General features: G+C 50.9%; 1 long non-coding RNA gene across 2 annotated transcripts; it reads right to left on the bottom strand.

The window, feature by feature from the left end:
- Positions 1-5,711: 5,711 nt before the first annotated feature.
- On the bottom strand, positions 5,712-41,130 carry LOC307098479. Of its 2 annotated transcripts, XR_013813439.1 has the most exons (9): positions 41,116-41,130; positions 40,947-40,980; positions 40,476-40,679; positions 37,735-37,839; positions 36,814-37,521; positions 31,436-31,597; positions 31,210-31,350; positions 22,738-22,813; positions 5,712-6,067 (listed from the first exon to the last, which is right to left on the bottom strand). It is a non-coding gene; the product is annotated as an uncharacterized lncRNA (long non-coding RNA). The 2 variants fall into 2 exon arrangements; XR_013813440.1 differs by having other exon boundaries at positions 31,436-37,521.
- Between the last annotated feature and the right edge of the window lie 30,959 nt (positions 41,131-72,089).

The raw sequence follows: 72,089 nt of genomic DNA on the forward strand, positions 1-72,089 counted from the left end.
GACCACAGCTGCACCCCCTGGAATTTGGTCTTTCCCACAATCGAATTAGTCTAATAACTGTCTCCCTGGGGTGAGAGGAACCCCCTCCTTTGCAGACTAATCCAGTAACATCTGGCCTGAATTTGGCCTCACTCTCTGTGCCAATTAGCTGCTGTCCTGCTCCCCACTGTGGTGCCCACTCATCTGCCCAAGCCACCTCCACCCACCTATGGCTGGCTTCCCTGGAGGCCCTACTTGATAGCTGGGGGCCACGGTCTGGGGGAAGGGCCCAAAGTGTCCCCTGAGTAGCACAGGGAGGGCAGTATTAGGAGCACTGCCTCCCGAGTGGCTGCTGTGAGGGGAGCTTGAGAGAAAGCTTTGCTCAGATACCTGACCCTGCCACACGCCAGTCCACAGTTCGGTAATGGCGGCCACTGGTCAGGATGAGGGGAAAATTATAGTCATTTGGGGGCAAAAGTTCAGCTAGGGCATCTCCATGCCCTGCTTGCTTCCTAAAGGCTAAACTGGGAGTGTCAGTGAAATCTGAGGTCCAGCTTGGTCCCTGCTGGGAAGGAAGAAGGCTAGGACCTCCTCTCCCTCAGTAACCACCACTCTCCCTGCCGCTGATCCATCTAGTCAAATGGCTGCTCCTTACAAAGTGTGAGTGGTGACTCCCACCAGAGAATGTCCCTCCAACAAACAGGAGCAAGACAAAGTGAGTGGTGGGGAAACTGAGGCCCTGAGGGGGAGAGTCGGAGACAAATTATGGCTGGGCCTGGTTCCCAGGACTCCCAGATGAAGTTCCTCTCAGAGCATCCTCACGCCTTGTGGTCTGGTCTTCTAGCATGGCCCTGGGTACCAGCAAAGTGACTCTGCCCAAGCGGGTGGGAGATCTGGAGCCAAGCCTTCCTATGTCTGCTCTCTTGATGGGTGACTGGAGGTGATCCACTCAGGCTTCCGGGGTCTTCCTGAATCTCAGTGAAATCAGATGCAGGCTGTGATAGGGTATAGTGATGCCATGGCCTCCAGAGAGAGGTCTGGTCCTTAATGAACATCAGGAACCAACCTTTCTCTCGGCCTCAGTGTCTTCATCTGTAAAATGGGGGAGTGAACTGGGAGACCACTATGGGCCCTATGCTGAGAACATAGCAGCACCATTTGGAATTTGACCTTTCCCACTTGGAGGGCAGGCTCTGAATTGCACTCATCTCTGCCCCCGGAGTCTCAGCACAATGCCTAGCACACGCCCTCAACATCTTGGGAGTTTGACGACCTTCCTGGGAGCTGTATAATAACCTCCAATCTATCTGACTCAAGTCAGGGGATGCTACCGGGTGATCTAGAGGCTCCACCCATCCCTCCTGCCACTACTGCAATTCTACTTGGAGCCTATCTCCCTGAAACTAATGACTTAGGGAGCAAATTTCACATGTTCTTCACAGGCATCACAAACCTGGCTCATCCGTTTTGCATTTGGCTTCGAATTTGTTGTCTGGACTTCTAGGAAATCGGTAATGAGTGATTCTAATAATTGTTTGTTCTTGGAAGTCTCCTAAAAATAACTTGGTCAAATGTGGGTGGTGGGGGGGTGAGGCAGTCCTCTAAAACATTTCTCCTTCATTCCATCCGAAGTCTTGAGTTCCAATTACTCATAAAAGTTTCTGTGTGCATAGTTCCAAATTCTAATGAATTTCCAGGAAATATCACCAAAATGATATTGGCATCTTCAAGATGTGCTCGTTTTGTTTTGTTTTGTTTTCAAAAACTCTTGCTAGCTGTTCCCTTTCGTGCAGACAACAACTGCATAAAATACATCAGTTTCTGGGATATATTATTGGAGTTGTGTCTTAATGGCATAACTGATGATATCGGATTTTCAGAACCATCAAATCTTGAGATTTCAGAGTCAGCATGCCCAGAATAATACCCAGCAGTCTCTCCTCCCAAAGTCAACACTTTTCATAGCTTCACCTCAATGTCTATCTATGACATTCTATGGTTTCTGAGCAATTCAATATTCTGGGCCTTATTTCTTTCATTGTCATCTCTTTCCAACTAAATAAAGAGTCTGATGTCAACCAAGTTCCTGAAGGAGCACAGCTATGGTCAAGGTGCTCAGGGCAAGGTCCCAGCCTAAAGTGCAGCTGCATCTGAAAAGCTGCCATCTTGTCCCCATGTAGTTGGGGAGCCTCCTTTGCCATCCATGCCATCTCCATACCCATCATGATGGTCCAGCCCTGTCCCAATCCCAATTCTCAATAGACTTCAGTTGCTGGAAAGAGGCAACCAGATCTGACCAGCCCCAACTTCAGCTTCACGCCGGGCAGGCAAGTGGGCGTTTAGCACCTTCCCCTGGCAGAGCAGCTAAGCCGCAGAAATGAGCTTGGGTTACATTCCAGGGTCCAGCCAACTTGGCAGCCCTATGAGTCAAGGCTGGTGTGTGGCCAGCTGTGAGTCTAGCACAACTAAAAGGCATAAAACCGTACTTTGCTGCAGAGATACACACCCATGGGCAGGCTTTGTAGGCAGTTCCCCAGACACAGTCCTTGATTTCTGCTACCATGCTCTTCCTAACACCCATCCTCTTGCCAGGAGTCCCCACTGCCCATGTCTCCTTATGCATCTGGAACCCAGCTTCCCTCAGATTGAAATGCTACCTCCAATGATGCTAAAGAGGAGGGCCACAAGGCATGAGTGAAGGGCAGAGTCTCCTCTGCCATCTCTGATCTCAAGTCAAACCTCAGCCACATCTACTCCTTCCCAGCATGTCCATGGCTTTGAGAATTTCTCACCAGTTCTGCATGTCAAAACTTCTTTGGAGACTGGAGACTGGAGCTAGGATCTTGACTCTAGAACATCAAGGGACCCCTCATCATGGATGTCTTAGCTTCATCAGAGTTCAGAAGTGAGGTCTCAGCTCTACAACATCAAGCAGAGCCATCATCATGGGCATCAAAGCTTCATCGGAGACTTGAGCTGGAGTCTCAGTTCTGGAACATCAAGAGGGTCATTCATTGCTGACATCTGAACTTAATCAGAGGCTGGAGCTGGGGTCTCAGATCTGGAACATCATGAGGGCCACTCATCATGGACATCTGAGCTCCATCAGAGGCTGGAACTGGATTTTCAGATCTGGAACATCAAGTAGACCCTTCATCATGGACATCTAAGCTTCATCAAAAGGTGGAGCTGGGGTCTCAGTTCTGGAACATCATGACTGCCATTCATCATGGACATCTGAGCTTCACTGGAGGCTGGAGCTGGGTCTCAGTTCTGAAACATTGAGATGGCCACTCATCATAGACATTTGAGTTTCATAAGAGGCTGGAACTGGAGTCTCAGATCTGGAACATCAAGAGGGCCATTCATTGTTGACATCTGAGCTCTGTCAGAGGCTGGAGCTGAGGTCCCAGATCTGGAAAATCATGAGGGCCATTCATCGTGGACATCTGATCTCCATCGGAGGCTGGAGTTGAAGCTGGAATCTCAGATCTGAAACATCATGGGGCCACTCATTGTGGACATCTGAGCTTCACTGGAGACTTGAGCTGGGTTATCAGATCTGAAACATCAAGGTGGCCACTCATCATGGACATTTGAGCTTCATCAGAGACTGGAGCTCCAGTCTCAGTTCTGGAACATCAAGATGGCCACTCATCATGAACATCTGAGCTCCATTGGAGACTTGAGCATGGAACTTAGTTCTGGAACATTGAGATGGCCACTTATCATGGACAGCTGAGCTTCATTGGAGGCTGGACCTGAGTTCTCAGTTCTGGAACATCAAGAGGCCACTCATCATGGACATTTGGAGCTTCATCACAGGCTGGAGCTATGGTCTCAGTTCTGGAGCATCAACTGGACCCTTCATCATGGACACCTGAGCTTCATTGGAGGATAGAACTGGGTTCTCAGTTCTAGAACATCAAGGCCACTCATCATAGATATCTAAGCTTCATCAGAGGCTACAGCTGAGGTCTCAGTTCTGGAACATCAAGAGGGCCACTCATCATGGACATATGAGCTTTATCAGAGGCTGAAGCTGCAGTCTCAGTTCTGGAACATCAAGAGGGCCACTCATCATGGACATATGAGCTTCATCAGAGGCTGAAGCTGCAGTCTCAGTTCTGGAACATCAAGTGGACCCTTCATCATGGACATCTGAGCTTCATCAGAAGCTGGAACTGGGTTCTCAGTTCTAGAACATCAAGGCCACTCATCATAGATATCTAAGCTTCATCAGAGGCTACAGCTGAGGTCTCAGTTCTGGAACATCAAGATGGCCACTCGTCATGAACATTTGAGCTTCATCAGAGGCTACAGCTGAGGTCTCAGTTCTAGAACATCAAGAGGGCCACTTATCAGAGACTGAAGCTGGGTTCTCAGATCTGGAACCTTAGGAGGACCACTCATCGTGGACATCTGAGCTTCATTGGAGACTTGAGCTGAGTTTTCAGTTCTGAAATATCAAGATGGCCACTCTTCAGAGGCTGGAGCTGGAGTCTCAGATCTGGAACATCAAGAGGATCGCTCATCATGAACCTCTGAGCTCCATCAGAGGCTGGAGCTGGGGTCTCAGATCTGGAACATCATGAGGGCCACTCATCATGGACCTCTGAGCTTCAATGGAGGCTGGAGCTCTAGTCTCAGCTCTGGAACATCTAGGAGTCCCTCATTCTTAATGACTCAGCTTCATCAGTGACTGCAGCTTTCAGTGACTTCATCAGTGACTTCATCAGTGACTACCCATCACACACAGTACTCTCCTGGACTGTCTACCCTCTCTTGGTAGGGCATAGACTCATCTGTGTGGGGCATACTCTGGAGGTTGTCTCCTCCTGGTTTCACTGATGCCTGGACCATCACTCAGCACCATCCATGTATCCATTTCCATCAGGGACTGGGGTCAAGTCTTCTTGACTTATCCAGGTGGTTCTTTCTCTTTGATGGTGACAATAATGGTGATGGCAGTGAGCCTTTCCCTTCCCATGGGTTGTGTGTCCAGCTAATCTGCTTCAGCAATTCCAAGTGGGCTGGCCCAATGACTCTGTGTAGACTTGAGTACAAAGCTCTCTGCCCTCATCCAGCCCCAGCCACAAGCTGCTGTCCAATGGCCTGACAGTCTGAGCTGGGCTCGGTGGCCCTGCCATGGGGCAGAGGAGCATCTGAGGCTTGGCCTCTGCAGCTCCCTCAGGGTCCTGCTCAGTAACCATCTTGTGGAATGAGTCTTGGCTCAGGGTCACAGCCAGATTGTACCTGCTTGAGACTGTACCTGGTTGGCCATCCACTTGCCGTCAGTTCTAAAATGATAACTGCCTGGCCAGAGGCCCCCCTCCACCACCACAATGTGTCAGGAGGATAAGAGCTGTAGCCCTGGGGGCAGCCCCTCTGAGGCTGCAGAAGCCAGGACAGTGAGCTCAACTCAGACTTCCTCCGCCATCTCTGTATAGTCCTTTCTGGAAAGAACCCTGGCATACTATGACCATTAGAAGAAGGGGGACCAGCCGGGTTAGTTCATCCAAACATGCATCAGTCCCAGAATCTCCACCAGGACAGCCCTGCTTCAGGACATCTTATCACCCTTGAGTGCCAGATGGGTAGGGGACAGGTGGGGACTGGAGCTGGCTCCCCTGCCCCTCCCCACCCATCACACTGCCCAAAGAGAGAAGCCCCAGTGAGAGGCACATTTAACACTTACCCATCCTTACATTAGTAGCACATCCATTACTGTGTTTGTTAAGGCAAAAAAGACATTTATTGACAGCACAATAGGGTGTGCCACGCCCCAGGTTGGGCACTTTCAGACCGCATCACAGGCTCCTCACAACAACCCTGTGAGGTAGGTTGCAGAGCCCATTTCACAGATGCGGATGTCGAAGGCATAGCCAGTCCCCTAAGTCTCAGGGTTCGTAAGGTGTGGGCAGGGGTCAAGCCCACGTGTCTGACCCTCAGCTCAGTGAAGTCCATCCGCAAAGGGTGGGCGGCTACTGCAGGGGAGGCTGAGGAGGAGGGGGCAGCCGGGTCCAGAGTCTGTGGGTCCAGCCTGTCCCGAGGGAATGTGTGCAGGGCGTCCCCGTGGCTGTGGAGGCTGAGAGAGACACAGGTGCAGATGAAGGCCACCCACTCCTGGTCGCACTGGCTAACAAGAGTTCTCATGCAGACAGGCAGGTCAGGAGCGCAGAGAGGACAGGAACCCCTCTGCTTACCAGACGGGGTGCCTGAGAACCTGGACTTCGCAGGAAAGGCCCTGACTCCCAGCAGCCATGGGGTCTAGGGGAGCACCCAGCCACCAGCTCCGGCCTGTCTACTTAGTGCCCCGCAGCCTCTGGTGTCCTGCTCATCACCTGGGTCTCCTCCACCCACACAGACTTCCAGAAGCACAACCCTGGTCATGGCGCCCTCCCCGACCAGCCACCTCTCACAGTGCTCACCTCACTAACCCCAAATCTAGAACTCCTAGCCTTTCCAAAGACCACCCCAGCTCTCCAACCCATTTCCAATTAAACCTGAGTGTTGTCTAAAAGATCAGCCTCGTCCTACTCTGGGGGTTTCTAGAAATTCTCCCTGATCTTCCCATTTTGGCCTCTCTTCCCCAAACCTGTTAAATCTCTGGATGCAAACGTAAACCTTTCCCTCCCTCACTGTCTCCCCAGAGTTGGCCAGGTGCTTCTCCCACACCTCCACCCTGTCCAACAGTCCGCTGGCCAGAGTCCTCTGTGACCAGCGCCCACAGACTGCAGGACACATGGCCAGCCTCAAAGCCCCCAGGAGGGCGAGGACTTCTGTGTGCCAGGTAACAAGGCATTTACTTTCATATAAATAACCTCACTGAAGCAAAAACCAGGTGTGTGACTAGTTCCAGGTTACAGGTAAGCAAGCTCACATAGCTCCCACCCACACAAACACACATGCATAAGAAGGTGCTGGGCCAGCCTCAAACCCGGATCTTGATTCTTGGGAACCAGTACACGGGGTGCAGCCAGGCCCAGTCACCTTTCTCAGTGTCTACCAGCATCCCCTAGAGCCGTGGTTGGCAAACTGCGGCTCACGAGCCACATGCGGCTCTTTGGCCCCTTGAGTGTGGCTCTTCCACAAAATACCACGGCCTGGGCGAGTCTATTTTGAAGAAGTGGCGTTAGAAGAAGTTTAAGTTTAAAAAATTTGGCTCTCAAAAGAAATTTCAATCGTTGTACTGTTGATATTTGGCTCTGTTGACTAATGAGTTTGCCGACCACTGCCCTAGAGGACACAATCATGATGCACCCAATCTACAGATGGGAACGCCAAGACTCGGGGTGGTTTAAATAACCTTCCCAAAGACCACTACACTGGCAAATAGTAACATCAGGACCAGAAACTAAATAGGCAAGACCTCTAGAGCCCACTTCTCAACATCTGCCCTGCAAGGTGGGTGCTAGGTCTCCCCTAGAAGATAGACCCAAGCAGTCACCTTAAGTTTAAACGCCACACATTTGTCTAGCTCCAAGGTTCTGGCTTTGCCCAGTCTACCTACTCTTCAATGCAATAAATAAAATGCTGAATTCTCAATAGTGTCCCCAAGACCCAAACCTTGTCCCATGCTGGGAACAATGGGGTAAGGGGGTGGGGTCTCACTGGGTCTGGGACCAGCATGGATGCTGGGGGCTGCATCTAGGGTTTGCAAAGTGCCATGTGCCTTGGACACCCTGCTTCACTGATGAGTTGTTCCGTACAGACCCCTCACAGGGCATGGTCCTTGTCATCCACAAGAGCAATCATCTCCCCCAATTTTCTCTAAATAGAGCTGAGCATTAACTAATCTCAAATGGGGCAGGAATGGCTCTAAGATCTCCTCTGTGGCGCCCGACCAAGGTGCGCTAATGACTTGAAAGCCTGCTCGCGGCTGGAACCAGCCCTTCAACTCAGGCCCCCCGGCTCTCACTCGAGCCTCTTGAAAATATGGGCTGTGATTTCTGAGCACGCAGGGAACACAGTTTACTGATTACTAATCAACCTCGTTTTGTAAGGAACAAAGTTGGAAAAGATAATCAAACTTTCAACAGAACTCAGACTTGGAAGTGGCAGCTGAATAAGGGTCTCACCTGATGACTGACACACAAACACAGCCCCTTGCAAACTTGCTCAGCTTTCCTTTAAAGGAGATGTCAGAATGAATCCTGGTGAGCTGGCCCTAGTATAGCACTAGCTTATTTTTAAAATTGTGTGTTGACTGGGAGTGAAGGAATGAAGGAATTAAGGGATGAAGGACTTGGTTACAACCACGGCCATCTGGTGGAGGAACATGGAAGGTGGAAGGCAAAGATTATGGCAGGGACCATGTATCACCAGACAGGGTGGCCTGGGGAGGATGTCTCTGCTGGCGGGCAGGGGCCTCTCTCAGACCCCAGTCCTGGATTCATCACTGTGTGTGATGCATGGGAAAGCACCATGCAGAAGGAAGCCATGTGGGTGACGATGGCAGATGAGATTCAGGTGGGACTTGCTTACAGCAGTGATTTTGGAGGAAGAAGCTATAAATATGATGTTTGCTATATGACCACAGTCCATGGCACTACACACCACACCCAAAGGAAAAGGTTTGCTTTCAGAAATGGGAGAGGCCAAAACACCACGTCAAGAAACAAATTCAAGGATGGATGGATGGATGGATGGATCAAATTAAGTTGGAAATCATCACCAACCTCCCAAGAATATCACTGACAACTCATTACACTTTCATTCATCCCTTCATCCTCTCATCCATCAGCCAATCAGTCAATCACTCACAACACATTAATCCATTCTTCCATCCTCTCATCCAGCCACCCACTCACCAACTCACTATATCTACAACCATCCATCCATCCATCCTGCCATCTTCTCTTCCATTAGTCAATCAATGACCGATCACAGCATATTCATCCATTCTCTAATTGATAGGCCAATCACTTACCCACTCACTCACAACTTGATCATTTGATTATCTCATCCATTAGCCAATCACTGACCACATTACACCTTCCATTCATCCATTCATCCTTCCTTCCATTCATCAATCAGTCAATCATTCATTCACTCACTATACCTTCATCCATCTTCCCATCTTCTCATGCATCTTTCTATCCTCTGATCCATTAGCCAACCACTCACCCACACACCACATCTTCATTCATCCTTCCAACATTCCATCCTCTCATCCATTAGCCAATCACCCAATCGCTCACTATACCTTCATCCATGCTTACACTGTCTTATCCATCTGCCAAACAAAAACCCACTCACTATATCTTCATCCTTTCTTCCAGCCTCTCATCCATCAGTCAATCATTTATTTACTCACTATACAGTCATCCATCCTACATCCTCTCACCCATCATCCTACCATTCACCCACTTACATCTTCATCCATCACCCATCTTATTTTCTATCCATCTTATTATCCTCTCATCATTATCAATACACTGATCACTCACTACATCTTCATCTCTCCTTCCATCCTCTCATTCATCAGTCAAACACTCACCCACTCATTCACATCTTCATCCATCCTTACAACATTACATCTTCTCATCCATTAGCCAATCACCGATTACTCCCTACATCATAATCCATCTTTTCATATTCTCATCCATAATCCAATCACTCAGTCATTCACTACACCTTCATCTATCTTTCCACTGTCTTATCCATGAGCCTACCAAAAACCCACTCATTACATCTTCATCATCCCTCTATCCTCTCATCAATCAGCCAACCACTCACTCAATCACTACACTTTCATCCATCGTTCTATCCTTCAGTCCTCTCATCCATTAGTCATATACACCCCTTTATCCTCACATTCAACCACCAATCATTCATTCATTCACTACACCTTCATACATCTTTTCCTCATCTCATCCATCAGCCAACTAAAAACCCACTCCCTAAATCTTCATCTATTCTTCCATTCTTCCATACGTTAATCCATCAGCCAATCATTAATTTACTCATTAGATCTTCATCCATCCTTGGATGATCCTCTATCCATCAGCCAACTACTTACCCACTCACTACTTCTTCGTGCATCCTTCTAGCCTTCCATGCATTCACCCATTTTCCAATTGTTCACAACTCACTACATCTTCATCCATCCCTTTATCCTCTCATCCATCAGGCGTTCACTTATTCACTCACTATACCTTCATCCATCCTTCCATCATCTTATTCATCAGCCAACCAAAATCCCACTCACTACCTATGCACCAATCCTTCCATACTCTCATCCATCAGCTAATTTTCATTCACTCACTATACTTTATACCATCCTTCCATCCTCTAATTGATGAACCAATCATTCACCAACTCACTACATCTCCATTTATCCTTCTGACCTTCCATCTGCTCATCCATTAACAATTCACTGACTACTCACTACATCTTCATCCATTTCTTTATCTTCTCATCAATCAGCCATTCACACATTTACTCACTACACTGTCATCCATCCTTCAATTGTCTCATCCATCAGCCAACCATTGACACACTCACATCTTCATCAATCCCTCCATTCTTTCATTCATCAACCAACCACTCACCCCCTCATTCATATCTTCATCCTTTCATCCTTGTTCCAATTACCCACTCACATCTTCTTCCATCCTCTCATCCTCTAAGCCAGTGGTTCTCAACCTTTCTAATGCTGCGACCCTTTAATACAGTTCCTCATGTTGTGGTGACCCCCAACCATAAAATTATTTTCGTTGCTACTTCATAACTGTAATTTTGCTACTGTTATGAATTGTAATGTAAATATCTGTGTTTTCCGATGGTCTTAGGTGACCCTGCTAGCGGGTTGAGAACCACAGGTTGAGAACCACTGCTGTAGAGCCTAAGACCATCGGAAAACACAGATATTTACATTACAATTCATTAACAGTAGCAAAATTACAGTTATGAAGTAGCAACAAAATAATTTTATGGTTGGGGGTCACCACAACATGAGGAACTGTATTAAAGGGTCGCAGCATTAGAAAGGTTGAGAAACACTGCTCTAATCCAACCACTCGTTTGCATCTTCAGCCATCCTTTTATCCTTCCATGCTCTCATCCATTCGCCAGTTGTTGACCACTCACTACATCTTCATTCATCCCTCCATCCTCTCATACATCAGTGAATCACTCATTCATGCACTACAAATTCATCTTTCCTTCAATCTGACATACATCAGCCAACTACTGACCTACTCTCTACATCTTCATCCCTCCATACATCCACTCAATCACATCTTCATCCATCCCTCCATCATCTCATCTTTCAGACACCCACTTACCTACTCAATCACATCTTCATCAATCCTTCTATCTTTCAACCATATCATCCATTAGCAAATCCCTAACCACTTATTACACCAGCATCCATGCTTCCACCCCTCAGGCATCAGCCAACCAATCACCACTCACAACATCTTCATCCATCCCTCAATCCTCTAATCTGTCAGCCAATCACTCATTCACTCACTAAACCTTCATCCATACTGCCAGCCTCTCATTCGTCAATCAACGACTGAGCCATTAACTACATCTTAGTCCATCCTTCCGTCCTCTCATCCTTCAGCCAAACACAGACCCACACTCCCATCCTCTTCCATCCCTCCATTCCATTAGTCAACCATTCATCTACTCATTCACATACTCATCCATCCTCCTGTTTATTAGCCAACCACTGATCCACTCAATACATCTTCATCACCCTTCAGCCAGACACCCACTCATTACATTCTCATCCATCTTGACATCCTTCCATTCTCTCATCCATTACCCAATGACTTATGACTTATGCATTCCTCCATCTTGTCAATCCATCAAGAACCAATCACTAAATCTTCATCAATCCTTCCATCCTCTCATCCAGCAGCAAACCATTGACCCACTCAGTATATCTTCATCTCCCTTCCATGTTCTAATCCATCAGCCAACCACCTACCCATTCACACATCTTCATCCATCCTTTCATCCTTCATCTTTTCCATAAAACAAACCACTCATGTACTCATTCACAACTTCATTCATTCTTCCATCATTTCATTAGCTGATCACTGAGAACTCACTACATCTTTATCCACTGCTCAATTCTCTCCTTTATCAGCCAATACATGACCCACTCATTACATCATCCATCCTCTCATCCATGAGCCAACCACTAACCACTCATTCACATCTTCATTTATATTTACATCTTCTCATTTATCTGCCAATCACTCATTCACATCCTCATCTATTCTTCCAGCCTTCCATCCTCTCATCCATTAGCCAATCACTCACCACTCACTACATCTTCATCCATCCTTTTGTCCTCTCACCCATCAGCCAACTTACTATACTTTCATCCATCTTATCATCCTCTGATCCATCACCAAACCAATTACTCATTTACTACATCTTGATCCACCAGAAAATCACTCAACCACTCACATCTTTCCATCCTCACATCCATCAGCCAATGTATCATGCATTCACTACATGTTTATCCACCCCTCCATCCTCTCATTTATCAGCAAACTACTCAACCACTACTACATCTTCAAACTGTCCTTCTATACTCTCAACCATCGACCAGATACTCACCCACTCATTACATCTTCACTGATCATTCCATCCTTTTATTCTCTCAACCATTAGTCCATCACTGACCACTCACTATACCTTCATCCATCTCTCCATCCTGTCATCCATCAGCCAACCACTGACCCACTAGTCACATCATCATCCATCCTTCCACCCTCTCAAGCAATAGCCAATCACTGATGACTAACTATATCTTCATCCATCCCTCCATCCTCTCATCCATCAATCAGTCATTCACTCACCACACTTTCATCCATATTGCCACCATCTCATTCATTAGCCAACCAAAAACCCACTCACTACATCTTCACACATCCTCCATCCCTGTCATTCATCATCCATCCACTTACCAACTATTCAGGTCTTCACCCATTCTTCCACACATCCATTCTCTCATCCATTAGCCCGTCACTGAATATTCACTACTTCTTTATCCTTTCATCCATTCTCTCATTCATCAGTCAATCAATACACATTCATCGACCCTTCCATTCATCCATCCTTTCATCCATTAGGCAATACTTGACCATTCACTACATCTTTATCTATCCTTCCATCCTTTCATCCATTAAACAACCACTCACCCACTCACTACATCTTCACCCACCCTTCCATCCTTTCTTCAATCAGCAAACTACTCCATCAGTCATTTATATCTTCATCCAACTTTGTATTATTCCATCATCTCATCAATTAGCCAATCATTGACCACTTGCTACATATTCATCCATCCCTCAATACTCTCATTCCTCAGCCAATCACTCATTCACTCACTACACTTTCATCCATCCTTCCATCTTTCATCCATCAGTCAACTACTGACCCACTCCCTACATCTTCATCCAGTCTTCCATCCTCTGATCCATCAGGCAACCACTGACACAATCATTCACATCTTCATCCTTTATCCTCTCATCCATCAGCCAACCAGTCATCCGCTCACAACATCTTCATCCATCCTTCTATCTTTCCATCCTCTAACCCATTAGCCAACCACTGACCACCTGCTACATTTTTATCCATATCTCCATCCTCTCATCCATCATCCAACCATTGACACAGTCTTTCACATTTTGATCTTTCCATCTTCTCATCTATTAGGCAATAACTCTCATTTCACTGCACCTTCATCCATCCTTCTATCTTTATATCCTCTAATCCATTAGCCAATCACTGACCATTCACTACAACTTTATCCATCCTTCCATCCTCTCTCCCATCATCCAGATATTGACCCACATTCACATCTTCATCCAACCTTCATTTTCCTATCCATCAACCAACTACTCACTCACATCTTCATCTCCCCTTCCTTCCTTCCATCTTTTTCTCCATTAACCTGTCACAGACCACTCACTACATCCTCATCCATGCCTCCATCCTCTTATTTATCAGCCAACCAATAACCCACTCATTACATCTTCATCCATCTTTCAATCCTATTATCCATCAGTCAACCACTGACCTCTCATTCACATCTTCATTTATATCTACATCCTCTCATTCATCAACAAATTATTCACCCACTCACTGCATCTTCAACCATGCTTCCATCCTCTCAGCCATCAACCAACTATAAACCCACAGTCACATCTTCATACATCCCTCCATGCTCTCATCCATCAGTCAGTCATTCACTCACTACACCTTCATCCATATTTCCATCATGTCATCCATCAGCCAACCAAAAACCCACTCACTACATCTTCACCCATCCTCCTTCCTGTCATCTATCATCCATCCACTTACCCACTATTCAGGTCTTCACCAATTCATCCATACGTCCATTCTCTCATCCATTAGCCAATTGTTGACTATTCCTACATCTTTATCCTTCTATCCATTCTCTCATCCATTCACTCAATACACATTCATCCATCCTTCCATACTTTTATCCATTAGACAATTACCCCACTCACTACATCTTCACCCACCCTTCCATCCTCTCATCAATGAGCCAATCACTGACCACTCATTACATCTTCATCAATCTTTCCATCCTTTCATCCAACAGCCAACCACTCACTCATTCACATCTTCATCCACCCTTTTATTCTTCCATCCTCCCATCACCTAGCCAATAACTGATCACTTGCTACATCTTCATCCATCCCTCCATGCTCTTATCATTAGCCAATCACTCATTCACTACACTTTCATCCATTTTCCATATCTAATCCATTAATCAACTACTGACCCACTCACTACATCTTCATCCAGTCTTCCATCCTCTGATCCTTTCATCCTTCCATCCTTTCATTCTCCTGTCCATCAACCAACCATTCACCTACTCATTCACATCTTCATCCACCCTTCCTTCCATCTTCTCCTTCACTAACCAATCACAAACCATTCACTACATTCTTCATCCAGTCCTCCATTCTCTTATTTATTAGCAAACCAATCACCCACTCATTACATCTTCATCCCTCTTTCCTTCCAATTATCCAGTCAAACACTGAGCACTCATTCACATCTTCATTTATACTTCTATCCTCTCATCCATGAACCAACTATGACCCACAGTCACATCTTCACCCATCTTTCCATCCTGTCATCCATCAGCCATCACTCACCCACTATTCACAACTTCTTCCATTCTTCCATGCTTCCATCCTCTCATCCAATAACCAATCACTGATCACTTACTACATGTTCATCAATACTTCCCATCCTCTCATTAATCATCCAATCATTCATTCACTCACCCCACCTTCATCCATATTTCCATCATCTCATCCATCAGCCAACTGCTCACCCACTCATTCACATCTATATCCATCCATGCTATTATCTGTTAGCCAAACACTGACCACCCACTAAACCTTCATCCAAACATCCATCCTGTCATGCATCAGCCAAACAATCATGCACTCACTACATCTTCATCCATTCCTCCACCTTGTCATCCATCAGCCAACCACTCACCCACTCACTACATCTTGTTCCCTTCATCAATCCTCTCATCCAATAGACAGACACTTACCCACTCATATATTTATCCATCTTTCCCTCTCAATTATCTCATCCATTAGCCAATTACTGACCACTCACTATACCTTCATCCATTCCTCCATCCTGTTATTCAATAGTTAAACAATCATCTACTCACTATATCTTCATCCATTCTTCCATCCTCTCATCCATTATTCAACCACTGACGCACACTCACATCTTAAATCCTTTCATCCTTTTCTCCATCAACTAGCCACTCACCTATTCATTCACATCTTCATTTATTCACATCCTTCCATCCTGTCACTCATAAGTCAATCACTTACCACTCACTACATCTTCATTCATCCCTCCATCCTCTCATTTTTCAGACAAGCAATCACCCAGCCATTACATCTTCATCCATTCTTCCATCACAATCATTCACATTTTCATCCTTTATCCTCTCATCCATCAGCCAATGACTTACTATTCATTCACATCTTCATTTATACTTACAACCTCTCATCCATCAGCCAACCAGTCATCTATCTACTCACTACATTCATCCATCCTTCTATCCTCTTATCCATCAGTCAACCACTCACCCAATCACTGCAGCTTCATCTCCCCTTTCATCCTCTCATTCTCTCAACCAATCACCAGTTCACTACATCTTTTTTTAATCCTCACCCAAAAGTAAAGATATTTTTTATATTGATTTTCAGAAAGAGTAGAAGGGATCAGGGAGGGAGGAGTGAGGGAGAGAGAAAGAGAAACATCAACGTGAGAGAGACACATCAATTGGATGCCTCCTGCACACACCTCAACCATGGCAGGGATAGAGTGTGCAACCCAGGTACATGCCCTTGACCCAGGAATGGAACCTGTGATCACCAGTTGTGTAGGCTGACACTCTAAACACTGAAACACGACCGTCAGGGCCCATTCACTACATCTTCATCCAACCTTCCATCCTCTCATCCATCAGCCCACCATTTATTTTCTCATTCAGATTTTCACCCATCTTTCCATCTAATCATCCAACAAAGCAATATTTAGTATCTGTAACATGTTGGACATTGGAGATGCAAAGATAAATTCAACGTTCTGTTGCCCTTAGGGGCTCACAGTCTAGCAAGAGAAACTGACATGCCTATGAAGCAATGATCATTTCTGGGTGTAGGAAGATAATTCATAAGAATGAGAGAAAGTGGGTGTGCTAAGCCATTAGCTGTGACATAATTTATAACATTAAAAGGAAAGATGCTATGCATAACAATAGCAAGTAGGTGTTGTGAATAATAAGACACAATGCATCTAGTGAGGTGATGAAGACTATGCAAGCAAGAAAATTGTTGATGACAGCATATTAATGGAAAAGGCAGGGCATAAAAACAGTGTATGTGGGGAGGAATGGCAGTTAGGTCATTAAAAAAAAGACGTTCATTTTTTAAAAGTGTGCATTAGACAAGAATTTGAAGGGGATCAAGAAAAATGGGTGCTATGTCAGGTTGATGGATGACCTCATTCTCTAGGTCATGTGCCATTTACACTGTTTACATTAGGAACACAAGAGGCCCTTGGCTTGTCTTACCCAGAGGCCCAACCTCTATCCTCCATCCTCCATCCTCACAGGTGACCCATGCCCAAGGAGGAGCCAAGACACCCACCTGGCCCAAACCCCTTGCTCACGCAACCTTCTGCAGGGCCCTGCATTGAGCCCTTCTGCCTATCTAGGTCACAGAGCACTGTCAATAGGCATATGAGCATCTGCCCCCCAACCCTGATCAATCCAAGTGGGAAGCTGATGCCATTCCAAGGCTACAGATGGAGAAACTGAGGATGAGAAAGCTGAAGTAAAATGGAGGACACACCAAGCAATGGCAATCACTTGACAGCTTCCTGAGCCAGCGCCTCCCTGCCAGGTACAGTGCATGTAACAGGCACATGACTTGCCAAGAGACATCCTCCCTGGTTCCCACTTCCTTCAACTGACCAGATCACAGGAAGCCCAAAACAGGAAGGAAGGTTCCTCCCTCCCTTTCTTCCTCCTATCCCCTCCCTCCCTTCCTGTTTCCTCTCTCTTTTCCTTCCTTCAGTCACTCATCCATTCTCTCATTTCAATCAAATCAGATTAGATTTGATTATTTTATTTATGGACTTCAGAAGCACAGCTTTAAATGAATCATAGCCCTTAGTTCATAAATCCTCCTTTCAGAAGTCCTCTTTATTCATTCATGTATAATTTTTATTCCTCATTATTTTTTTTTATTTCTTCCCAAATTTCATCTTTCTCCCTTCCTCTCACTTTTCTGTACATTCTCTCATTCTTATAAATTCAGGTGCATAGGATGCACCAGAGTCCTACATGCAACATCCTCATCCCTGGTCTATGCAGCTCCAATCCTCATTCATTCATTCATTCATTCACTCATTCGTTCATTCTTTCACTCACTCATGCATTTGTCCTTTCTTTCCTTCTTTTACTTATTAGGTCTCCTGTGAAATTGCATTAGTCAAAACCCCATGTGTAAAATGAACCTCACTGGCCCATGTATTTATTTCCCCTTGCAATTTTTCTTCCCTGCATTTAGTCACCTTTTACATTCAGTATTTATTATTTTATTTATATATCTCGATTGCATATATTTTACTGCAGTGGCTGGTGTGGGGGTTTTTTTGGGTTTTTTTGGGGGGGGGGATTTGTGTTGTGTTTTTTTTTTGGCCAGTGTTTCCTCAATTTTTCACTTATTTTTTGAAAGGTGTAATATATTTATCTATTTAAGGAGTATGTATGTAAACCAATTATAATCCCTGTTCAGACAACCTCTTAACTAGCCATTTATCACTTTGGTTTGTTTATTTATTCTTTCCTTTTTTTTTTTATTCTCCTCATTTTCCCTTGCCCTGGACATAGGATTGGATGATCTCATCCATCTTTAGGACTAACGATGACCCATTACCAGCCCCCACAGGGCTTTTCTGTTTGAGACCTACCCATGTTACCTTTTTACAGGGTTTTTTGGTGGGTGTTTTTCCTTCTCTTTCACTTAATTTCATCTTGCTTTCCTTGTCTCTTTAACTCTGATGCATTTTTCTTGCATCTGTTCATGTTTAGGGAACACAGGTGACATGCTCCCAAGAGTGACATGAGTATCCATCCCATGTGCAGCACTGCCCTGGCTGATGCTGGCACAGCCGTTTCTAAGGCAGCCGCTCAGATATCTGTTCATCCTTCCTGTCACTCCTTTATTTCAATATTTATCCTTTTTATCTATGGGCCTCAGGTGCCCAGAATTGGATTAACCATCATCTGTGGTTCCTGGAGCCTTCTCAGCACCTGTCAGGGGGGCGCCCTTTTGCTTGTTAATTTCCTGTACGGGTGCTTTGCTTTAGGGTTTATTTAATTACATCAAGAGCCCAGTTTTTAATCGGTCATAATTTGGGGGTTCAAGATATTGTCTCATTTTTTTGTTCTAGCATGGCCCTCATCTCTCTCATATGTGTGTGTGTGTATACATACATATATACATATATATTCACTTAATGTTTTTTATTGCTTATATTCATCTTGTCATAATTTTCTATGCCTCCCATTCCTTGTTTCCTCAAATCATCACTTCTTATTCATTTATTCACACAGCCATTCCTTTGCTAATTCCTTCTTTCTTTTTAGCCACTTGGGTTTGTTTGTTTTTAGTGTGGAAACTCACTTTTTATTACTAATTATATTTAATGAATATTTGTTCATTATAGTTAAATACTTATCTAGTAAGTGTCTTTCCCCCCGTAAGTCTATTTTAATTTCTTTTCCTACATATTTTTTCTCCCAGTCTTTCCTTTTATTTTCAAACTCTTTTTCTTGCTCTCTCATGGAACACATGGATTTATTCGCTGTGTCTTTTGTGTATGGTATTGTTTTTATTATTTATAAACTTCAGGGCCACAGATTTGAATTAATGTGGAAGATCAGTGTTAAACCAGTCCTCTCTCATACATGTAGTTGTTTGGCCTACTTATTTATTATCTTTCTTACTTCTTTTGTTTATGTTGATTTTTTCCCCGTCTTAATTGGTTTTTCTACCAGTCTTTCATTCTTTCTTACTGCCTTTCATTCTTTTGGAGACCAGGCACCAGGGCTTGGCTGAACCCTAACCCCCTCTGCAACCCCCTCCTCATCAGTCAATGCAAATCTTTTTCCTCATTCTTTCCCTCATTCATGCCTTCATGCATCCATTTAGTCTTTCTACTTAAATTGTTGTTTTTCCGCTTCTGGATGACAGATGCAGCTAATTGGATACATGATAATCTGTAGTCAATGGGTCCTCCCCTCCCTGGCCTCACGGTGGTCCTCCCTTATGTGTGTCAGCTTTGAACTATTTCCTGGGTGGGTGGTTGCCCATGTCAGAAGCACAGATGTGAATTAATCAGTGTTTGGTTCATGCACCCTCATTCTTATTCCTAGAATGGCTCTCTCTTATATACGTATTTATTTATTTGTTACCTAATTACCTTCTTCTTTAGATAATTTTTACATTTCTCTCCAACTTTCATTATTTCTCCCTTTCACTCTCTCATTCTTTCTTTCTTTCTTTCATTCTTGGAGCTCAGCTGCCATGGTCGGCTAAATCCCACTGCCACCTGCAAACACCCACCATGGCCCCCACAGCTCCAGTCTCATTAATTCCTTCTGTGCTTCCTTCAACCACTCATCCATTCATTCTTCCTTCCTGTTTTCTTTCTTTTTATTAGGTATTTACTCCTCTTCTAGTGAATGGGGGGCTCAGATTTGGACCAGTTGTGATCCAATTTGTGAGGGCCCCTCATTACCAGTCCTAGCCTAACCCTCTCCTGAGGATCTACCCACTTGTTCATTTAGTCACTGTCAACTTTTTATTCTTCCTGTCTCTTTTGTTATAGCTTTCTATATCCCCTCTTTCTCACTTGACTTCTTTCATTCTCCTAGAGATTCTGTCCAGAGGGAATTCATGACACACACACACACACACACACACCCGCAACCAACCTCTCATCAGGAGTGCTATGGCCATGCCTCCCCCATCCCACCTTTGTTTCCTTAGGGTCTCCTCTACTTGTTTGTTTATATGCTTATTATTTTATTGACAGTGCTGCAGTTTTAGACTTGGATTCACCCTAACCCTTGATTCGTGACAGTCTTTTACCTCTCCTCTTAGCATCAATACACCCATTAATGTACTTCTGTACCTAACACCTGCTACTTTTTCTTCCCTATTTCTGGACTTGTATTTAGATGTTTTATTTATCCCCTTGTTCTTTCATCATTTCATGTAACGGACCTCAGCTCCCAGGGACTGACGACTCAAAGCCCCTCACACCACATTCCCAACCCAGGGCCGGGTATCTCACTGCTCACTCAGCCATTCTATTTCTCCTTTCTCTTTGGCTTTCTTTCATTTCAGTATTTATTTATTTATATGTACCCAGAGTTAACAAAAACAAAAACAAAAAAACACTCTTGGTTAAAGTTATTTCTCATCTTTGGTCCCCTGAATACTCCTTCCTCTTTAACTATTCTTTTAACTTTCTCTGTTGTTTATTTTTCTATGCCAGGAGCACATACTCGAATTAATCAGCTTAAAATAACCCGACATAGTCCTCCTTATATATTTACTCGTCTCCTAATTTTTAAAAGTTCTATTTCTTCCTTTTCTAAATTTTATTTTGCTTCTTGCCATTTTCTTTCTCCCTTTCAATCACCTGTCCTTTCTCTCCGGCATCTTTCCCACCTGGACGGGTCTCGGAACCTCACCATTGGTTTGTGGGGTTTTCCACAGTAACTTTCTCTTTATTTTAATTTTTACCTTTTTGACAAACAGCTGCACAATAAATGTACGCATGCACATCAGAATTTGGAGGTAAGTGTGCACTGTGAAACCATCACTACAACCTGACCGCCACCTTGAAAAGTCTCCTCTCACCCTTGAATGTATTATTACCATTTATGATAAGCATGCTTTACATAAAATCCACCCCCTTAGCAAGCTTTTACACACACAATACAGGACAGTCACCATTGGTTTATGCATTTCTACTTACTTCTTTCCTTTATTTAGCTTTTATTCTTTTGTTGAAAAACTTTAGGTGCTCTATATTTGAATGACACATATTCCTTGGTCCATGATGACCTGATACCAGTTTGCGTGTGGCCTTATTTACACATTGATTCAGTATTTTATTGACTTACATATTGATCTCCATGCATCACATTGGATCTTGTTCAGCGTACACTCTCATTCTGGCTCGTCGCTTCTTTACCTATTTATTTATTAATTCCTTCATTGAACCAATAAAATCACCATACCTTAAGGCCTTTTTTTTTCCTTACCGAGTTAACCACCAAGACCAAGGTGTGCACAACCCCCAGTCCTTAACACATTCACATGGCAGGAGCAGGCACAGGTATAGTCAAAGTTCGTGTATCCTAGACGCACTGGGGACAGGGCGGGCACTACCCCCGGGCCCTGTGAATGGCTATCCCCCATGAGAAAGCAGTTTCGGGCCCCGGGAGTACACAGAGACACACACGTCGTACACGGTCTCCCCGGCGGGAAACAACAGATATGGAGTTCATTTTTAAATAGGCAGCTTTGTTTGTAGCAATATAAAAATATTTTGGCCTTTCAAGGCAAATACAAAAGGAATGACCCATTACCATTGCTGAGTGTCTCAGTTCTCAACAATAAAGAACTTGAAGAGGTTTAGCCGGACACCGTGAAGACAGAAAATCTGCCCATTCTGTTTTCCAGACATTTCAAGGGGGTGAGCGAGGTCATTGGGGCTGCAAGCCCATTTGAAAGGCAGGTCCCTCGGCCCGAGCTCTTTCAGTGGCCTGCGAAGGCCCCCGGCTCAAAGGGGCACTTCCATCGGAGGCTGCCCTGCAGCACGGAGCCGAAGGGACACTCGGTAATGAAAGGGCCATTCATTTCGGGAGTGAAAGAAATTCTTTTAGGGTCTGGCCCTCGAAGCCGCCTATAGAATTCTTTGCCACAACACAAGAGGCTGGAGGTCCTGCCTTAGAACATGAGCCCCCCAAGGTCCTCATTCCACTCGCTTGCTGGGCACCCACCTCCCTGCCAGCGGACCGGTGCTCAGCGGCCCCTCCCACAAGGCTCGCCGGGCGGTGTGCAGAGCGGCGGCCCCCCACCCTCAGTGACAAGGCCATAGGTGTGTGCGCGCCGCTCTCCGGGAACTTACGATTTTACGGGTGGAGGATGCGGGGGTTGCTTGTCTGAGGTCCCATCCCACGACGAATTCCGGACGATGGCTTCGTCTGGAGAGACAAGGCACTAGTCACTAACTGAATGGAGCAGGGACTCCCCAGTGTCAAGCAAGTATGGACCTGGTGACACCAAGCATCTCTCTTTTCCATACACTGGGTCATGCTCTCACCTGCCTGCCGAGCTCCCCACCCCAACTTCGGCCACAGAGGGAGAGGAGAGGGCAGGGGACAGCATGGAACATGGCTCCTACGGTTGGTGCTACCCATGTACTAAGTTCTGTTTTGTGAAACCCAAAAGTTTAGGGCCCCTGCACAAGTGAGAGCTGAGCTGGACCACAAAAGCGGGCACGGGATGCTCCCTGGAAGGGCATTCTGCCCGGCTGGAAGGGCACAGCGGCCATCAGTGTGCGCTCAGGGAGATGTCAACAGTGCAGCGTGGTGGGCAGGTGACCCGCAGAGCAGCTGGCCCTGGATGACACAGAGAAGGGGGTTGTGGGCGACACTAAGGGTCACGAGGTCTTTAACGGGCAGTGTTCCCTAAAGCCAGGGCACACCCATCATGGGATGAATAGTGACGGTGCCTGGACAGACAGCTTCCCTTCAGGAAGGGAGCACACTTTTTAATCCGCGCCATGAAAAGCCCTGACCAGGCACATCAAGCCTCTGACTCCAAGCATTTGCCTGAAATTGTGAGTTTAAAGAAAGTGAGATGGGTAATGGCAGGCAGGTCATTAGAGCCGTCCCTCAGTATCCACGGGGGATGGGTTCCAGGACCCCCCTCAGATCCTGAAATCCGCGGGTGCTCTGTCCCTCACCTAAAGTGCTGTAGTGTTGGCGTGTCGCCCCTGCACACCCTCCCACGGACTTTAAATCACCTCTGGTTGCTTGCCATGCCTCAGACAGGGTAAAAGCTGTGTAAGTAGTTGTTACAAGGGATTGTTTAGGGAATGGCGACAAGAAGAAAGCCTGTGTGTGTTCAGTACAGACGCAGCCAGCAGCCTCTGTGGGCCTCACGACACAACACACGTTGTCGGCAGCAACGTGACTATCTTCCCAAATATTTTCAATCCACGTTGGGTTGAATTCATGGGTGCAGAACCCACGGATCCAGAGAGCCAACCGTCTATTGGCTCATCGATTGTAACAATGTGCCACACTAATGCAAGATGCTAATGACAGGGGAAAGTGGGGGTGTGGGGGTGAAACGGGAATTCTTTGGATTCACCACTGACTTTTTCTGTAAACCTGAAGCTACTCAGAAGAAACAGTCCCTTCATTACAAATTTTTAAGTGACTGGATTGTGAACACACATTTATCAGCGTCTAGTGAAGGTAAGTAGGTGGGGCCAACAGCTGGTCTGCCATGGCTGAGGTCTGGCCAGGAAGGGAGGTGAGAGGGCGGAGCCCGAGACTGGGGAGAGAATGAGAGGGCGCAGGCTGCCCCTGGCCCTCCAGGGAACCCCAAGGAAGAGGCTCTCGCCAACTGCCCTGCCCTGATGTGAGCCATTGGGGATACCCCTGCTGCCTTCGCCTCTCCATTCCCTGCTGCTTCACTCCCTGGGGCTCCCAACACCCGCATGGGGCACTGGGGATACACCTTTGACCTCTAAACCCTCCTCAAACCTCCTTCCCTGGCCTTGAGCTTCCCAAGCACTGTTTTTCCCTAAGTGGTTGCTTTTTTATCCAAAAAACAAAGACTTTTAAAAATAAGTGCTGATGCCCTAACCGGTTTGGCTGGGTGGATAGAGCGTCGGCCCAGGTGGATTGAAAGGTCCCAGGTTCGATTCCGGTCAAGGGCATGTACCTTGGTTGCGGGCACATCCCCAGTAGGGGGTGTGCAGGAGGCAGCTGATTGATGTTTCTCTCTCATCGATGTTTCTAGCTCTCTATCCCTCTCCCTTCCTCTCTGTAAAAAAATCAATAAAATATATTTTAAAAAATAAATAAATAATAAAAATAAGTGCTGATGAAGAAGTTACAACTCGTGAGTGGCCGAGGGCGGACTGGTTATCTATGGGTCCTGGGACCTCCGTTTGTGGGGGATACCTACCACCTGAGATGTGCCCAGCTCTCCCCAGGAGCCTGAGGCACCTGCGGTGGCCCTGTCACCACCCTCAGGGCCCTAAGAGGACTAAGGGACTCTGGAGCCTGAAACTGCAGCAGGACTGACCACGGGCACGGCCACGGCCACGGCCCCAGGATAGGAGCAGGGAAGTACTTTGGGGGTTGTTCTGGTCTCTTAGGTGGTTTAATGGGACCTGCTTCTGCTGGGGGTGGGGGGACCTTGCGCCCTGAGTTCCTGGTTGCCCCGGGGGGAACTTGCATGCAGATCTCTGGGAAGACGCAGCCCGGGATTTGTCCTAATAACATGGTCAGGGGCTGTCACCTTAACAAACGTTAAGGTGACAGCCCCTGACCATGTTATTAGAGAAGCTGCAGGAAAACTCGAGTTCCCCTTACGGGGTCCAGAGGGACAGCTGTCACACACTGGTGCTGGGAGACCTCACAAAGGGGTGCGCTGAGCTCCGGATCCACCCAGGAAGCGCCGTGGATCCACCCCCTACCTCCTCCCCGGCTTAATGGGGTTAGAACATTCCAGTTCAGCATCCCAAGATTTCTAAACTCACTCTTTTCTGGAGGCACACAGAACCTAAGTGATCTGACCTGTCTTTGGGGACAAATAATTGGATGGTTAGAGCCCGCTCTGAGACGCAGGTCTGTGCAGAACTCATTTCCTGGACCTTTGTGAGGGCCAGGGCCCTGTGCATTATGGGCCCATTTACAAAAATGAGAGCGGTAATTGGAACATCTTTTGAAATCCTGTCCCCTCTCTCTGCCGCCGGCCCCCTCAGCCGCCTCACTCCCCTTGGCGGGTGGTGAAGGATGTTTACATATGCCTCTTCCTGGAATTTCACTCTTTGCTCCAGGAGTGGGCAATTAGAGAGAATTAGGGCCTATTTGGCGTATGGGTACCGTTAATGGATAGAATGGCAGAGGCAGCCTTGGAAAGGCAGTCTGCTGGTCTAATTGAAGCTGGCAATTTTTTGATTCCTTGTTTCAGCTCGCAGGTATTGTAGTAACCAAGGTCACCAAACAAAGCTGCAGCCCACCATGGTAATGACGGGTGCAGCCTGACCGAGGTTTCGGGAGCTGTTTATTAGCGCCCACTGGAGCACAAAGAGATGGCTGGGAATGTTTGCAAAGCTGGGGCTGAGGCAGGCAGCGGCACAGGGCCGGTGGCTGATCCCTTTTCCAGAACTTGCCACCCCGATGGCTTCTTCGGGAAGTTCTCGGCTGAGCGGGCCAGGGTGCCAACTGGGGTGTTGTGTGTTGCCAAGGGTCTCGTGACCCAAAGGCACAGGGTGAGCCGCAGGGGAGGTGTGGCCGCCGCACCCTCCTGGGACTGCAGCCGCGGGCCGGTCTCATTACACAGGGACCGCTCCGCTGCCCAGAGGTTTTCCAGGACTGGCCAGCGGCCCGTACATTTGGAAAAGTGTCCACAAAACGCAATCCTTGCACCACAGTCCCTTGGAGCTAGTGTGGGGCCTGAGCACTATTAGCATCCGTGTTCATGAGAGGCTGACCGGGAGGCCGGCTGCTGGCTGCAACCCCACTGCCGGGCTGGTCGAGCGGAGCCAGCGTCACAACAGGTTCACAGCCAGGCCTGCCACCTGTGCTCTGGTGTGCGTGTCCCTAAAGTACACCTCTGGGAAGGTAATGGAGCAATGATCTCAGCCCCTGACTCTAAAGACCCAGCAAACCAACGAACAGGCCACTGAGGAAGCTGGAAGGGTCCCAAAGCAACAGGGGCACTCAGATAATGGTGACTCGGCACCGCCCCGTTTCACAGGTGGGAACACTGAGTCCCAGAGGACTGGAGACAGGGGCCCCACTATAGCTAGTGCTATGCATAGGCTGGAACCAGGTGTCTTAGGGCTGCTGCCTGACCCTGGGTCCCGAGAAGCTCTCCTCTGACCACCGGGCCAGTCCCAAGTAGCAGGGGTGTGCCTTCCTCCCAGTGCCCAGCAAGGAGACTTGTGGGGGCCCATTCTGGACACTTGGGACCTCCGACCCCTCCCCTGGTAAAACGGGGCCTGGCCTGGCCAATGCTGATGCCCGGGCTTCTTCTTCTGCCTCGCCGATCATGCACACCTGACAGGCTTACTGCCTCACTTTACAGACGGGCAAACTGAGGTCCCGAGGCCAGTGGTCACAAAGACACCAGCCAAGACTGAGACCTGGGACTCCTTCCTCTCTTTCAGGGACTTTGTTCTGGTTCCAAGGGAGGGGACCCAAGCCCTCAGGGCCGTTTGGGGCAATGGTGGCTCTGTTTTCCCTCTATCTCAACAGGTCCCCTTGTTCCGGGCTGTCCCTGCTCCCGGGGTCCCTGCTGACTCTCCCCCATCTTTCCTGATCCCAGCACAGTTCCGTGGATCCCCGGGCTCCCAACCCCAACTTCTTAGCCTGGTAGGAAGGACTCTCTCCACCGGGGGGGTGGCCTCAACAAAGGGCCAGGAGGCAGCAGGAGCCACGCAGCTGCGGCCCTGGACGGCCCTGGACGGCCGGCACAGACATGCGGTCAGCCTTTGGCCCCCGGACTGTCCTCCTTCCCCAACTTTCCATCCTGGAGTTTTGTCCTTGGCCCCATTCTGTCTCTCTGGCTGTCTCTCGGGCGTCGGGCCCAGTTTGATCAAATCCTTGTTTATAGGCACAGCCACTGATTCTTCCTCCTGAGAAACTCGCAAAGAGAAAGCCCTAGAACACGGAGCGCGAGCAGGGCCGGGGTCACGCGGCTGGCATGGCTGGCTAAGCACGCCTTTGTGTAGCCTCTTGTCTGCGTCGCTGAAGACACACACAAGGGCAAGGGAGCCCGCGGGGGCAGCAGCCCCCAGAGGGGACACACACACACTCCCACACCCTCCTCCTCAGGGGAAGGTAATTGAGGTTTTCTTCTTTTCATCGGAAGAAAAGGCACCTTCTATTGAAAGAATGTATTCACAGACCTGGGAAAACTCATCTGCACTCAGCCCTCCCAATTACCCCAGGTGGCTGTTCTCCACGGGGCTCCCCCACATTCCTTTCTGCCCGCGCCTTTGTTCCCAGCTGAAGCGGCCCTGGGAGCTCCCAGGCTAAGAGTCTCCTCCTTAAGCCCCTGCCAAAGACCCTATTCACTGCGCAGAGGCGACGCCAAGCAAAAGGTGGTGGGGAGCCTTCCTTGGCCCCGACCCCCAGGGTGGGGGATTTAAGAAGTCTCCATCTGGATTTTTTTCTAAGCCCAAAGAAATTGGAGAGCAATTAAGAGAGTCATGTCTATACCCTCCGCCATCCTTTCCCTTAATTAACTCCTCTCTCACACACATCCCCCCAAGGTGGGGCCACCCCCGGCCTCAGCCACCCAGCACCTGCTCTGCTCACTGGTCCCCATGACCAGCCAGGACTTAGGCGGGCAGGGGGGCCGAGAAGACAATTAGAGACATATCTGGAGACTTTCTAATCACACTGAGCTCCCCCAACAACGGCTCGAGCGATCCCTTTTCCAATGAAGACTGGAATCTGGGTCCAAGTGTCTAATAGGCACTAGGGAGGCGCTAGAAATTGCAGGGTGTCTGGGCACCTCAACGGTGCACCTCTGAGGTATGGGGCAGCTTGCCTTGGCAAAAGTAGGGGGTCCCCCCACCTCTATTGGACCCAAAGGAACTTGGGACCCCTCTCCCTGTCCTGTCCTGTCCTACTGCGGTGCCTGGGTACCCAGGAGGTACTGTTGAGGACTCCCTTCCTTCGTACCTTTCCTGACTCTGAAACCCTGAGCCGACGCTGCTGGTTTCTACATTGGCCATGGCCCTGTAACCCCATGGGACCTTAATTTGGGTCAGTTCTGTGTAAGGCCACCTTCCTCTTTTTTTTTCTTTTTTTTCCCCAAGGGAAAAGTGTGTAAATTCTATGTAAAGCCGCCTTCCTCTTTTCAAGGAAAAATTCATTAGCAAGCTCATTAGAGACAGACAGATTCGTCTTTGCTTTCTGGAAGTCAGACCACACATAAAAAACACGTCTACGTTTCGGCGTGTACATGGATGAATAAGAAACACATGCATCGAGCTGCCCTTGGTCTTGCCAGGTTTTGACATTCCTTGGAGAAATGTGCTGGGAGAAACATTTGGGGTTTGAATCACAAGTCAGGAGGCACAAGGGCAGGGACCCCGCAGGCTGCCATCAGAGCAAACCTGCAGGTGGGCAACCTGGGGGGCAGGGGTGCCAAGAGGGAGCACCTTCTTCCTCTCCACGAGTATAGAGGCTGAGGGACACAGGGGCCCCTCTGCCTTGCACCCTGGGGAGGCAGGCGGGGCGGGAGGGCCAGCTTCCAGACAAGACCACCACCTCTTCCCCGACATCGGTGCCCATCCGGAAGCATCCGGGTAGAAGCAGACCCCGGAGAACAGCTTAGTAAAAGGACAAAATGGCCAGAAAACCGCCACCCACCACAGTGACAGAGTCTCCTCTGGCTGTTCAGGGTCTCACTTCTACTCCTTACTGCTCAAGGATGGACCGATCCACCGAAAAAGAAGTCTCCTGAAAACATTTTCTGACACTTAACAATGGCCCTTCTGCCATTCCTGGGATGACTGGGGTGCAAGGCTGGTTTACAATAGGTTCAGCTTCTTTAATTGAGAATTTGATCGATTATTATCTATTCTGTGCTTATGCCACACGAACCCCAGAATGTGTATTTGCCTGGAATTGGCCATTCACAAGTGTACCTGAAATACAGGCGGGCCCAAAGCCCGACCACCCCAAACTACGGAGCAGGGTGAGGGGCAAAGTCGGGAACTGGCTGGGCACTTGCTCTCACCTCGACTCTGCCCCTCAGCTCAGCCCACCTTGAAGGAGTCCTGAGATGGCCCTAAGGAAGAGTCTAGAAGCCCTGGGCATCCGGCTCAGACTAGCCCCACGGATCTCTCCGGTAAGCTCCGGCTCGAACCCCCCAGGAGTTCTGTGTAAAGTTCCCGCCCAGCCTGCCTTCCTCAGCACCGTGTTTGCAGGTGGCTTGGCAAATGCCAGCTGCGGAGTAAATATCACAGGGCACAGTCTTCCTGGGGCTCCTCCCTGGGCTTAGCCCTGGGCACACACACACCCCACCTCTCTCCAGCCTGCCGGGCTCCCCCAGGAGTGAGAACAAGCACACGCAGGCAGCAGTGCCCACGTCCGCACCCCTCGGCCCCTCTCTGCCTACACCGATGTGTTTTATTTCAATATCCGCACCCCATTTCCATTTTGGGGAGGAGGCGGGGCTGTGAAGGAGCTGCTCTGAAAATGCCCTCAAAAAAAAAAAAAAAAAAGCATTGTGGGTGCTGGGTGGGACCCCAAGGACCCCCCTCAAATAGGAGGGAGTGTTGGCATCTGGGGGGACCGAATCGGATTCACCCTGGCCTACAGGTCTCCCTCATCTCCCAGCTGGACGCCTGGCAGTCTGTGCCCATGGTTCACCCAGCAGCTCAGCCACTCCCCAGGACAGCCCCACTGGGCTGCCACCTCTGAAAACCCCCCCGTGTCCCTCCACGGGGCTCAGGCTTCACCCCCTCCTGAACTCAGTCACCGGGACCCCAGAAAGGAGGGTGCCGGCCGCGAAGCCTCTTCTCTTCCTGTCACCTTGCTTAGCTGTCCCCATCACCGCGTGGGGCCTCCCAGGACACCCAAGTGGACCCTCTGGGCCTGAAGGCAAACCTCGCCTCCGACACCGCAGAGGGACCCCCGCCCTGCGCGCCCAGGCGGCGGCATGAACGAGCGAACCGCGGAGAAACGGGTGCCGCCCGGGCGGGTGTGTGGCTGCCAGCCCGCTTTCTTCTCCTTCCCCACCATCACTGATTGCGTGTAAACAAACACAAACATTCCCATCTCGCTGCGATTTCGGGGGGAAGGAAAAGAGGCCAAGAGAAGAACTCACTCAAAACCACTATTTGATTAAAGGACATTATCAAAGCCTCGTGTGCGAGGAGCCGGCATTCTCTCGGGGACTGAGGTTGCCATGGCTTGGGGCAGAAATGTTTTTCTAGCTGCGGAGCAGACAGGCATTTCTACCGCCACGTCTCCAAACGCAGGGGGGGGGGGGGGGGGTGCTCGAGAGAGCAGATGCACCCGTATTCATCTCATGAGCATGCTCAGTGAGGCTTCGCTGAGGACCTATTATGTGCCTGACCCACGCCAGTTCTCGGGGCCCAGACCAGAGCTGGACGCTCCTCACTTACCGTACAGGCGGGCCCACGGCATCCGGTCAACCAGGGCGGCCCCGTCACACGCTGGCTTGGTGGGGCTCCAGGCAGCAGCCAGATTCCCAGGCCCCGAGTTGGAGTAGAAGGTAGTGACCCCCCCGCCCCACAAGCTAAATGTGTACATTCTTGAATGTGAGGTGGACTTAATGAAATCTTGGTGTTTCAAGAAAGCAAAACACTCACCCCAAACCAGGACGGAGGTGAGAGGCTGGGCGCGGGGTGCCACGCAGCTGTTGGGAAGGAGGGCTTGGTCCAGGGCGGGGTCCTCGGGGGCTCTTCTGCCTCTTCCATCAGTTCTTCAGCTGACCCGGCCCCGGGTCAACCCTGGGGAGGGACAGAAAGTTAGAATACAGCGAGGCCAGCACCCCAGAAAAGCCCCACTTCAAGAACAGGCAGAGCCCAGTCTCACCAGAAGTCTGGGTTCCGGTGGAGGGAGGTGGCTCGTGGGAATGAGCAGTGATGGGAAAAGCCAAAAGCCTGGGTGGCAGCTCCCAAACCAACTGGAGACTTGGGGTGACGTGGGGTGAGCAGGGCCAGGGACTCCCAGGGGCGGGGCAGGCCATGGGATCACCTGCTCGGGTACAACAAGGGATCTGTGAGGGGAGGAGGCAGGACCGAAGGTCACGCAGACCCTGGGCGGCCAGGCAAAGGGGAGAAGGCACCTGAGGATGTTTGCGGGAGGTAGCATGCCAGCAGGGGCTTGTCCCATAGGCCCTGGGGGCCTGTGGGCAACCTGGGCAGGAGGGAGAAATGGCTCCTTGGGCTGTGGAGTGTCTGGACCCAGCAGCAGGGCCAGAGGACGCAGGTGAAAGGTGGGGGACGGAGCAGCAGGGGCAGGTCGCCACCCTGTAAGACAGAGGGCTGGGCACAGGGTCATGAGCCGGGGGAGTCGGGCACAGAGAAGGGGGAAAGCAGAGCTCCAAGTGGGCAACAGGCCAGGGGAGGAGCCGCCAGGTAGGGCAGACAGGTAGGCAGCCAAGCAGAGGCAGAGCCCACAAGGCTCCCTGGAGGTTCCCAGCCACTTGTCCTCTGCATAGGACCTTCTCCGGCCAAAGACAGGAGCTAGACTTAGCCCCAGGCGGGAGGCAGGTATCATGGAGGGAGGGGTCCAGCTCATGGACCCCCAACTCAAGAGGGAGACCGTGTGGCCAGAGCCCAAGGGTACACATACCACATTCCGGGGTGCATAACAGCCGTCAGCATTCAGCTACGGGCTGAGTGGGGGAGGCAGAGAGGGCAGGAGGGGCTGGCCACGAAAAGGTCACCGGCCAAGTGGCCCTAAGGCAAACCAGGCCAGCCCCTCGCACAGTCCCGCTGTCCTGCCTTCTACAGAGCAGTCGCTGCGCCAGTGCTGGGGGGCCCAAGGCCGCCCTCGGCAGCGACACCCCCCCGGCCCGCTCTCCTGAGGGCAGAGGCCATCAAGGGACTGGCTAGCGTGGCGGGTGCTCAGGCCGGGCCGGGCTATGGGCTAGCTCAGTAATGATCAACTGTTGGATGAAGGTTGGCCGCGTGAGTGAATGAAGGGGCAAGACCGGCAAGGCCCCTGCTCAAGTGGGGGGTGCCCGCCCCTCCCTAAATTGAAACCCACTCTCCACCCTTTCGACTCCTAGCGTCCCAACAACTCTTCTAGCAGCCGAGGTCCTTCGTTGACTCACCTGCCCAAACAAACAACATCCCACATACTTTTACTGAGCCCCACGTGTGCCAGGCGGGTGCTGGGACACCCAAAGGAGGTGTGGGCTGGCCTAGGGCACCCCCCAGAACACGGGGTTAGGAAGTGGCAGTGGAGGGGTGAGGGAAGAGAGAGAAGGTGGCATGAAGAACAGAGGTGGGAACAAAACAGAAAACCAGAGCTGAGAATAGCTGGAGAAGGGGGAGTGTCTCTGGGTCCTACTCATCCTCTAGTATCCCACCTGGTTAAATCCTCCTCCTCCATCAACAGAGCCAAGGTTGACTTAAGGAGGGATGTGAAGAGTGGGCTCTGGAGATCAAGGGTCAACCCAGGAAGTCACCCAAGACCTCTGAGCTGGAGGAGTGGGACGAAGGGTCCCACTGCACCCCCACACTCAAGGGAGCCATGAGCTCGGACCCCTCTGCTGGTGAACACAGAAAAGCTCAAGACCAGGTGGCCCAGACAGTCGGGGCTCCAGGAATAACACAAACCCCCAAGATCCTAGCCAACTAATGCCTTCCACCCCTCCTCAGGTGCTCAATATTGGTGACCTTGGGCTTGTATGTTAGTTATCAGTATGAATTTGAGGTGGGAAGAGTTCTCTGGATTTTTTTTCCCCCCTATTTAAAATGCACCCTCTCGCTTGTTTTCTTGCCCCAAGTACCCCACTTCCCCTTAGTTCTTTTCCATTTGGCTGTAGGTCTGGCCAGAGTCTGAAGTGGAATTGAAGTAATCTGATTTAACTGCTTGATCTACCTGGGGGTGGGAAATGTCCAGAAATTGAGACACACAGGGCAAGTTTCAGGCTCTGGCCATACCTGCTGACATTAACGGGAAGGGGGAGTTCAAGTATCAGGATAGAAGGGGGTTCAGGTGGGACGCAGGACGTATGAGAGGGGATAGGACAGGTTCTGGTGCAAAATCTATCAAGTCCCCTGGACAATCCTCTGGTGCTCTGAACCTCACTCTCCTCAGAATGCGGGACCAAAATGTGAACCCCAAACCATGCCCTTCCAGGGGGTGTGTGCCTTTGTGATCCCACGGGTCCTACACCTGTGACGTGGCATGCTTTTCGTGTCCAATGGATGCTGAAACAAGTGAGGTGCATGCTGGGAGTGTGAGAGTGCATCCCACAGGCAGGCAGCCCCTGGCCCAGCGCAGCTGCCTGCCGGCCAACAAAGAAACTTTCTGCAAAGCAGCCCCGTCCCCACAGCCGCCTTCCCCGGTCAGCCCCGCTCAATGGGCCTCGCCAAGGCTTAAATGAGGAGCAAAGGAAACCTGGGCCCCGGCCCCGAAATTACAAGCGTGGCCTTGGGACCATCGCCTCTGCCCTGCAGACGCCGGTTCACCTCATTATGATAATCAGCGTGTTTTTCCTTCACAGACAAAGAAGGCTCCTTATGAGGAACACTGGAGCCCAGCAGCTCCCTCATTAGCGTCTGCAGCCTCTTCCTTGACAGGGTCCAAGACTAGCCCTGGGTTCATTAAGGGAAAAGGGCGGAAAGTGCAAGGAAACTGAAAAACACAGCTGGGGGGAGGGGAAGGGCTCTTTCTGTTGGCCATTCATTCATTGAAAGACCATGTGTACCTTCAGGACCTAATCACCAGCAAAGGGGCCAGGGAGGGTTTAACCAGGATGAAGGCGGTAAAGAGGTTAAACTTGATAGGAGTTAAAACCCCAAAACGGGGCAATTTGATTTGAAAGCTTCCTGGGACTTGTCACTTGGATCATTAATTTAAAGCCTTTTTCCTGTTTATTTTAGCCCAACCCCGACACTAGAGGAAACCTTTCCCTAGATGTTGTTTTCCGTCGATGTTAATATTTTCTAAGTCCCCTTCCCTGCTTCATTGTCTTGGGTGCCTTTTCTCATTCTTTTCTTTCTCTCCCCACCCCTCCCCCCTCCCTGCCCCTCCACTTCTTTCTTCTCTCTATGGTCCTCCCCGTGGGAACGCTACCTGTAAGAAAATCTGACGGTGACTCTAATTGAATTTTCTCACCAATACTTTAATGACCTTATTTCAAGTCCCTCAAATAGTGTCTGGTTCTTACCTGCAAGATAGTTCGCCGGACCTGCCAAGTGAACGTTATTAATTCTATTTTTTAACTGCGAAAAAGTGGCTTGGAAAAACTGACCTACCGCAGGGCCTCAGCTTAACTAGGTGGGTTAGCTAGGACTCAGCTTCAAGGGGAGAGGGTGAGAGGCAAGTTCCAGAAGTTCGGAGCCCTGGCTATGTGAGGTCCTTGGCTGGAGCAGGTGTCCCCGTGGAGTCTAGAGGGAGTGCGTGTCAATACGTGTGAACCAGGGCCCAAGAGCCACATGAGAGGAAGACTGGAAATGTGTCCGTGTGTCCGTGAGCTGGAAACTGTCCAGGTTTAAGCTACAGAAAAGTCATTACCTTAGTGAAGGCCGCGCGGCGGCGTAGAGAAGGCAGGAAGCAGTGGGTTGAAGAGGAAATTGGAGGTGAGGAAGGAAGACAGCAGGTGGAGACAGGCCTTTGGAGAGGCTTGGCTGCGAAAGGAAAGAGAGAGACGGTAGTGGCCGGACAGGCGGACAGGAGGAGCTGGAGGCTCAGGCTGCGGAGAGAGCAGTTAGGAAGCTGGAGGGGGTCACTGGAGGCTGGAGGTGAGACAGGGGTGACCAGTGCAGAGGACACCTCTTCTTGTACATCGCAAGAGGCAAGGGGGGTGCAAATGTGTGTGGACCCCAATCTGAAGGGCCCCTTGACGGCCTCGGATCCCCTGGGAGGCGGTCGGCCAGCCCCGGGTCGGGACAGGGAGTTGTGAGGTTCAAATGAATTGACAATTGCAAAAAGGCCTTTGCAAACGGCAAAGGGAGACTTAAATGTTCACTGTGTTTACTCGCTGGTAGTGAGTGGGAGGCTTGAGTTCACAGCCCACTCAAATCTCACTGGGGCCTGGATTTCACTGACCATAAATTATGCGTCCTTACATTAAGGATGTAAAAAGCAGTGGCAAAAGCCCCTGGAAGACAAAAGGTTCCCTCCTAATAGCCTGGATTAACTCAAAGCAGGTCTCCGCCCACTTCATTCGTCACCTTCCAAGACACCCTTCCACCTTCATTTGCCATCTAATCCAATCAGGCCCTTTCAGAGGCCCGGGAGCTATTGTCTACACCAAGCTGGGCTCCTCAAAGCGGCCTGAGTTGTTTTTGTCTTGTCTGGACAAAACTGCTTGGCTTAAAAGGGGACGAAAAAAAGTGCTGGTCAAATGAGGACCCCAATTAGCTTCCAAGAGACTGTTTGCATCATCTTTGTGTCACGTACCAGGCCTGGTGTGCTGGGCATATTGTCGGTGTTCAGAAAAGGTTTGTTGAAGTAATTCTGGTTTTATTCATTTTGAAATTTATTTATTGAGCGCACACACTCACAGCACCTACTGGGTGCTAGCCCAATTATGAGGGCTGGGCATGCGAACAATCCGCGTGTTAAGGACCTTGCAATTGCCACAGCAATTTACAAAGCACTTTCATAGCAGTTACATCATTTGGTCTTCAAAAGCACCGTGTGGGGTAGATAAAGGCGGGTGGGTTTTTTTATTTTTAATCCTCATTTAGACCATGAAAGGAACTGAGACCTGGAGAAGTTAAGCGACTTGTGTAAGGTCACACCATTATTGAGGTGGAGCCAGCACATGGTAGCAGCATTGGGGCCACCCAGACCCCCAAGACCACCCTAGGCAGCTGGGATTTCAAGCAGACTGTCCCGCTGTCAAATGCTTGATTCGAAATCAAGAGCTCTTAGTCTAACTCTGGGCCAGGGGGGTAAGAGGTAGCTACAATGTCACCCAGGGTCCAACTCTAGACCCCTCGTCTTGCCAGCAGTATGACAAAATACTTACGTTCCTCCAGCCTCAGTGCCTCACTGTAAATGTGAATAAATCCTGTCCCCTAGAAGGGGCGTTCAATCCCCACCCGCCTTTATAAAATGACTCAAGTCAAGGCCAAATTCATTCTTATCTGTAAATGATCATCACCTATATGTCTGACATAGAAATAACATATTCAGAGATCACAGAAAGTGCTCTGGAAATGACTGCATGCATCATTGATGTTCCTGTTCAAGTCAGCCCATCACCCTTCTTGGTGGCGCCCTACCTGTGCGGGAGAGCCCCGTGGACAGGGGCTGTCGGAGTGCTGTGGAAAATAAACAAGAGACGTAAGACAAGTGACACTGGTGGGGATGGACTGACCTATCCAACTTCCAACAAATGTTTGCTGAACACCTCCTCTATGCCCAGCCCTGCCCCAGGCTAATTTGGCTCATTTAATACTCACAACAACCCTAGGAGGTTGCTCTTCTCATCACCATTCCCCCCGAAAGAACAGGGAGATCCCCAAAGAGGCAGGGATGCCCATGACGTCAGGGCTCATGCTCATTCCAGAAGCCCACCACGGCTTTGGAATTGCCAGTGATTTGCTGGCGGAGCCCTTGGCCCAGGTCCCCCTCCTGAGAATTTCCCAAAGGGATCCTTCTATTCAGGACATCGTACGGGCAACAATAGGGTCAGCTGAGAAAAACTGACACCTTCTTGGGGAGGGAAACACTCCAGGTCGCTGGCATATTAACACAAGCAGAGACTTACAGGAAAGTATTCATAGCAATAGGCACAAGCATAGCAAAGGTCAGGGGTTAATGTCCAATGCCCCCTCACTAGGGCATTGGATTAAGTCTTTAGCCAAGAGGAACAGCGGGTTGGTCAGTTCTGGTCCTCTTCGGCCTCAGTGGTCCTGGTCCTGGGGGGTCTCTGCCAGTGGCTGCTTGGTATGCTGGTGGGATCCAAAAATGGGTGCTCCTGATGTCTTCTGCAATTGATCAAAGGTTAAAGGAACCACTTAAAAGCCCAATTCTAGGTACTAATTAAAATTTAAATGAGTTAATTATAACTAAAACTAATTAGGTAAAATTTAAAATTGTCCTTTAATTGCTCATGGGTCAGGGGGTAGTGGGAGGAGTGTGGCAGGGGTGGATTTGGCCGCCATGTTGTACATAAGCCACCACAAGAAGGGGTTGCATACCATAAGGTGGAGATGAGCAGCAAGCACCTTGGCAGCAGCTGGGCATCAACAGGTGGTCCTTGAAGACAAGGAGGTGAATGGTGATGTCATCCCTGAAGAGAGAACCTATGGCATGGGAGGGGGCCAGATTAGAAACCATCTTGATGACCTCTAATGGCCAGCGAGGGAACAGCAGAGAGAGGGAGGGGGCAGTCAGAGGGAAAGGAGGGGGTTGTGGAAGAGAAAGGAGGAGGGAGGGGTGAGGAGGGAAGAGGGAGGGGTGAGGAGGGAAGAGGGAGGGGTACAGAGAGAGGAAGGAATCAGAGAGAGGAGGGGTAAAAGGGAGGATGAGGGAAACGGGAGGGGAGGGGGAAGGGGAGAAATGGGAGGGGTCAGAGAGATGGGAGAAATAGGAGGGGGAGGAGGGAGAGCAGAAATGGGAGGGGAGGAGGGAGAGAAGTGGAAGGGGAGGAGGGAGAGAAGTGGGAGGGGGTAAGGAGGACTTGATTGACAGGACACAAGTGTTAACTGTGTGCGCACGCGCAAACTCAAGCCCGGTTTGGCGGGCTGAGAACATTTGCAGGCACAGACCGCTAGGGGCGCACAGTCAGCTCCAGAGCCCAAGAGCACAGCCACCTGCGGAGGGCGCCTCTCGCCCCTCCCCTGCCTGGCCCGCAGCTGCCAGGGCAACAGCTGGCATAGGATGGGCGGGAGAGCGCCCAACAGGTCTCCGGCTAGGAGGGTGGGCACAGCCCACCCCAGCTCATCACACAAGACCACTGAGTCCCCTAAAACGCAGGCACGCCATCACCAGCCAGAATCCACCTGTAGACATGCGGCAGCACCCCCACGCAATCGCCCAGAGGGCCTTCGGTGCCTCGCAGCGGTGGGGGTCACCAAAGAGACATGAGGATATCAAAAAAACACTCGCCAGAAGGGCCTTTCCAGAACATGATTCCACTTTTAATAAGTAAAAACACAGAAAGCTTGGCCCCGACCTTCGGTAAGTCCAATTAAACAAATTAAAACGTAAAAGACCCGGTTCTCAATACAACACTTTCACTCATTTCAGTGGTCTCTGGACACATGATACAAAATACGCTATTGCTACAAAATAATATAAAGGCGGCCAAAACCACCGAAACTCATCCAAACCACCATTGCGCTCCCCCCCCCCCCCCCCCCAATCTAGCCTCCCTTCTCCACAGCAAGAATTCCAAGACCCCGCACGATGGCGCCTAATTGACTACTGCATGGCCTCTTCATCCTGCTCAAGTGAGCCACACCTTCCTGAGATCCTCAAACCGAAAAACCAAATGAAATAAACTAATCCGCGTCCACGCATCTCCACGACCCCCAAGTCACGCAACCAGTGTGGATCAGGGCATCTCCGCCCAGCGCGAACCCTGCAGCCGTTCCCAGTGAACCTAGGCGTCTTAAAACATTTCCCCCTTAGGTAATGAATACAGAATTCTCCAGAAAATCTCACGCCTGACCCCCTCCAGCAGAAGAACAAAGGCCACCTCCCCTCCCCACCCCGCCCCCCAAAATTCCGCAGTGCCACCAGCGCCCTCTGGCGGCCATCAAGAAAACATTCCAGAAACCTGCCACGTAGCAACCCGCTAGCGCCCCCCCACTCACGCACACACACACACACACACCACACACACTCACACACACACACACACACACACACAGCCCGCCATCCCGGAGTGGGGAGGGGGTGGTATGGGGGGGCTTGACAGGGACAAAGGAAATGGCAAACGGAGACTTGATCAAAAATCAAAAGCCCGCAACATGTCAGAATCTCCCCGAGACCATCACGCAATGCAGAAAGGACCCTCCGACCCCCAATTCCCAGCTCCCCGCGCCCAGACCTCCCAAACACACCCCCTTTTCTGGTTTTTCGCTCTTCCCTCTTGCTTCCCAGACCCAAGGACACAGCCTTCTCCCCACGCCATCCCACCCCCCTTTTCTACTCTGCCAGTACCCCCAATTCCTTGGCCCTCCCTCCCATCCGCCCTTCCTACAGAACTGGTCATCGGGGTCTTCTGGCAGGTTTTCACTTGGGCGCCATCTCTCTCTACCGTTAACGAGGAGGTTCATCGGCGTGAAGCCAGATGATAGCGGTTAGACATTTTACTCTTAATTTTTTTTTTTTTTTCACCAAAGCGGGCCCTGCACTAAATCTGTGTGCTTGCATCGGGAATCCCTGACGGGTAAGAACCTCGACTCCTCACGCCCACAGGCCACCAACATGCTAACCAGAAACTGGGGGGTGTGGGAGGACTATGCCCAGGAGACCTTTCTCCTCGGGTGCTTTCCCCCCTAATCCGCGGGGCATGCAGAATGCGTCGGCCGCCATGTCTCCCACCCTTGGTGGTTCTAAAGGTAGCTTTAAACACAGAAAATCGGGGTTTTGGACCCCGGTGACTACGGGACACTGGATCCCGATATCGGGTTGGGTCCGATTCCTCCCACTCCTCTTCATTTCAGCCCCCACCACCCTGCCTACCCTCATCAACTGGACGAAAATGGGGCCCTGATCCCCCCCCACCTCCCCCCAAAAAAAAATGTGCCTCGAGATTTCCCTTCCTGACAGCATTTTGTTGCCGATGCTCGGGACCAGGCGAGGTGGCCACCTTGAAGAGGAGGTCCCGGCGGTTGTCCTTCGGCGTGTCCAGGAGGACAGAGGCCGACCCGGACGAGGGTGTAGCCTGTATTTTGCACATCCTTTCCGCCAAGGATGGCCAACCACTCACCTGGCGCGGAGGTCCTCGCGTGGGCGCCCCGGGTTCTTCGGAGGAGCTGCGGCCCAGGCCAGCGAGCCAAGGCGCGCTCCATCCAGCTCTTCGCCGTCTGCGCTAGGGGCTGGCTGGGTGGGGTTTATATGGAGGCGCAGAAGGGGTGGTCTCTGACGTCAGCGCATTCTGCTGCAATGCGCTCATTTCTCCAAAAGCGATTGGCTGGAAAAATGAGCCCCCCAGATTCTATGACAAATTGCTCTAGCCGCACCCAGATTGCAGCAAAGAAGGGAGGAAAAAATTCTGCCGCAGTGCCCCTCGCCGCCATGACCAACACCCAAGGCTCACTGGTGTTTTTTCCCTCCACGAGCCCCGCTCGCCACCGGGGCCGTTGGTGGGCACCGTTTTCTGAGAGAAGGGGGCCAGGGGCATTTTTTTCCCGGGTGGGCCGAGGGTGAAGCTGGGCTCCAGGGGTAGCGGGTCACGCACCTGGCTTTTTCCGAACCTCGATGAGAGAAGGCATCTTAGGGGAAGAAAAGGATGCTGTCTGCGTATTGTCCCGGAAAATAAAACCCCGGGCAAGATAAACCGACTCCCACATGGAAATCGGCGCCTGTCACCCCCTGTTAGCCCACCCACCCATTTTCTGATGGGTTACCTTGGACACGGAACACTAGGCACAGCACCTTCGACTCAGAAAAATAAAATAAAAATAAATAAATAAACCAAAAGAGGGAGAGAAAAAAAGAAAAACACAAAAAACGGGTTTTGAGTCCAGGCTCTGCTGCTTTACAACCCGTGTACCCAGAACCCTGCAGTACCCCCTCCTCTGCTAGGGGGCCCGTTTCTCCACGTTATCGAGGCGGTACCCCCTAACGGGATTGTAATAAGGATCTACGCATGAGCTTTGTCCCTCTAGGGACAGTACTTTTCGAGGTCTGTGTCCCACCTGGAGGTGAATGGGGTCCCCCTTCCCCCCCCAAAAAAAATTGAGGTGATTTGCCCACACGTTCACTTTGGAAAGCAGCCCCCCCACTCCCCTGCACCGCCCCGGGGAGACGGGCAGTGACACATGTTGCCGCAGAGCCGGGCTGCGCGGCCTCGCGCCGGGACCTGGCACCCGAGATCCGATCCCTAACAGGTGGCGCTCTCGGCAGCTCCGCCGGGCACCGAGGGGCAGGGCGGGCAGGGCCGTCAATCAAATGTCCTCCCGCAGAGGTCACAATGCTGTTGAAAGGGACTAAGGATCTATCTTAGGGTGACAGGTGGGTGCCAGCCGGGAGGGCAAGGATGAAGCGCCTGGTGACAGAAGAGGGGTGAGAATGAGTGATGGGTCCCAAGGGGGACCAGGGAGAGGGGCCCCGCGGAGGGATCGGGTTAGAACAGCGCCCCCCGCCCTTCCGGGAGGGGGGGGGAAGGCAGCTTCAGAGAGCGTGTCCCCCCCGCACCCCCCCCCCCAAGGGCCCTCGGTCCTTCGAGGCGGCTGTTGCACAGACGGGGTGTTCTGGGGCTGAGACGAAGGGACACGGCTATTTGGAAAGGCAACGGCTAGTGACGGGGCGGCGACCGTGGGCCACCAGGCCACGCGAGGCCCCGCGCCTTGGGCGGCGGGCTCGTGCACGGATCCACGGGCTCCGAGGACAAAAGTGGGCTTTGGGGCTCAGGGCCGGGAGCCGCCCCAACGTGTCAGATCATGGGAGGGAGCCAAGAACACCCCACCGGTCGCTTGGGGAGCGTGCACGGCGCCTCCGAGACTGGAGCCCCCCAACAGGAAGGCCCGCACCAACCACAGACGTCAAGAAAGCTTCAAAAAATCATGGCTCCGAGCATCCCAGTCAACAGGAGAACGTTTATTAGCCACGGTATTAATAGCTAGGAAACAGCCCGAGCGGCCCGGGCCAATCAGCGGGCCAGGAGCCCCGTCGTCAAGCCGGCTCGGCCAATCAGACGCCAACAGGCCGAGTTGCTAGCCTTCCCGGGCAGAGGAGAGGGGCTTGCATTGTCACGGGGGCTCCAGCTCGCCCTCCACGCGTGGGAGGCCTGTGTGGGAGCCCAGGCAGCCACCAGAGAGCGTCAATAGTCACGCACTCGGGGTCCCAGGCGTCTGTCTTAGAGACAGTGCCTCCTGGCATGAGTTCTGCAGCCCCAAAGATCAGGAGCTGACACTCTGGGAGGAGCCCCCAGCCTGGGTTGGGGTGCCTCAGGGAGGCCCAGTGGAAGGAGAAACTCCAGACATGCAATGCGCATCTCTCTCCAACAGGCTGGGCCCCACGAGGGAAGCGGGGCCTCCCAGCGCCAAGTCAGCCTCTCTACTTTTTTTTTTCTTTTTTTTTTTCTTTTTTCTTTTTTTCTGGGCTCCCTGGCTCCTCGCCTGCTGCTCTGAGGTTCACAGTAAACCCTACTCCTCTTTTTCAGGGTCTTAACTGACAGGCCAAGCCAGAGGACCCTGGGAATGATGTGTTTCTGACAAAAGCATGGCGGGTTTGAATCCCAGCTCTGCCCCCTCCTATCGGGGAGGCTGGGGTCCAGGCCCTTCTCTCAAGGCCCCTATGTCCTCATCTGGAAAAAAGAAAGAGTTGGACAAGATGGTCCCCAAGGAGCTTTGCAGTCCTGCTTTGCTTGATTTGAATGTATACATCAGGCGAGTCAAATGTCTTCCAGAACATTGTGCCTGACAGTAATTAGTATCAGGTGTGCCCTGCAGCCCATGTGGTTACTTCATCACGCTGCTTTTCTTTCCATTGTATTTTATTTTAAACAGAACTCCATGGCAACATGTGTATTCTTCTGGCTTCCTAAAAGAAAGGGAGAAAGAAAGAAAAAGATAGAAAAAGAAGAAAAAGGCTGCTGTAAACGGATCTTGCTGAGTGTGGTTTAACCACAATACCAAAAAAAATTTTAAAAATAAAATAAAATAAAAAATCCATATGTTTAAATGTTTTTGTTGGCTTTTCTGAAGCTCAGAACCTAACTTTTAAAATATTTATTGGTCCAAGGCAATGGAAGAAATAACTGAAAAGAGCCCATCTATCGTAATCGCTGGATCCCGACCGTTCCTCAATGTGAGCGATGTTGGGCATGCCTTCCTCGCTCAAAAAAAGAGACCTTCGAGGGCTCAGATTCATATCTATAGGGCAAAACAGACGAGGAAATCCAGGTTGAGGAACGGCTCGCTGTCTTTTCTGTACATGCTGAAACCCAACTCTCCTGAAGGGCCCTGGAGGGAAGCCATGTCCCAGACGCACGGCTTAGCCTGCTGCCTTTTTTTTTTTTTCCCCTTCTTCACGTAGATCTAATTCAAAGCACACATTTTTCTTCTTTTTTTTAATTCATACTTGGGAACCCTCAAAAGCCATGTGAGCGGTCTCCTATCCACATGTACATACTTGTGGGCAAGTGTACAACCGTCCTAAGATTCAGCCAGGAACGGAGGACAAGGTCCTTCTCTATCCATCTCCCGGGCGTGGGTCAATGCGCTCTCCTCTCCAAACTATATACTGAGAGCTTTTACAGAACAGCATCCCCTCTAAGCAGGCCTTTTCAGCCTTCTAGGTACTCTCACCCCCCGCACCCCCCCCCAAAAAAAATCGTTGTGTTCCATAGAGATCTCTCTGAGCCCTCCTCCCCAACTCCTTTCAGTTGCTGGGCTGGATGTCAAACAACAGTCCCATCCATCTCCCAGGGTCCTGGGATTGATGGGGTCCTCTAGAATGCACACCAATGCACACAGCTTTTCAGGGACGCGATTTTGCCTTCAAAATAGAGGCTAACTTCTTTAGTTTGACATTTAAGGACTCGTGTGATGGGCTCACTTTTTACTTCTTTTGGCTTATCCAAACTCAACTCGCACCCAAATTCCCTTCGAGTTGTATATTTGGGGGTGGGGGAGTGGGGGGTGGTCCCTGCTATGTCGTGATCCTGGGGTTGGGGAGTGAGGAGCACCACTTCTGGACTTCTACCCAGGACCCCGATATCAGGAGCACTTTGCTCCCCTGAAACCTGAATTCTGGATGCAGTGCCAACCTTTGCATAGAGGAGTGTGCCAAATTGTAGATATTAAAAGACAAATAAAATCCGGCCTTTTGCAAAAGGCCAAGGGTAAAGCTTACTTCCCGGTAGACCTCTGGGCTTCCAGGCAGAGCAGAGCGTGTTGACTCTGAGGTCCGTGTACGTGGGAGAGGGTAAGCATTGCTCCTCGGGGATACTTGTCATGACCACAGACAGAGAAAAAGAACTCGAAGGTAACACCCCAAAATTACCCCCTAAGATCCCCTAAAAACCATGAGTTGTTCTGGACAATAGATTCTGGCCATTTTTCTTTTTTCTACTTTTATGGATTTCTTTATTGGCATATATTGTGCTTTTGTAATGTACTTTTTTTTTTTTTTTAATGTAGCAATCCAAGAAGACTGACCATTTGAGCCTCTTCCTTGGGGACCTCAAATATGTAATATTTTTCTAATAAGTAAATAAAAATCAAGACACTCGGGATCCCCTGCCTGAGTAGCTCGAGGCACAGTCCCCACCAGGGGCTCAAGCGTGGGGTGGGCACCACAGGGTCCTGGAGCCACGTCAGACCTCGGGAAGGCCTCTCTTGAACCCGCCACAGAGGTGAACAATTCCAAGCTGGGAACGACAACAACAAAAAAATGAACTCCATTGGTTTCATTCCTGCAGGAGGGCCTAGAAAAATCGATTTCCTAGGGAATGAGAAAGGCCAAAAATGGGGTCGTGGAGAAGAAGCAGGCCGCCGCCGCGGGTTGGGTTTTAGAAGAAGTCACATCCTGACACTAGGGAAACGTGGCCACGTCGCTCAGCCTCGCCCCCACAGGGCCCCCCTAGCTTTGGGCGTGGGCCAGCCCCGGATTCAAGCTAGGGGTTTTCTTGGCCCAACTCCATGGAAATATTTCCTTCGTGGAGCAAAGAACTGCTTCATTCAACTGCCTGCGGCTAGGGAGGGGGCTGGCTTTACTGTGTTGACAGAGAACGCAGAGGCCTGGGGAGGGGCCCCAGAGGAGAAAATGTATTCCAGGTAGAACAGGACTGGAAAGTTTGCTTTAAAAAAAAAAAAAAAAAATTTTTTTTTTTTTTTTCAAAAAAACGAAAAGATTGCTGACAGTTGAAAAACTGCCACCCCACCCAAGAGGCTCCGAGAGAAGACATTTGTTTGTACTAGATTTCAGTGAGGACTACAGCAGGGACCTGTCTTCTTAACGGCAAAGGGAAGGGGGCCAATTCCAGGCATGCTTTCAGCTTAAACATTCGAGGTCTGGATTCTTCCAGAGCCCACAGGAGCCTCCCTGGGCCGGGCCTGGTGATAGCTGTGTCAGCGCTGGCCCAGAAGACACCAGCTCCTGAGTGGAGAGTCAGGGGCACTCAGGGGGCCCCCGCTATTAGATGCCCGTGCACAAAGAGGCTGTGGGGCAGGTTCCCGGGGGCAAGCTGACCCTAGGTTTGTGAGACCCAGCAACTCAGCAAATGATGGGAACGTGGAGTATCTTCACCAAGAGATGGGACGGTTCATTCTACCACCTTGTGCCATCCAGGGGATGCAAGGAGATGAGGGCAGAGCATGGCAGGTAGGCAGGTGCCACTCTGTGCGGTGGCCTGTGCCGCCTTGAGTTGGTAGCACCTGACACTCCTGGCCCCTGGATTGAAGAGATAGCTTCAGGGAATCACGAGGGAGACTGCTGGCTTTCTCCCAGCTCCAGGCAGACCCCTCACCCTGCCTGATGGCCCTGCCGCCTGTTGCCTGTGTGGCTTTGGGTTAGTTGTTTAACCTCTCTGAACTTCATTGTCCTGATCTCTAGAATGGGGATAAGTGCCTCCTTCAGGTGAGAAGATTAAATGGGGGAAATCGTGTGCTCTCCGAGGATGTAAAGTACAGCATAAGGAATATAGTCAATAATATTGTAATAACTATGTTTGGTGGCAGGCGGGTACTAGATTTATGGGGAGGAATCCCTTTGTAAAGTAATATAATTGTTTAACCACTATGCTGTACACCTGAAACTAATACAAAATAATATCAAATGGCAACTGTAATTGAAAATAAAATAAAAGAAGAGAAATAAATAAAAGTAAAGGGAATCCTTTTATTGTGTTCAAAGCTCCCTTGTCCCATCCTTCTTCCCATAAAAACCCTCCACTTGTACAACCCCTAGGAGGGCCCTTCTAGTTGTTGGATGGGATGCTGCCCAATAATACAGCCAATTAGATCTTTAAAAAAAAAATTGTGTGTTGTGTTCGCCGTGTGTGCCCAGCTATATGAAATGGAGGGTGGGTGAAGAAACCTTTCTGGTTTTCAATGCTGTTTGCATTTATTTTATAAGAAGCCTACATTTATTCTGTAATTTTAAAATAAGTATATTAAATCCACGATAACTGCGAGGTCAAAGAGCAAAGGCACCCTGTTGCCCTGCCCCGGGGAACATAGGTGCCCTTCTCGTGTAGATGGGGCAGCCTGGAACCCTGCTCTCCAAAATGTCTAGGCTGCTGAGCCCTGCACTTTGGGGGATAGAATCTGCCAGTCCCGCCGGGGCCGTTGGGGAGATTAAATCACACAGAGCCTGGGTGCCCAGTAGATGCTCAATACTGAGGTGGCACCTCCCACCCACCCCAGGCAGACAGCCGGGCAGCCCTGGAGAGAGCAGATCTGACAATGCCACGTTTCCCACAGGAATGCAGAACCCAAAACCTCTACCACGGCCTCCAGACTGAGGAGGAACAAATCTGGGCCCGGCAGAGGAGAGCTGTGAGCCTCTGGGTCCTGAGAGGCCCAGGACAGGGGTGGTGGCCACGCCGCTGGGGTGGCCAGGCACCCCCAGGCCAGCCTCTGCTGTGCGCCGCGTCTAGAGCCAGGATGCAGGGGCGTCTTGCAGCCTCTGCCCAACAAGAAGCGTTGTTCCCCCCTTTTTGGGGGTAACTTCACCGCCCAGGTCAGTGGGGGTGACTACGGGTCCCCGTGGTGCCTTGTCCCCCTCTAGTCTACCAGCTTGTTCAGGCTTATGCTCTGCAAACGCTTCGCCCACTGAGACGCGGGCTCAGTGTTCAACATCCCCTTTAGGTGTTTGCAGAAAGGATGAGCTTAGAGGCGCCTGCCTTTAGGTAAACGGAGCTGCCCTGGTACATTTAATGATAAAGTAAAGCAAACAGAAGCCGCCTTTCCGGGGCCTGCCTGCTCCCACTGCCTCCCAAACTGAAGACACCCCTGCCTTTCGGAACTGTTGGGGGTGGAGGGCTTCAGGAAGGCTGCCGGGACCCCCAGCCCTCCTCACCCCACTGAGCCTCCGTTTCCCCTCTGCAAAAATATGAACAGCATCACTGGTTTGCTCTGAACGCAGAACAAGTCAGACTCACAGACGATGAACAAAAACAAAAAGCCTGCTGAATCACGCGGCAGGACCAGGAGGGTGACCGTCCAGGGTCGGAGGTGGCACACTCACCCCAGACACACTTAAAACCAGCTGTCCCCCTCCCCCTCCCCCCCCAAAAAAAACAAACAGCTGAGGTTTTGCACTTTTAGCCTGAGTTTTGTTGCCTTTAAAAAGTGAATTCCAGGTTTTAGTCAGGCATTCATTCATTCACTCATTCACTCAAGAAACACTGACTAGTAGGGAATATAGTCAATAATGTTCTGATAACTTATGCATGGTGTCAGGGGGGGGGGTACTAGACCCATCGTCAGGATCACTTTGTAAGTTATAGAAAGGTCTGACCACTATGCTGTACACCTGAAGCTAATATAATATTAAATGTCAACTATAGTTGAAAAATTAGAAAATAGTAACATAAAATATGGCTACCATCAATGAGTCAACAAGTGCTGGCGAGCATGTGGAGAAAAGGGAACCCTCGTGCACTGCTGGTGGGAATGCAGACTGGTGCAGCCACTGGGGAAAACAGTGTGGAGTTTCCTCAAAAAACTAAAAATGGAGCTCCCATTTGACCCAGTGATCCCACTTCAAGGAATATGTCCTAAGAATCCTGAAACACCAACCAGAAAGAATATATGCACCCCTAGGTTCATAGCAGCACAATTTACAATAGCCGGGATCTGGAAACAGCCCAAGTGCCCATCGGTAGACGAGTGGATAAGAAAGCTGTGGTACACTTACACAGGGGAATACTATGCAGCTGTAAAAAAGAGGACCTATTACCCTTTGAGACAGCATGCGGGAGATTACTATGCTAAGTGCAACAAGCCAATAAGAGAAAAACAAATATCACATCATCTCATTTATATGTGGAATCCAATGAACAAAATAAACTGATGAATGAAATAGAACCAGAGGCATGGAAGGATGGAACAGACAGATAAACCTCAGAGGGAAGGGAGAGAAGTGGGAAGAGATTAACCAAAGAACTTAGATACTTAAATGCATATATGCATTGCACGTGGACACAGACAATAGGGTGGCGGAGGACTGGGGCAGGGTGGGAACCAGGTGGAGGAGTGCAATGGAGAAAAGGGGACATTTGCCTACTCTCAGTAATAAAAATTTTTAAATGAAATTATACACACACACACACACACACACACACACACACACAATAGATCTATTGGAACATAAACCTAAACTAGATTTCAGTAAAAAGCTGAAAGAAAGAAAGAAAGAAAGAGAGAGAGAGAGAGAGAGAGAGAGAGAGAGAGAGAGAAAGAAAGAAAGAAAGAAAGAAAGAAAGAAAGAAAGAAAGAAAGAAAGAAAGAAAGAAAGAAAAGCACTGGGTGCCTAGGGCTGGCACTGTTTCGGGGGTTAGGGATAACATGACAAGCCAGGAGACAAGCTCCCTGCCTCATGGCGCTCGGGGCGCTGCCACCTCAGGTGCACAAGGAGCTCAGTCCGGGCCCTGAGAGCAATGAGTGCCCCCCACCCTCCCTGGGAGGGGATCAACAAGGGGGGAATTGTCCGTTGAACTAGGAGGGCCAGCTGAGGGGGAGCTGGGACGCCGTGGAAAGCTGGCACCCCTGCCTGCTGGCTCTCGGAGTATCAGGAATTCTGGGCCCACGTCCTTTCCCGACAGTCTGGCCTTAGGTATGTTTCCCAGAAATCTCACTGTTTACTCTGAGGGGCCTCCCACAGCAGAGGCCTCCAGATCCTGCTTGGGGCTGTAAGTCACTTTCTGGCTGGATCCCGGCACAGACATCTCCGAGCGTTGAACGTATGGCCACGTGGCCGCCCCACAGATCCAAGCAAAACTGTCTGGCTGCCCGGCCTGAGCGTCCTGAAAGGCTTCAGTGTATACCCCGGCCCCCGCTTTGGGGGTTCGCTCGGGGCCCACACACACATACACACACACACACACACACACACACACACACACACGCCCTGAGCAACCAGCACAGACCCAGGCCGGACCTATGGCTGGTTTCCGCAGCCCAAACCAGGGCCCTTACTTGGAGAAACCTGAGTGGACCTGGGCTGAGGGGGTCAGGAAGGGTATAGCTGCCTGTCCCCCCCACCCCCCCTCAGGCTGGAAAGGAAGCCAGGTGCCGGCGGGGGCAGAAAGTAGAGAGAGGACGACAAGGCCAGGGGCAGAGGGGCCAACACCACAAGCAAGCCCACCCCAAGCCCCCTCTGGGGAGGGGCTTCCCCAGGGAAGAACAACCACGTGCGGCAGGAAGGCTCCTGACCCCCAGGACCTTGTGTGGAGGATGGACGTGCAGACCAGCACCACCCAGGAGGGGCAGATGCTGCAGAAATGTGGACCAACCAGCAGGACCAGGTCAGGCCCGCCACCTGAAGCCCTTCCGCGTCCGGGCTCGGTCACTGTAGGCTCTGGTCAAAGCACAGGGTCAGCGGGGTCTTTTTGTACAGAAAGGAGTGCTCCCTGGAGAACAAAGGCTCAAAAAAAAAAAAAAAAAGCCCAAATAAATAAATAAAGCAGAAGACAGGTGCCCAGGAGCCTGGGGGACACGCTACCCCGGTGTGTGCCACGCCCCATCCAATGGGCGACATCGGCGGGGCTCCCCAGGGTCCTTACACATTCTTTTTTATTATTTTTATTGATTTTATTTTATTTTTTAAAATCTTTATTGTTGAAAGTATTACCTATGTTTCCCCCACCCCATCGACCCCATCCAGCCCACCAAGGCCCTCACCACACCACTGTCTGCATCCACACATTCTTTTTTTAGATGTTATTTATTTAATGGATTGGGGTGACATTGGTGAATAACATGATGTAAATTTCAAGTGTAAAACATTAGAATCCAACGTCTGTATGGTCTACGGCATGTAGTCTCCACCAACAGACTTGTTTCTTTCTGGTACCATATATTGGACCCCCTTTCCCCCAATTCACCCTCCCCCCCTCCCCCCGCTCCCTTCCCTCTGGTACCACCAGTTTGCTGCTTGTATCTATGAGGTTGTTGTGAATTAAGAGCCTGATTTGGGGTCCAGGAAGGCAGCCCGCAAGCCTGTGCCCCTCCCGCTCAAGCAATGTGTGAGGGTCTGTGTTGGACCAGAAGACACTGCAGCCTTTCAGGGACACCCCTGGGCGGCCCCAGCCTCCTGGCAGGTCTCCGGAAGGGGGGCTGGGCGCTCAACAGAAGTTGTCGCCACGCTCCCATATGTTAAAGACTACCCTGTGCCTGCATTTCCAGCCCCAGTGGGAGGCAACTCGAGGCAGAAACAAGATGGGAAGAACTTGAGCATCTGCTCCAGGGCCCCTGGAGTCGAGTCATGACAGCCTCAGCCTGAAGGCTACCTTCCTGGCGGACTGGGCGCCCAGCGGCCCCCCACGTGGCAGTCCACGCTCAGCAAAGTCCAGATGCAGGACAGTGTTCCCGAGATGAGGATTTCACACGTAAACCCATATTCCCTCTCAATAAAGGGGGAAATCCAGGGCCATCCGTCCCCCTGGGAGCCAGGGTCCTCTTGTCCCCAGCACGGCTGTGCTCTGGCTGACCCTTGCTCAGTCAGGTTCAGCCTTGGGACTCTCCAGCACCCAGGGGTGGTGGCCTTGGGAGCCCAGGTCCCAGAGGCCAGCATCACCCCCCTGGGGCCTGCGGAAAGTAGAAAGTGATGCTCGCTGAAGACCCCGTCAGAATGTCCCCATAGGACTGCTGTTTATTTAAGATTTACATTCTTTCACTAAACTACTGGGAGACTTACCAATCTTTTAAAACTGCTACCCTCACCCTAACCCGTTTGGCTCAGTGGATAGAGCGTTGGCCTGCGGACTGAAGGGTCCCAGGTTCGATTCCGGTCAAGGGCATGTACCTTGGTTGCGGGCACATCCCCAGTAGGAGGTGTGCAGGAGGCAGCTGATCGATGTTTCTCTCTCATCGATGTTTCTAACTCTCTATCCCTCTCCCTTCCTCTCTGTAAAAAATCAATAAAATATATATTTTTTTAAATGCCACCCTCACTCCCCGCCCCCCCCCCCCCCACACACACACACAGGCTCGCCCATCGACATGAGGCCATGTCTATGGTCTAAATGAGCAGGACTTCCTGGAGGGCAAGCTGGCAGCACAGAACAAACGGCTGGCACAGGAGCCCCGGCCCGGCCATGTCCTCTAGAAATGGCTCCCGCAGAAACGCTTGCGCCCGCCCTCGCGGGAAGGTGAGGGGCGACAGTGTCCTTGGGGCTTTTTGTACCTCTGAGCAGCTCCCTTACTGCTCACCCTGGAGGTGTGAGCTTTATCGTGCCTGCTCACAGATGGGGGAACCGAGGCACAGAGCAGCCCTAGCATCTGGGCCGAGAGGCACTTCCCCCTGCTGCTTTGCAGTCACAGGTCACCCGTTTCCCTCGGGTCCAGGAATTCTTGGCCCCAGGGTGACAGGCAGCCTCAAAGGCGGCAGAAGGTCACCTGAGCACCATTTTCCAATCCGGAGTTATCTGCGTCTCCCCCTCCAGATGCGATAAGCCTTCGAGGCTCCTTCCTTGGACGTCGCTGCGTCTGGCTGGCACCTGGCCAGCCCCGGGGGCGCAGGGAGCTCCTTGCAAGAGATGAGTTTGAGTTGACCTTCCAAAGAGTTCCTCTGGGTAACTCGGGAGGAAGGCAGGCCTGCAGTGCCCACGCCAACCCCTCAGCACTCTCAGGAGGGGGGTGATGCCGCCCCCAGGATCGGCCTGTCGCACCACAGGGAGTCGCCGTGAAGCGCCAGGAGCCCCAGGCCCGGGACGTGCCCGATGCCGTGCCTGAGTGTCAGCCATCGCGGTGTGCACAAAGCCCCAGGCCGAGTGTGGCCAGAGCCCGTGCGCTGCCCGCCCTGGGACCCGGGCACTGCGGTGAACCCTGCTGGGCCACGGGGCAGCGAGCCTCGGTGTGCCGGTCAGGGACTCTCGCCGGCCCACAAATGGTTCGACATCGCTAGACCATCCAACCTATCCCATTTTCAAAGCCACCAAGCAGCCCAGGCACGCATCGGCACGTCCCAAAGTCATCTTTCCACTTGTTCACAGGATAAGGGTGGCCGGCCAGAAGCGCCCAAAAGGCTTCTGGCAGTTTCGGGGTGAACCCCTAGGGTGCTACACCTCCTCTGAGACTCACAAATCCCGAATCTCAGTCCTCAGTCCTCGGGGCTGAGCGGGGAGAGGGGGGTGGGCAGCCTTCCGCCTCACCCCTTCTCCCAGAGCAGACACAGTCGTTTGCAAACTAGCAAGACCAGGCTGGGGCCCTGGAAACTCCAGGCTGGATGGCCTCTTGGCCTTCTTAAGGGAACAGTGAGCGAGGCCAGCTGGAAGCAGCCTGGACCCAAGACCCCCCTCCCTCAGGGGAGTTAGTTCTGTTCACCGCCTGGGCTAAGTCACACCACCTCTTGCTCCAGGCTGGGGAAAGGCGCCCCCGGGTTCCGTGGGTGTTCCTCGCTGCCTCCTGGGGCCTGGGAAGGGGCTGCACCCCATCCAACACTACCGAGGAGGGCTCTTTGGGGATCCTCAGGGAACCATTTCAGGCCTCCTCTTACAACTTATCGTGACTTCGGGGCTTGTGGTCCAGATTTCTGGTCTCATTTTTATCCTCAAACTCTGCCCAGCAGAGCTCCCATCCTTCACTTCTACAGAAGCCTCAGCTGGGGTGCCCCGAGGCCCCAGAGACGTGCGCTAAGGGGGAGGGCAAGGCTGTGGAGCGCCTAGCATTTCTCCTCACCGCCCCAGGGAAATCGCTGACCTGGGAATTACGTGAGACGGTCAGGGCCCACCATGCGGGTTCCTGCGTAATAGTCCCTCCTGGCATCCCTGGCGACAGGCCAATGTCAAGGGTCAATGTCCGAAGGAAAAGGGCACCATACCGGGCTGCCTGGAGCGCTTCCTGTGCAAGTCAGAATGACACAGCAAAGCCCCATGCCTGAGCCAGGGCCCGAGCATTAGTCAAGGTGAGACTTCACGGAAAGTCACAATTGTCGTGGGAACCTTATCCCGATGAGACAGGCATTTGAAGGGGTGCAGAACCTCTCCCCAGTGAACCCCAGTCTTTATGCACACCAGCTCTCTGTCTCCTGACAGCCTTGTTGCCCTCCCTTCTGGAAAAGCAAGACCCAGGGCTCGGCTGAGTGCTGGGGAACAAGAATGGCCCCTCCTGAGACTAGCACAGGGCCTGAGTCCCAGCAGCTTGGTGTCCAGGAAATAGTGAAGGTCCACCTCACAGGGATGGAGCGGCCCGCACGGGAGCGTGGGTGTGCGAGATGTGCGTGTGCCCCTGCTCACGTGTGCGTGGGTCACAGTGAGGCTGGCCACAGCACATGACATGGCTCAGCTTGGTGCTCGCCAGAGTCGCATACGCAGTTTGGCATCGGACCCAAGCACCACCAGCAGCGCCAGGACGGCACCACCTCTGCTCAGGCAGCTCCGAGGGCTGAAGTCGGCCTGGGAACGGGAGATGAGGCTGAGCCACCCTCGGATTCCACCATCCCCCACTTGGGGCTGTTGATTTACTGGTAACCAAGAGCCTTGGGGGAGGGTCAACTAAGAGTCAAGTATCAATTCCTCTTGAAATGCTGAATTTCAGTTGGGGGAGGTGCAGAACGAGGGCCTGGAGCAGTGTAGCTACAGCCTCTCAGCAAATACTTGAGTCTTGCACAAAGTGGCCCGAGGCCCGTAGATAACCCTCAACTGTTGAGAATCCCGGACGCCATGACTTCACGAACCACGGGGAATTGTGGTGAATCACTGTACTGCCGAGAAACACGTCCAGGGACCAGGGGGATAGGGCAGATCAGTGTGGCCAGTTATCATGCTGAGGACGACCACGCGGCGGATCGCAGGCACTGGCGGACCGCGGGCAAGTGGCCGGACCGCGGCAACTGGCGAACCACAGCACGGCAATTGCCGTCTCCTGTCCCAGACCCACACACTTCTGACAATCCCCGATTTGAGACTGGGGCATGAATATCACCCTGACTTGCAAGCTGCCCAGCAGCCCACCCTCAGAGGTACAGGTGCCAAACTTCCTCAGATCCCAAAACTCAATAACTCGAGCGCCAGGCTGAAAAGAGCGAGGCGTCCCAGACCGCATTCTTGGAACAACCCATAAGGCCAGTGGGAGAGTCATTTGCAAAAATGCAGGGCCAGCAGGGGGGCAGCCTTATCCTTGGAATTCAGGAGATGAGTTGATCTTTTCAACTCTAGTCCTATTTTTTTTTTCTTCTTAAAGGAACAGGGCATCCCCAGGCAGGTTAGTAGGAGCAGCTCTGAGGATGAAATTTATGGAGTTCATTTTGGTGGGAGGTCAGTTATCGCTCTTCTTGTCCTCTCCCTCACCCAGCACGGGAGGGCCACAGAGCGGACACTTAGGAGTAGCCCCAACAAAGCCATTCTGGTGACACTGTCGTCCCCAGACTTGGGGAGAAGCCAGTGTGATCACCCACACCTCACCTGTGGTTCCTGAGGGAGAGGTTCGGGCACACGCATACAGTTAATAGTGTTTCCAGGAACTGTAGCAGGACATTTATTTCCTTTATTCAGTTCAACATGCTAGGAAATGGTCATCCGTCCTCAAGTTTTGGAGAATCCCACACTGGCTTCTCTCACAAACTGACCAGGTACTTGGTCCACACAAACCATACGGGAAAAGAATTGGGGGTACAGATGGGATCTCAGCAGGAGAACTGGATCTTGGAGAAACCCGTGAACTGTTTTCCTAAGTTAGGGCAAAAGGCCTGGGACACTTCCCACTGGAGAATTTCAGGAAATCGTTGAGTGGTGCACACGACTGTGGGCCGGTGCCTCACCCTGAGAACCAGTGGATCTGAGAACTGCGGGGACCCAGGAAGTTGCAAATGGGCTGCACGTGGGCGAATCACAGTGTAGAGAAAGGCCTCCAAACAAAGAAGGTCCAGGAGGCCAGGGCTCGGCAGGCCCGATGTCGCAATCACCACGCAGCAGGATGACGGTACCACGGACCGCGGCAATGGGCGAACCCCAACCGCACACCTGGCGGTGCTCTTTCTGGCCAAAGTGGTAGTTAATGGTTTTGGAGGACGCTGCGGGTGCCAAACTTCCCCCAAAGACCCCTATCTCCATTTCTTTGACCCTAACACTCAAGGACATTCTCGCTCTCCGGGCGGGCCAGCCTCGGGCAAGGAGAGTCATTTGCAAAACAGTAAGGGGAGGGCAAGCCTCCTCCGGCATTCTTTGACTTTTGAGTTTCCTCTTCTTAAAGGAACCGAGCATACTCTACGAGCTTTGGGAGCTGCCGCAAGGATGACATTTACCAAAGTCAAAAGTCAAAAGTCATCCTGGAGAGGCATTGCGTGCACTACGACTCTTGCCCCAGGTCTGGAGTATGGCCATGCGTCACTCCAAGAATCAGAAATTTGAGCAAATACCAGTGAAACCTGGCATCATGGTGAACCGTGGGCACAAACCGCAGTCTGGCAGGGGTGGAGCAGGGAGTCCAGAGGAGCGGTGGTGAACCTCAGCGTCTGTTCAGGATTACAGTGCTGGTGCTGCTGACCGCAGGCCACTAGTGAACCGCGGGTCACCGGCGAACCGCGGCCACCGGTGAACCGCGGGCCACCGGCGAACCGCGGGCCACTGGCGAACCACGGGCCACCGGCAAACCGCGGGTCACCGGCGAACCGTGGCCACTGGTGAACCGCGGCCACTGGTGAACCGCGGGCCACCGGCGAACCGCGGGCCACTGGTGAACCGCAGCCACCGGCGAACCGCGGGCCACTGGTGAACCGCGGGCCACCGGCGAACCGCGGGCCACTGGTGAACCGCGGCCACTGGTGAACCGCAGCCACTGGTGAGCCGCGGGCCACCGGCGAACCGCGGGCCACCAGTGACCCACAAGCTGCCATTGCATCTTGGGCCATTGGTGAACCGTGGATCGCCAGCAAGCTGCGGGTCACTAGTGAACCGCGGGCCATTGGTGAACCGTGGGTCTCTGACAAGCCGCGAGCCTCTGTTGAACCGCAGGCCACCAGCGACCGCGAGCCGCTGTTGAACCACGGACCACTGGTGAACCGCGGGCCACCCGCAACCGCGAGCCGCCGTTGAACCACGGACCACTGGTGAACCGCGGGCCACCCGCGACCGCGAGCCGCCGTTGAACCACGGACCACTGGTGAACCGCGGCCGCTGGTGAACCGCGGGCCACCAGTGACCGTGAGCCGCCGTTGAACCATAGACCACTGGTGAACTGCGGGCCACCAGCGACCGCAAACCGCCGTTGAACCACGGACCACTGGTGAACCGTGGCCATTGGCAAACCACAGGCCACTGGCAATCCGCAAGCCACCGTTGAACCGTGGGTCACTGGCAAGCCGTGAGCCTTCATTGAACTGCGGGTCGCCGGCAAGCTGCGGGCCACTAGTGAACCGCGGGCCATTGGTGAACCGTGGGTCACCGGCAAACCGCATGCCATTTGTGAACCGTGGGCCACTAGTGAACCGCGGGCCACGGGTGAACCGCGGGCCACTGGAGAACCGCGGGCCACGGGTGAACCGCGGGCCCTGGGAAGCCACCTCTCACAGGCCAGCACTCTATAATTCCCACTTAGGGCCTGAGGCATAAAAACCTTTCTCTCTCTAGCCACCAGCAGCCAATCTTGCACCTGGGCTCAGTGTTTTGAGGAAATCTTGCAGGTGCTGAAAGTTGTCAGGAATCCCGAAGCTCAATTCTATAGTCCCCCGGGCTGAAAGGAGAAGGCGCGCTCTTTGACCGAGGGGTGGGCCAGCTCTCATTCTTTGGGGACCCTCTGCCCCTCCCAGTGCTCAGTCACTGGCAGACAGCCATTTACAAAGCAGCAGGAGGGCAGTTTAGTAATTCAGGAAAATGGTAATTCGGGGGGGAAAATGGTAATTCTTTCCCAACTCGGTGGGTTTTCTCTTAAAGGGGCAGAGGCTCTCCCAGCAGGCTTAAAGGGGCAGTGTCGGGTTGAAATGTACCAAATCCTCTTGGGAGCCAGCACTTACTCATCCCACGCCTTCCCTGATGGGGGCCCACAGAGTAGGGTCCCCAGATTTCTGGAGTGCCGTTGGCTAAGTCCTTCCGGCTGAATCGCCTTTCCCTCAGACCTGGGGAGAGGCCGATTTCCTGTGCACTCTCACCACGTATGTCCTTCATGGACCACAGCTTTAACTGAACACAGACCTAGGAAGTAGGTCTTCTAGTCTCCTGTTTTGTAGAATCCCTAACAGGTCCATCTAGTGCAGGGAGAGGGCTGAGCCGAGCCACCCTGGGGAACACCAGCCGCGGTGGCAGCCAGGTCCTCCACTGGGAATGATTACAGGGCAAAGGGCTGCAGCCATGGCCATCCCCCACCCCCCACCCCCCACCCAGCCTTTTAGCAAACGTGTGGTGCACCGAGTCCCACGCGGTGGACCGCATCACATGGCCGTCCAAGGCCACAGTGCCGCGGGCAGCCGCGAGCGCCTGTGGGTACCAGGGCACGGCTAGGGATGAGGAGCAGGCAACCGCGGCACCACGAGCAGGGGCAGGATCGTGTCCCACACGCCACAGCACCGTGTGCGCACAGCAATCCTTGGCACTGCCAGGTCGAGTCACTTCTCACACCCTCCCTACCAATTTGGGGTCTGGGGCCTTCAGTGCCGCCAGGCAGCCCCACCAGGCATTTGGGCATCAAGACGCCCTCAGCGCAAAGGGGAAGTGTAGTGGGCAAACATCACCCACGTGGCCCCAGAGGGTACCATAGGCCCAATTTCCCAGTTCTCACAGCTCTGCCAGCCTCAGTCCTACCCCCGCGCCCCCCTCCAACCTTCCCAGCCCCCAACCTTAGCCATTTTCAAACTAGCTCAACCAGGTAGGGGCTGGGAAATGTGAATCCTGTTGGTCCGAAGCCCCAGTGAGTTCTTCCCCTTCTTAAAGGAATAGCCTGGAGCAGCTTCTGGGTCCGAAGAAGACCACCCTTCCCTGGGGCGTTTGCTTCCATTGACTTTCTGGGCTCAACCACCAGCCCTTGCCCCTGGCTGGGAGGCCCACCCCCACCCCCACCAGCTCTCCCGGCTCCAGAGCCCGGGCCGCCACACTCCACGGGAAGCCACCACAGGAGACCCTCAGGGACTCCAGGCGCCTGGCAGTTGCCAGCTCTTCAATTCACTGTGATCTCTGGGGTCTTTCCTTGGGATTTATTTCACCGAATCCTCACCACAGTCCCCAGAGGTGTGCTTTGTTGTTGTTCTTCAGCATCATCGGCGCCTAAACCAGAAAAGCGGAGGCACCTGACTTCCCGCCGTGGCCACGGTAAGAGTGACCCCAACATTGTGACTGCCCCAGGCCTTTGTGCCGCTGAGAAGGTGAAGTGGAGGATGTAGCTCCCCAACCTGCCAGCACGGAATCCTGGAGACGGAGAAGAGGGGTGAGCGGAGGGGTGGGGGTGGGGTGGAGGGGTGGGGGGTTGTTGGAGGCTGACATTGGGTGGTGGGGTGAAGGGGATGTTCAAGCTCTGGATGGGACAGGTCTGGCGAGGTTGAGTCCTGTAATAAGAATCATACGCCAAAGTTCTTTATGACTAAAAATTCCACTCAAAGACTTAAATGTGCCATTAGGATGGAAGCTCTCCCTGGAGACGCCCGGAGAGAATCTGTCTTGTGGAGGATGGCAGTAGCCAGGGTTTGATGAGTGACAAGCGTAGGGGCCCCAACAGCTCCCTGCGGACAACTGAGGCACAGGAGCGGCTGGTAGAAGGACAGTTCTCTCTCCCGCGCAGCCAGAACGCGCCGGAACGCCGCCCTGACGTTCCCGGGAGCCTCGTCGCACTTCCTTCTCCCAATAGCTCAATCAGGGAGCTGTCATAATATTTTAACCTTTAAGACAATTACAGGAATAATTCTTGTTTCTTGTTAAAAAAAAAAAAAAAGACAGGAACAAACAACACAAGAGCGGGAGAAGGCGGCAATGTGACCATGAAAAGTGGTATTTCTCAGCCCCGTTCGCCGTCCCTCCCCACCTGCTCCACTGGGATGGGAAGGCGGTCTTGGGAGCTCCATGTCACCCCCAGAGGGTCAGGGGACACACTCAGTTTTAGGGTGCCCCTCCCACTCTCTAACACCGTGGAGGGGGGCTGGAAGGGAGGGCCAGGGAGGATGCTACCTGGTACAGGGAGCCCCTTTGTGTCCTGTGAAGGAGGTTAACCTTCCCAGATTGAGGGGATGACAGATTTCAGAGAGCTTGGGGTGGAACACGAACCCCACAATGCTAGGAGAAGAGGGTCCTTGCTGACACAGGGAGATGCCAGTGCCCAGCCCCCCTTTTCCCTCTAGAAATGCAAAGAGAGCCATGAATACGTGAGGGCCTCAGGGTGCCAAAAAGCCTCCCAATGTCCAGGGAGAAGGTCTGCAGACCTTGTAACCCCCCTAAGGAGATCGGAGGCAGCTGTGCTAGTGGAAATCCCTGGCTGAGCGAGCGGACTAGGCCTGCGGGGCAGGCTGGCTCCAGCTGTTTGCCCTCCTTCGGTGGCCAGGTGTTGGGAGCTGAAATCGAGACACTCTTTCTGCTTCTCACCTGAGGTTTTTTTCACCCTCACTCTCTCCTCCACTCCTAACCCCAGACCCAGGCCCTCCCTGGTCTTCCCTCCACCCAGGAAGGGCAGGACGGGAGCCCAGACACCCCCAGACCTGACATCCCACCCCTCCTTCATCCCCAGCACCCTGCCAAGAGGGGGTAGGCTGATGAAGCTGGAGCGTGGGTTGCTTCTGACTCAAACTTTTAAATCGTTGTGTAGTAGTATCTCATTGTGGTTTGAAATGCCGTTTTCCTAAAAATATAATAATAATAATAATAATAATAATAATAATAATAATAATGTTAAACAGGTTTTTGTATACTTATTTGCCATTCATGTGTCTTCTTTGCTGAAGTGTATGCTCCAATATTTTGCCCAGTTTTGATTGAGTTCTTTGTGTGTGTTTGTGTTTTTTTTTTAACTTTTTTTATTTCTTTCGTTAAGAGCCGTGGTCGGCAAACTGCTCGCAAGCCACATGCGGCTCTTTGGCCCCTTGAGTGTGGCTCTTCCACAAAATACCACGGCCTGGGTGAGTCTATTTTGAAGAAGTGGCGTTAGAAGAAGTTTAAGTTTAAAAAATTTGACTCTCAACAGAAATTTCAATCGTTGTACTGTTGATATTTGGCTCTGTTGACTAATGAGTTTGCTGACCACTGGTTAAGAGAGAGGAAGGGAGAGAAAGAAAGAGAGAAAAACATAGATTTGTTGTTCCACTTGTTTATGCATTCATCTGGTTGCTCCATGTATGTGCCCTGACCGAGGGTCAAACCCACAACCTTGTATCGCTGGGCGATGCTCTCACCAACTGAGCTACCCGGCCAGGGCAAGTTCTTGGTTTTCTTATTATTCAGCTTTGAGAGTCTTTCTATGTTCCAGTTGCAAGTTGCTTTGTGTTGTTGTTTTTTGTTGTTGGTGGTGTTTTTTTTTTCAAATATGTGCTTTGCAAATACTTTCCAACAGTCTATGACTTAAAAGTATTTTTTCAAAGAGAAGATTTCTTTAATTTTGATGAAGTCCAGTTTATCATGCTGTTTACTAGTAGTATGGTGTCTTAATTAAGAAATCTTTTTTAAATATATTTTTTATTGATTTTTTTACAGAGAGGCATAGAGAGTTAGAAACATCGATGAGCCGAAACTGGTTTGGCTCAGTGGATAGAGCGTCGGCCTGCGGACTCAGGGATCCCGGGTTCGATTCCGGTCGGGGGCATGTGCCTTGGTTGCAGGCACATCCCCTGTGGGGGGTGTGCGGGAGGCAGCTGATCATTATTTCTCTCTCATTGATGTTTCTGGCTATCTCTCTCCCTTTCTCTCTGTGAAGAATAAATAAAATATATTTTTTTAAAAAAAGAAACATCGATGAGAGAGAAACATCGATCAGCTGCCTCCTGCACACCCCCTACTGGAGGTGTGCCTGCAACCAAGGTACATGCCCTTAACCGGAATCGAACCCGGGACCCTTCAGTCCACAGGCCGACGCTCCATCCACTGAGCCAAACCGGTCAGGTTAATTAAGAAATCTTAACCCAAGCCCCACAAAGGCTGCTTCCCTCCATGTTGTTTGAGCAGTTGTGTGGTTGCGGGTTTCACACTGGGGTCCCTGCTGTGTTCTGTGTTTGCAGTGCAAGTGAGACGTCATTTTCTGCACGTGGGCACCCCCAGTCCGGCTCTTTGTCAAAGACTCACCTCTCTTCGCCGAATTGCCTGTGCGCTTTTGTAAAAAATGTGTCTAGCATGTTTCTGGGTTCTCTATTCTGTTCCTTTGATCTATTTTGTCTCCCTTTAAAAATACTGTTATTGGCCGAAACCGGTTTGGCTCAGTGGATAGAGCGTCAGCCTGTGGACTGAAGGGTCCCAGGTTCGATTCCGGTCAAGGGCATGTACCTTGGTTGCGGGCACATCCCCGGTGGGGGATGTGCAGGAGGCAGCTGGTCGATGTTTCTCTCTCATCGATGTTTCTAGCTCTCTGTCCCTCTCCCTTCCTCTCTGTAAAAAAATCAATAAAATATATTTAAAAAAAATACTGTTATTGACTTTTAGAGAGAGAAAAGGGGAGAGGGGAGAGAGAGAGAAAAGAGAGGGGAGAGAGAGAGAGAGAAGCACTGATAAGAGAGCAAAACATCCATCAGCTGCCTCCTGCACGCCCCCTACCGGGGATGGAGCCTGCAACCCAGGACATGCCCTGACTGGGAATCCAACCAGCAACCCTTCAGTGCACGGGACAATGCCCAGCCAACTGAGCCACACTGGCCAGGATGGCTAGTTTAAGCCTTACATTGCCATATGAATTTTAGAATCAGCTTAGAACAAATTGATCAATTACTGTTTTTTAAAAAAATCCTGCAGGGATTATGATTGAGATGGTGTTTTATCTATTGATTAATCTGGGGAGAAGTGACATCGGAACAGCATTGAGTCTTCCTAGCGAGGGCCAAGGTATGTCTCTCCATTTATTTTCACCTTTAGTTACTCTCCACAGTTTTCTCAATTTCATTGTACAAATCTTGCCCATCTTTTGTTAGACTTATCCATAAGTGTTTCATGCAGTTTGACGTTTTTGTAAGTGGCGTTTTAATTCCTATTCCTGATTACTTGTGGCTAGTGCACAGGAAGACAATAGAGTTCTAATTGGTCTGGTAACCTGCAATACTGCTTAGCTTCATATTCATTCCAGTGGCTTTCTTGTGCTAGATTCTGTGAGATTTCCAACATAGGTGATCACGCCACCTGCAAATAAAGACAGTTCTACTTCTTCCTTTCCGATCTGAATGCCTTTTATTTCTCTTTCTTTTTCTCTTCTTTTGAAAGAGAGAGGCTAGTAGGCGACTAGAACTCCCAGTACAATGTTGACTATAAAGGTGGGAACAGACATCCTTGTCTCGTTATTGTTCTCAGAGGGGAAGCATTCAGTCTCTCACCACTAAATACGATATTAGCTGCGAGATTTTTGAAGGTGCTCTTTGTCACTCCAAGGAAGTTCTTTTCTTTTCCTTGTTACTATGAGTTTTTATCACGCATGGATGTGAAGTTAATTAAATGCTTTCCCTGAGTCTATAGAAACGTGCTTATGGTTTTTCTTTTTTTAGTGCATTAATATGATGCATTACACGGATTGATTATCCACTGTTAAAGCATTCTTGCCTTCCCGGAATAATCTCCACTTGGTCGTGAACATTTTCCTTTTTATATATTATTGTTTCATCCCATTTCCTAAAGTTTCACCGAGGGTTTTTACATCTAGGTTAATGAGGGACGTGGCTCCACGGTTTTCTTTCTGGTAATATCTTTATCTGGGTTTTCATACCGGGTTCATGCTGGCCTCAGCATACGTGAAGGAAGTATTCCTTCTTCTTGAATTCCCTAAAGAGTTTGCGAAGAACTGGTATTATTTCTCCCTTAAATGTTTGGTATCGTTGTCTAGGGAAGCCATGGGGGCCTAGAGATCTCTCTGTGGGGAAGTGTTGAACTATAAATTCAATTTCTTTCATCTGTGTACAGCTAATTAGGTTATCAACCTCTTTTTCGGCGAGCTTCCATTGTTGGAGTTTAGGAAGACGTTCTTCCATATCATGTCAGTGGCAGAATTGGTATGCACACAGTGTTCATACTTAATATTCTCTTGTTATCCCGTCCATAGTGGCAGGTGTGCTGGGGGGGGTGCCTCAGCCATTCGGATTCTCTCTGTGTCTCCTGGTCGCCTGGCTGCCCGGTGTATCTCTCCGCTTGATCTCTCAGAGAAGCAGCTTCTGGCTTCCTTTGGTTTTCCTCCATTGTCTTTCTGTTTGACTGTTCACAGATTTCTGTTTTGATCTTAGTGATTTGCTATTCATTGTCTTTGTTCATTTGGAAATGGAAGTTATTGCTTTTAGACCTTTTTGTTTTTTTTTTCTCCTTTTTAACACAGGCATTTGGTGCTATAAATTCCTGCCTTCGTACAGCTTTGAGAGGCAGCACACACATTTTGACATTCTTTTTTTTCATGTTTCTCCCATTCAACACGCTTTTTAACTTTCCCTTTTTATTTCTCTTTGGCCCATGCGTCGTTTGGAAATGTGTGATTTCGTTTCCAAGTGCTTGGCCGTGTCCCAGAGATCTTTCTGTTATTGATACGGTATCTAATTGAATTCCACCCTGGCCAGAGGATATCCTTCGTATGACTTGTATCCCTTTAAATATACGGATACTTGTTTTATGGCCCAGGATGTGATCTATCTTTATAAATGTTCCATGTACACTTGAAAGGAATGTGAGTCTGCAGTTGTTGGGCGGCCTGTTCTATAAATGTCAGTTATGTCAAGTTGGCGGGCAGTGCTGTTCACGTCCACTCGATCCGTACTGATTTTCTGCCCACTTGTTGTATCAATTACTGAAAAGGGAGGATTGAAATACCCAACTATAATTGCTGATTTGTCTATTTGCAGTTCGCTTGGTCTTGATGGCCTGTGTTTTGCACGCTCTGTTATTAGAGGTATAAATTGGGAAGATTGTTATGTCCTCTTGGTCAATGGCTCCATGACCATTATAAAATGAACTTGGTTTGGCGCCTTGACATCTATGAGTCTGATATTAATATAGCTCCTTGAAATGGTCTTTTGAGTCGTGTCAGTATTTGTATATATTTTCCATCCTTTACTTTTAACCTGTTTGTGTCTCTCTACGTGAGGGTGTGTGTTTTTTTTGTAAGTGACTTTGGGTCTTGCTTGTCTATGAATGGGGGTGCTTAGACACTTACATTTAATGCGATTCTCGATCTTAACTTTAAAAAGCCAGTCACCTTACGATTAGGTTTCTATTCGATCTGGCTGTTCTTTGTTCTCCTTTTCCTCTTTTTTTTCTGCATTCTTGGAACTAATTACGATGTTTATTATCTCATTTTATCTCCTTTGTGGACTTGCTAGCTATAACTCTTAATTTCGTCATTTTAGTCATTATTTAAGGTTTACAGTCTTCACCATTAACTTACCACAGTCAACCTTCAAGTAGATTCCACTTTACATCTAGTGTGAGAACCTTTCATTCCTCCACCCCAACTTCCATGCTGGTGTCATACATTTGACTTTTCATATATTATAGACACTATAATACATTAACATTTATTTATTTTAAAATATGTTTTTATTGTTCGTTTGTTTTTAGAAAGAGAGAAACATTGATGTGAGAGAGAAACGTTGATCGGCTGCCTCTTGCACACCCACAACCCGGGCATGAGCCCTGACCAGGAATTGAACTGGCAACTTTTTAGTTCACAGGACAACACTCAACCAACTGAGCCAGGGTTAATATTTTTATTTGAACCATCAACTATCTCTTAAAGAAATTTAAAGAAGAAAAAAACAACTTTGACTATTTACCCACGAAGTTATCATTTTTTGGTATTCTTTAATTTGTGTAGATCCTTATTTCTAATATCATTTGCCTTATGCTCAAAGGTCTTGACATTTCTTGGCGTACTAATCTGTTGTTGATGAATTCTTTCAACTTTTGTATATCTGAAAATGTACTTTACTTTTGTTCTTGTGAGATATTTTCCCCAGGTACATCAGTGAAACTATTCTAAGTGAACAGTTTTTTTTTCCTTTTGGTATTTTATTTTACTTTGTTATAAGCTGCTTTTTTTAAAAAAAAAATACATTTTATTTATTTTTTACAGAGAGGAAGGGAGAGAGATAGAGAGTTAGAAACATCAATGAGAGAGAAACATCGATCAGCTGCCTCCTGCACACCTCCTACTGGGGATGTGCCCACAACCAAGGTACATGCCCTTGACCGGAATCGAACCTGGGACCTTTCAGTCCACAGGCTGACACTCTATCCACTGAGCCAAACTGGTTAGGGCTATAGGTTGCTTTAAAAAATATATATATATATTTATATTGATTTCAGAGAGGAAGGGAGAAGGAGAGATAGAAACATCACTGATGTGCATGCCTCCTACTGGGAATGAAGCCTGAAACCCAGGCATGTGCCCTGACTGGGAACCGAACTGAGACCTCCTGTGCACGTTCAGCCACTGAGCCACACCGATTAGGCTCCTTCTGTTATATAAAAGATTGCTGCTCTATTGTCTTCTTGTTTGCATCGTGTCTAGTAAGAACTTTGCATTCATTTTTAGTTTTATGCCTCTGTGTAACATGTCTTTTTGCCTCTGGCTGGGTTTAAGATTTTTGTTCTTCATTAATGGTTTTGGGCAATTTCATTCGGATGTACTTTTGTATAGTGTTTTTCTTATTCTTGTACTTAAGGGTCATTGAGTCCCTTAGAACTGAAGGTTTATAGTTTTCATCCAATTTGGGAAAATTTGGCCTTTACTTCTTTAAATATGTTTCTGCTCCCCGCCCCCTTAGGATCTTTTATCTATGTATTAGGCTGCTTGAAATGGTCCCACACTCATTGATGCTATTTTAATTTGGGGGATTATTTTCTCTGTGTGTTTCATTTTAGATAGCTTCTATTACTAAATTGTCGAGTTAATTATCCTTTCTTCTGCAATGTTTAATCTGCCAATAATCTTACCCAGTGTAATTTCCTCTCACACACTGCGGTATTCGTCTCTGGACGTTCCATTTGGCTGTTTTTATATCTTCCATTTCTCTACTTAACCTTCTGAACATATGGGATACAGTTATAATGACTGTTTCGATATCTTCTGCTGCTGATTCTAATATCTGCGTAGGTTCCAGGTCGGTTTTGAATAATTAGTCTCCCCATGGTGTGTCCTGTATTCTTGACTCTTTGGATGCTTGGCAAACTTTCTGTTTAATCGTCACCTGAGGACATGCTCAGAGAGAGAAAAGTGGGGAGGAGGGGGCGCGGGGAGGGAGAGAGAGACATGGATGTAAGAGAAAAACATCGATCTGCTGCCTTCTGTACCTGCCCCAACCGGGGGACAACCTGCAACCCCAGGTGTGTGCCCTGACCAGGAATCGAACCGGCAACCTTTCGGTGCACAGGATGGCACTCAGCCAACTGACACGGCAGCCGGGCTGGATGCCTGGGCAACTTCGATTGGGTGCCAGACATTATGAATTTTGCCTTGTTTGAGTGTTGAACATCTTTGTGATCCTATAAATATTCAGAGCTTTGTTCTGGGATTCGGTCTGGTCCTTGAGGGTCTTGTTTCTCGAATGTGCTGGGCGGGTCTGAAGCTACACCTTAGTCCAGGGCTAATTCTTTCCTGCTGCTGACGCCCCACCTGGTTGAGAATTCCAGCCGATGTCCCGTGAACATGAGCTTTTCCCGGCTGCTGGGTAGAAGCAGACACTTCCCGGCCCTCCGTGCGTGCTGGACTCTGCCCGCTCACCCGTTGGGATGGTTTAAGGTGTGTGTGTGTTTTAGTTTCTGGGTTTGAGCAGTCTGGTCTTTCCCACCCGAGGTCCTTTTCTTCCAGGCCCCAGGGTTTTCTCACCCCTCGCTGTCCTCTGCCCTGAGAGCTCCAGCTGCCTCAGTTTCCCTCCCAGCCCCACAGTCTGGAAATCTCCCTGGGAAGTCAGCTGTGGCGGATGTAGGACTCACCTCATTTGTTTCCCAACTTCCACTGATGTCCAGGGTCTTGAAAAACCCTTGGTTCCTATAGTTTGCCTGGTGGTTTTGAAGGTTTCACATGGGAGGGTAAATGTGTTCCCATTACTCTGTGTTTTATTGTTGTTGTTGTTGTTGTTGTTGTTGTTGTTGTTAATTCTCACTGGAGGATATTTTTCCATTGATTTTTAGAGAGAGTGGAAGGGAGGGGGAGAGACGGAGAGAAAGAAACATCGATGGGCTGACATCGATGGGCTGCCTTCTGCATGTGCCCCGACCAGGACCAGGGATCGAGCCTGCCATCAAGGTACATGCCCTTGACCAGAATCGAACCCAGGGCCCTTCAGTCCATAGGCCGGCGTTCTATCCACTGAGCCAGATGGGCTAGGGCAGTGGTCGGCAAACTCACTAGTCAACAGAGCCAAATATCAACAGCACAACGATTGAAATTTCTTTCGAGAGCCACATTTTTTAAACTTAAACTTCTTCTAACGCCACTTCTTCAAAATAGACTCGCCCAGGCCGTGGTATGTTGTGCAAGAGCCACGCTCAAGGGGCCAAAGAGCCGCATGTGGCTCGCGAGCCGCAGTTTGCCGACCACGGGGATAGGGCCTGTTACTCTGTCTTGACCAGAACATTCTGGAGGTGTCTTCTCGCCTCCCAGTGTCCACCTGACCACGATTCCTACAGCTCTCATTACGTAGCTTCCATTTACCCTGGCGAGAAGGCTGACACCTGTGCCGATGCCCCCTGACTTTCTCCGGAAAACCACGCAACGACAGGCCCGGCCTCTGGGCTCCACACCCACCAGCCCCGTCTCGGCAGAACCGCAAGGCGTCGGCAGCGGCCGTGACAGGCGTGGCCGAACGGGGGCCGAAGTGTGGGCCTCCTGGCCGTGTTGGGAAGGTGGTGCTTGTGGACACAGCGGGGCAAGGGCAGCCCCCCAAACAGGTTTGACACAACAGGAGGCAGCAGGTCTGTGGTGGGGAGGGTGGCCGAGATGGGGAGGGGGGAGGCTTTCTCCCTTGGCCCAGAAGGGGACCCGGCCTTGGAGAGGGCAGAGTGGGGCCCTGTTCCCCTGGCAAAATGGCAAAATTGGTTCTTGGAGGTGCCTCTTGCCGCTGAGCCACAGTGAGGCCTGGAGCGTGCGCGTACACACACACACACACGCACACGCACACACACACACGTGCGCACACACACGCACACACACGCACACACACACACACACGCACACACACACACGTGCGCACACACACGCACACACACGCACGCACTGGGTAGAGCGAGGCAAGGCAGGCTGGACCTCTCGGGGCCTGGAGCCCGCACAGCCGAGCCCGGGCGCTGCCAGGGTGTCAGTTAATCCCCATAAGAGGTTAGTAGGGTGGGTTCTTGGCCCCATTTTGTAGAGTTTCCGAGCTACTCAGCTGGCACACGGGCGAGCCGAAGGGCCAACTTGCAGCCTTCCCTGTGTTCCAGCCACGAGTGGCCCTTTCGCTGACCTTCAGAGCTCAAAACCTCCGTTTCCCAATTTCCTGGCCGAGCGACATCCAGGGGTGTCCTGGACCCCAGGCCCTAACTTCTGGCCCCCCCACATGTGCCTGTACAGCGCGGACCCACCGCAGAGCTGCCCGCCGGCCTCCAGGCCTTATAAGTCGATGAGGCGGCAGCGTGCCGCTGGCATGGGGACGGCTAGTGAAAGATGGCAGGAATGCTGGCCTGGGTCGGAGGCAAGGGGCGCTCCTAAATAGGGCATGTGCGGTCCCCAGCAGGACACTCCGTGTCCCGGAGCCCGAGACGTGTGGGTCTAAAATTGGAAGGTGCAGAGGTGGCCTTGACTTTTTCCGGCCTTGGATCATCCACACCCGCCCTCAGCTGGGAAGGATCTGACAGGTGGTCCCGGCCCCTGGGCCCATGTGCCTGGATGCCTGTGTTCTCAGCAGAGGCCCGAAAATAGACCGGGACATGCTCGCACGTCCGTCCTCAGCGCCCTAAGTCTCCGTGAGGAGCCGCCTGCGGACTCGCGGGGCCTAACTCGCCGCTTCCCCGAGCCTGTGGCGGGTGAGGGGGCTTTGGCGCCAGGCAGGCCCAGCCCCGTATTCCCACTCAACTCCTTGTGGGTTTGGGGCAAGACAGCGAAGTCCCCTGAGCCTCACGCTGCTCATTTGTTCACATTTTTTCTCTCCTTCCATTCGTGGCGGGGGGGGGGGGGGGGGGGGGAGGGCTTGAGATGTCCCCTACCCCCAAATGCCTGAATTTGCCATCGTTCTCATTCTCAAGTTCCAAGACCATCACTCTATTGCTCCCATCCACTCCGATCACCCCGAATTCCGCTCTGCACAGGTTCACCCTCTGCTCTGAAGCCTGCAGTTTACTTGGGCCCAAAGCCGCTGTCCTCCATCGGATTCCGTGTCCCTGGCTGACCTGCAGCGGGCCAGAGACGAGGCTGTCCTGTTTCCTGGAAGGCGTGGGGTGGAGGGTGCTCAGCTTCCCTGTCTTAGACTCGGGGCTCAGGGGTCCCGGGGGCCTCCATCTGGCAAGAGACAGGGCATGGCTCTTATGAACTGCAGACCGCACAGGTGTGTGATAGTGATTTTTACAAGAATCGTGCGGAATAGCTCACTGTCCGGAGGAAACTGAGGCACAGAGCTAGGACAGAGCGTGCTCAAGTTCACACAACCCATACCGATCAGATATCTGATCCGTGTACCCAGTTCTGTCTCCTTCGGAATGCGGCCCTAGAAACTCTTAATATGGTTCCTTATTCCCAGCCTGGAGCCACCAGCTGCCGAGATGTTGAACGAGAGCTTCCTGGCGCCGCGGCCCGTGTCCCAAGCTATTTTAGGTGTCGGGAATTTGTGCACATTAAGCATGTGGCCAGGACCACTGAAGACTCTCTCCAGTTCTGCCCAGGCACCTCAGCCCACCCGAGACCCTTTCCATGCCCTGGTGGGCGGGGGTGGGAGGGTGAGGGTCTTCCCCCGCCGAGCCGGGGCCTCTGGACGCGCACTGACCTTCTGCCCGTGGCCGTAACCTCTGGCCGGCTCCGGGAGGCTTCTCTGAAGTGGTAGCCTCCTTTAGACCGTAGGAGCCGGCCAAGTCGCTGATCCCCTGTGCGGGAAGCCTGGTGGCGTTAGCTCTGCCCTAATATGACTCTTGGGCACAGGATCCATCTGCGGTGTCTTAGCCGGGCCTCCCGGGTGCTGGTTTTCAGGCCGGGGCAGCAGGGGCTGCAGGAAGGGGGCCGTGGCCTGTGGGACCACACATTGCCGGTGAGTGACCGTGTGCTTTCTCGACGAGGCCATCCCAAAGGCTCCCAACGACCTCGCTAGGAATGACCTTCTGCCCCTGTTCCACATCAGGGGGTACCAAGCCCCCCCGGAGACTGGTTGTGCCCGTGGTCCTTGCATTCACGCCTGCCCCTCTCTAAAATCCATCCATAGCTTCTCACTTTTGGAGTTGAAGAATGTCCACCCTTTAAATCCTACACCATAGCTACCTCCTAGCAGGCGGTCAAGGGCAGCAGCGCCAACGCGGTGTGCCCTGTCCCAAGCTATTTTCAGGCTCTGCTTGAGTTACAGGCATCCAAGCACTTTCAACAGGTGGCGGGACCACCCAATGTCCCCCCGCTCAAGAGGAGCGGGCTCAGCAAGAGCTGGATCGGAATGCGTACGTGCCCGGAGTCCGGTTTCAGCTCTGCCTTCCCTTGCGGAACCTACATGATGATTTTATTTAATTTTTTATGTATTTTTTCTTTTCTTTAAATGTGTTTTTATTGATTTTTTTAGAGAGAGAGGAAGGGAGAGGGATAGAGACATAGAAACGCCGATGAGAGAGGAGATGAGAGAGGAACATCATTCATCGGCTACCTCCTGCACAGCCCCTACTGGGGATCAGACCTGCAACAGGTACGTGCAGTTGATGGGATTCAAACTGGGACCATTCAGTCCGCAGGCCAACGCTATGTGCACAGGGTCAAACCGGCGAGGGCCTACATGATTATTTTATTAATCACTGGCCTGCACTGGGCCCCACACAAGCTCGGGTTGTGGCTGACTCGCCTCGATTCTCTCCTCAGAAGCTGTAGGGGGCGCTGCGATGGATGGAGCATGTTGGGAACGTCCCCGAGGCCCAGTGCTCTCTGGGAGTCCCCTTTTCACGTGGAAAGTCTTAGAAAGCGATCCAGTTCTGGAGGGC

The sequence above is a fragment of the Cnephaeus nilssonii genome (assembly GCF_951640355.1).
Source record: "Cnephaeus nilssonii genome assembly, chromosome: 4".
NCBI classification, from domain to species: domain Eukaryota; kingdom Metazoa; phylum Chordata; class Mammalia; order Chiroptera; family Vespertilionidae; genus Cnephaeus; species Cnephaeus nilssonii.